This window comes from Arachis stenosperma, chromosome 6 (genome assembly GCF_014773155.1).
Source record: "Arachis stenosperma cultivar V10309 chromosome 6, arast.V10309.gnm1.PFL2, whole genome shotgun sequence".
Classification (NCBI taxonomy): domain Eukaryota; kingdom Viridiplantae; phylum Streptophyta; class Magnoliopsida; order Fabales; family Fabaceae; genus Arachis; species Arachis stenosperma.
This window is the reverse complement of record NC_080382.1, coordinates 66,211,254-66,283,342: the sequence shown is the minus strand read 5'-3', so window position 1 is coordinate 66,283,342 and position 72,089 is coordinate 66,211,254. Positions and strand designations below refer to the sequence as shown.

Genomic DNA, 72,089 nt, shown 5'->3' with positions numbered 1-72,089 from the left:
ATAGTTCCTCTCCAACCAGAAGACATTGGAGTGGAATCAAACAGATCTTTCGATATCTTCATGGAACGGTTGATATGGGATTGTTTTATCCCTATGGATCCAAGTCACAATTAGTTGGCTATGTAGATGCTGGATATTTGTCTGATCCATATAAAGGGAGATCTCAAACAGGATACCTATTCACATATGGTGATACAGCTATATCATGGAGGTCCACGAAACAGACTATTGCAGCAACATCCTCTAATCATGCTGAAATACTAGCGATACATGAAGCTAGTCACGAGTGTTTTTGGCTGAGGAGTGTGATCCAATATATTCTGTCATCATGTGGACTGATTGATCAGAAGATAGCTCCAACTGTCCTGTTTGAAGATAATACAACATGTATTGCTCAACTTAAAGGCGGATATATCAAAGGTGATAGAACAAAACATATTTCTCCCAAATTCTTCTTCACTCATGATCTTCAAAATCAAGGGACAATTGATGTCCAACAGATCCGCTCAAGTGACAATCTGGCAGATTTATTCACAAAGTCACTCCCAAAATCCTCATTTGAAAGATTTGTACATCATATTGGGATGCGTCGATTTCGAGATGTTAAATGATATCGACAAGAGGGGGAAACTGTACTCTTTTTTCCTTGGTCAGGGTTTTTCCCATTGGGTTTTTCTTGACAAGGTTTTTGATGAGGCAGTCCCCATCAATAAAGGATATTGTACTCTTTTTCCTTCACTAAGGTTTTTTCTCACTAGATTTTTCTTTAGTAAGGTTTTAACGAAGCAATAATCCTAAATGGTCATCCAAGGGGGAGTGTTGTGATAAGAATGAAAGATGAGGTGGATGACCATCATTAATTAAGGGTGTTTGATTTCAATGTTGAATGGCTCAACTCCTCATGGCAAACATAAATTAATGAAGTTGAAATTGTAACCTTCACACGCCTATAAATAGTGAAGTAATATGAGGAACTATACACAGTAGTAAAATTCTCTCTCTCTCTTATACGACTACCACATCTTCTCTCTCTTTATATTTCTTTATTTTTCATTTGTTACCTCTTCCTTGTTTATTTATTTAGTTATTTTACAACATTATCTACAAATTATTTGTGGCATGATTGATTAAACAACTAAATTACGTGTATATTAAAATTAATTATTAAAATAAATTATTAGAATATAAATATATATTGAAAATAAATTAAACCATATATGTATTTATATATAAATACATTGATAACTAATTTTAGTAGTTGATTTTTGTAAGCACATAATTTTTTTACTAATTAAATTAGCATTGTAATTTAATAGTCTAGTAGAAACCTCCTATGTTAGTAGGTCGTTATTTATTTATTATGTGAATAGCAAAAGTAAGATAATAACGTTTAAGTGATTCTATCAATAAGATTCTAGCTATTTTATGGTTTTTTTTTAAGGTTGTGATAGTTTAGATTTTTTACGAAAAAGATTATGATAATTTTAAAATTTGAAATCTTTTGAAATGTTATGAATTTATTTGTGACGGTTTTATACAACTATTAGGATATTATTTAGTGTTAGTTTTTTATCTGTTCTGTGAGGATTTTAAGTTAATATTTTGTGACAGTTTAAAATATTTTATAAACTAAATTTTCAATTAAAATAACAATTCGCCACAATTGAACAGCAGTAACCCATGTGAAAATAAAACTAAACAACTCTAAAAGTTGCATTTAACAATTAACAGAGTATGCCAATAAGAGGAATCAATCTATAATAAGATGAGTTATTGGTTGAGAAAATTTCATCAATCAAACTAAGATTATTAATTATTTAACTTGTTATACAATGTATGCAATTTATTGAGCAAATAGTGTATGCAAATTCCAAAATATGCACATAACTTGTTATACATCTTGCACTATTATATTCATAGCTCTATGCAAATTATATTTGTTCTTTAATCCGTCAAATTATATTCATCAGAATGAAAAATATCGGGTACTCATCAAAATTACATGTATATTTGTTCTGGAGTATAATAATTCATAGCTCTATGCAACATGCTTGATAGAAACCTCACATTATCCGATCCCTTAGTTTTCACAACAGTCAAACAAAAAATAATCAAATAAGCTACGTACAATTTAAGCATCTCTTTTGTACCAACCAACAACAAATGAGTAAAATAACACGACACATTCAGAAATCTCTCCATAAGATTGGTGACATTGAAGAAACAATTCCGTATTATACTTTTTAATAAAACTAGACTAGCAATTCAAACCCAATAATTGGATTACTTACTATAAATAAATGGCAATATAAGAGTATCCATAGGCAAACGATCACCAATGGTTTGAGACATTGCTTTAGGGACAAAAATTGAAATTTAAATAGTGTAATCAAATAAGGGTAAATAAAAAAATTCTAACTCAGACTCTCTCCTTTATAGAGAAACTCAATCATATATAACATAGAATCACATAAATAGATTAGCACATCTTTAAAAAAGAAAGATTATATTAGGTTTGAAAAGGCATTTCAACAATCATAAATAGCTCAAGTCCACGACTAGTCTTTATATTTATAAAGTTCAGAATAATTTAGTCTTGAGAGGCAAGTACTAAGATGCAAAAAGACAGTGCAGTTTTCCAATTTTAAAATTGAAAATTTTTAATGATTTAAAGAAGGGATTGAATTAAATTTGAACACTAAAACAGATTTTATAATAAGTGATTTTTTTCTCTAAGTTAACTCTCTTTGTCTTTTCTCTTAAATGACTTTTTTAAATACTTCATACATTGTCTTTTATCATGAAAAATCAAACAAAGATAAACTAAGAAAATAAAATATATAATGTAACCTCATGAAAGAGAAGAAATATAATAGCTTGAAAACAATGTGAAAATTATATTTAAGTTTTTCTGTAGTTGTCTTTCATATTGACAGAATGTTTCCTTTAATATAAGTGCATTGCTTCCAAAACTTTAAACTTTGAGTAGTAGAGATGCTAAAAAAACTCATAATTTTAAGTTCACTCCCCTTACTTTAATATCCATTTAATATCCATCAAAAATTGGGTCAATTTTCCTTTGGTTTGCTTTACTATTTTCGGATAAATATTTTATCCATAATTTGCTGGCCTTGTGATCTATTTGGGCTTTTAAAACAAAAATAATTTGGGCCTACAATAAAAAACATACATCAAACAACATTAAAACTTTTAACCCAATAACCAACTTGGGTTGGTCGAGTGGTCAACTCACTCGTTCGCTTAAGTAAGTGTCGCACAGGATATAATTCCAGTAAATAATAATCTATATAAGAAGAGAATCATAAGAAGCCCTATATGTCAAATTTGTGGAACTGAAGTAGAAACAACAGAGCATGCACTATTACTGTGTCCTTGGACGAAGGTTGTGTGGTTTGGTGCTCAAAGTCAATGTATTCCAACACCAGAAAATGTTACCTCATATGGAGTATGGCTATTAGAGAATATGAGGCAAATTAACAGGGAGGGAAAAGAAGCAAAAGAAACTATGATAAACAAATTGGGATACCTAAGCTGGGAAATTTGGAAATCCAGGAATTATGCAATTTTTCGAAATATAAATACAGAACCAATGGCAACAATTACAAGGGCGAGAATTTTGGAAACAAAATTCTTGGAAGCAAATAAATTAGATGAACAGAAGCAGCCAATCACAGACAAGAGAAATAGTATTGAAAATAGAAATTCCTATAGAAGAAGGGTTACCTGGAGGCCGCCAATAGGAGACAGGCTCAAAGCGAATGTTGATGGAGCTTTCAAGAAGGAATCTGGAGAGGGCGCAATAGCTGTTGTAATCAGAGATAAAGTAGGAAATTTGGTAGCAGGATCAGCTGAAATAGTCAGAGCAACATCAAGTTTAACAGTGGAATCAATGGCATTAAGGAGTGCTCTTATTCTAGCAAAAAATCTCCAATTAGAAAATATCCTATTTGAATCGGATAGTTTACTTCTCATCCAAGCAGTGAAAGCAAAAGAAACCGTCGGTGAGATAGATCCGATTCTAAGGGATATCTATGTCCTGGTGGAAGGTATATCGAATAGCGGCTTTACATGGACACATAGAGAGGGCAATCAACTAGCACATCAAGTGGCAAACCTTGCGATAAATGGCAAATTGAATCGAAATTGGACCTGGAACCAACCAGTGGAAATTAGAGAAATTGCAAGAAGAGAAACACAGAGGAATTACAAAGAGACCATGACCAACCAGAACGGAAGAAGAGGGACAGCCATAACAGAGTTTCAACGCACCAGCCACTAGGACATGGCAACAAGGTAACCAACTTTGACTTGGGGCGGTGACAACTTGTAGCTTCAACAAGAGAGGAAAGTGACTGTGGCATCCTTGCTTTGTTTTCATCATCACCAAGCAGAAAGAACTAATGGTAGCAGAGTGATGTCGCCGTAATGAAGGGTGCAGATTCTGGTTTCTTGCGTAAGGTGAAGAGAGTGACGGCGACCTTCAATGCTAAACAGGAAGCACTGATTTTCGTCATCGCCATTATTGGTTGCGCTATGGAAGAATTCGTTGGGGGACAGCGACGATTGGGTGCTGCTACGGTGAACAGAAGAGGACGACTGATGTGCCAAGAGGAGCAGCTGCAAGCTGCAGGTGTGGTTGGATCCGAAAAGCTGGTAAAATCTGAAATTGAAATTGAAATCGGAGAAATGGAAGAGACAGCTTATGCGACTGCTGCCACCATCGACGATGATTTGCTTATCAAGAACTTCTTTACCGAAGTTAGCGAAGCTGAGAGGGACAACGAAGCTGCTAGGATTCTCTCTTGTTTTATGTTGAATCCGTTTGAGTATTGCTTCCATTTGAATCATCACTTGATGATGTGAAAAAGGAGTACCGCAAGTTGTCATTGATGGCTCACTCAGTATCCACAAGCATAGAAGGCTTTTGGAGCCCCAGCAAAAGCCCAACAATTATTACTCGACCAAAAAAAAAAAAAAAAGCAAGTGTCGGGGGGTTCGAATATCACCTTGTGCATGCAGCAACTCATTGGCCAGCGGCAGACCCTTAAATAGAGCTCAGATCCGCGACGAATTAGTCCTTAACCTATCGGGTTAGAAAATACTGTGGGCAACAAAAAAAAAACTTTTAACCCAATCAAAAACATATATTTATTATCATCAATAAATTATTATTTCCTAAACTCAACAAAAACCTTAGTGTAGACAATAATCTTATGTTACCTGAATCAAAATCCAACGAATTAATTAAATTATTAGTGCTGTTTCTAAAATTCTATGACTTAAAACCAAACTCAAACTCCCAAATCAAGACATTGAATTTCGATCAGGAAAATGCCATTGCCTAGCCTTAAATTAAACATCATTATTGGAATAACTTGCAAACTTAACAGATTTAGACATGGAGAAAAAAAATAAAGCCGTAATTTTATATTTTATATAAGATATATATATACCAGAAAATTTGACCTACTCTATCTCATTTTGTTCTTGTATATAAATTATAAAGCTTAAAAAATGACAAGTGCCCTTGGGAAGAAGACTCATCATTTAATTAAACCTTGCCAAGTCTTTAATTATTTTCCTCCTTGCATAATTTCTGAAATTTACCAGAACCTACATATTATATATTTAAAAATAAATCCACCCATTTTGGTATTCCATTCCTCTATTTCCCTAGAATCATTTCATCAAGTGAAACGTGTGAGAATTCTAATGATTAACTCCATTACTGTCTACCTTTGAGGGAGCAACAAGCTTTGTAATGAAGCATGATTATTTGATACGTGACAACTACTCACCAATATCAAGCTGAAACCATTTTAGGGTCGTAAACAAGGAACCAGAGAGAAAGGTACTGATCAAGAACGTGTTGGAAATAAAGGCGGGGAAGCAACAGCAGAACTACTGCAGAAGTTAACAAAAATGAATAAAATATATACGAAAATTTTATATAGTTGGCTCAAAATCTACATCTACAGACAAAACTGAAAGTAGAGTCCAGCGACAGAAATAACACAAATATCTAATACAAGAATAATATAAAATTACAACACTCTATCACACAAAATCTTATACTTAAGTCATAAGACAGAGATAGATGGCGAGGTATTACGACTTCTAAAAGTAAAATTATATATATAATAATAATAATAGTGAAAAGATTTTTAACTAGGAGCTTTTGAAAAAAAGGGTAAAGCAAAAATCGTTAAATTAAAAAGCGCAACACTCTCGAAAGTGATAACGTAAGCAAAACATGTAACAGATAAGCTAACATGAGTACACGCACACGCACACGCACACGCACACGCGCGCGCACGCACGCGCACACACATATAAGAACCCAAAAGAAACCCAAAAGACAGAGTTACAGGACCTGTTTCTCCAAAATAACCTCTAAAGAATTAATACGTCATATATATAAATAATGAAGATAATAAGTATCCAACTAAATACAGATAATCAAAATAAATCTTCGAGAGATAAGGATCTTCGCTAAAACAGAAGCTTCCAGCATGCGTCAGCGAGGAGCCTCACGTCCTGCATCTGAAAATCACAAAATTCGCATGGGTGAGAACTGGGGGTTCTCAGCATGGTAACAGTGCCCACATATCTAACATATAATGTCCTGGAAAAGCTGAAAGCAATCCTAGAACTTCCAACAAATAATTAAAGCTTATAAATATAACTAAACCGTAAAAACGAAATAGGCAACTAATTAAGGATCTTCAGTCTATCTAAAACTCCTCAATCCAACTCCTACGAACTTCCCAACCACCAACAGAACTAAAAGCAACAAACACAATTATTACAAGTAAGGAAATCAGAAATAGGATTCAAATATAGCAGATAATCAAGTAGCAATTAGTTATGCAATTATTTAGGCAATCCAAACAAGACATACCAAACAAACATATAAATGCATATGATGCATACCTGTCCTAGTAGCTGATGAGTCTCATCTGTCGGTTATAAAGCCAACCCGACAAGTCCTGGTAGCTAATAGGGGTGTTCAAAACCGATCCAGACCGAACTAAATCGACAGACCAAACCGAAAAACCGAAAATCGAATTAACCGATAATCGAAAAAACCAAAAAAAATTGATTTTGCTATTTTTTGTGCGGTTCGGTTCGATTTTCAGTTTTAAATCTGAAAACCCTAACCGAACCGAACCGAACCGGTTAGGGAAAAAAATCCTAAACATTACTAAATACTAACCCCACCCCCCCCCAGACCCCACCCCACAAACGAAACTGCGCGAGTGTGAGCATCTACCCTAACCCCCAAATCCCCAATCCCTAACCTAGTCACAGTCAGTACTCATCGCTCCCTCTTCTCCAAATCTCCACACCTGCCGACCTGCGCACCCAGCCACCCACCACCGCGAAGCCTTTTGCCCGTTGCACATCAGGCCAACATGAAGCTACCACTGACCGAGTCGACACGGCAGCACAGCACCACGCCGCCGCCGTTGAGACGCCACCACCCTAACTCATCAGTTCAACCCAGCACTGCGACACGGCCCTTTCCTCTCCCTCTCTCTTTCTCGTAGGCTCGAAGCGCTTCTCTCTCTCCCTCATCCTCGACGGCTTCACACACCACGTCTTCAGCAGCCATCTCTTCCACGAACCAGCAGACGTCGTCATCCTCGACAAACCGCAACAGCACGCACCAGACGCAGCTGAAGCCCCTGCCGTTCGTCACCCGTCTCTCGTTTGTCGTTGAAACCGTGTCGTCTGTCCAGTCTCTTCTTCTCTGTCATTAAAGTAGTGTTGTCCTTCCATTTCTGGTTTTTGGTTCATCGCTGCCACTGTCTCACCATCCTGCACCTCCGTTGTCCTCTGTAATGGAGCCTAAGTCTCAGGTTGATTTTTTTGTTCTGGTTTAATTTTCTAATTGATTCTAATTTATAATCAAGAAGGCTTGTTCTTGATTCTATGGTTGAGTTGTTGATTCTAATTTTGTTTCTTAATTCTGAACTTTTTGTTCTGTTTGATGTAAGGTAACTCTGGTTTAGGGTTAATTCTGAACTTTGTTGTTTATTCAATGTTAATGCAGGAAAGGGAAAGGTGAAACAAGAAGAATTTGGTTAATTTGGTTAAATTATACTCAGCAGTGTTAATCATGGCTGTTTATTGATTTAGTGCTGACTTGGTAATTTGGTATTGTTGCTGCCTTGCTGGTTATTGATTCATTGTTGTGACTTGGTTAATTTGGTTAAATTATACTCAACATTGTTAATCATTGCTATTTATTGATTTATTGCTGACTTGGTAATTTGGTATTGTTGCTTCCTTGCTGTTAATGTTTTGATTCATTTATGCAGTTTGACTGGTGATGAAGACAAACATATTAAGATTATTACTCGGAAAAATGGAGCAGTCTTGATAATTTTGTCTTGGACATAAAGTGCAGTCCTGTGGAACCTATTTTTGTATCTGCAGCAGCATCTGGAGGGTATTTATCAAATTTTATATCATTTTTTGGTTGACATATTGATTTTTTTGTTTGGCCATTTTGATATTCTATTTTAACAGTATTTTACTCCAATTTATTATGATTTATTACTTTTGTTTCCAATTTTATATATATGGGGAATTGGTTTGTTAGCAGTAGGACAAAGTAACACAATTACAATTACAGGAATATATGCAGGATAATTCATAACTGAAGGGTTTTTGAAGTTAAATATAAAGAAATGGTTAAGGTCATTGATTACTAGAAGTTGTGCTATTCCAACAATGATAGCTGCTATAGTTTTTAATACATCAGAGAGTTCATTGGATACTATGAATGAATGGCTCAATGTGGTTCAGTCAATTTAAATTCCTTTTGCACTCATTCCACTCCTTATATTAGTGTCTAAAGAAGAGGTCATGGGTACTTTTAGAATAGGTCCTATCGTAGAGGTAAGCTTTGTTTGTATTCTAACTTGTGTAGAATTGATTTTGATGTATACTGATTATATTTGGTAATTCGTCTAGAAGTGATTTCTTCCTTCCAAAAAATAAATGATTCTAAATATATCATGTTATGATTTATGACTTTGTGAAGTAGTATAGTAGTATTTTTTTTAATCGATTGAAAAAACCGAACAAACCGAACCAAACCAAACCGATTTTAATTGGTTTGGTTTGGTTCGGATGGCTTCGATAAAAAAACTGAACCAAACCGAACCACAGTTTAATTAGACGATCGGATCGGATGACTTTTCACTTAAAAACCGAACCAAACCGCACCGTGAACACCCCTAGTAGCTAACCATTGGACTGTCCCTCTATCGTGTATCCCTAACTCGAGTAATTCACAATCATAATCATAATCATACAATACCCACACTGGTGTTTATCCACGGGGGCGAGCTCATCCAGAACTTTCAGTGTCTGACCACATTTACGACATAGGGTCAGCAGAGTATCGACTCTCAATCTGGAGCATGTGGTGGCTAGCCACTGCTTTCATCTAGGGAAACTCGTATCTCAGATAGTTGGAAGTGCATCAAATCATATTATCAATCAACAAGCATATATGCATCCATACTCAGCCATAATCAACATTAATACAGTCATTCGACTCATAATACAATCCACAACTAGCCATAATTCATTAACAAATACAATCCTTCGGCTCATGGCATATACAGCACTTCCACCATCATCCTCAGCAACTCATACAATTATCATTAATCATGTTTCATCATTGATTCTCCTTTTACTTCATCCTCAAGTTATTACATTTCCTAACTTCTTCTCATTACTAGGCATACTATAAAGATTTGAGACAAAAAAGATGAAAATGGAGGCTTAGAGGTTTGAAATCTGGTTTTTTAAAAACACAAAATTCATATTTGTTGAAAACAGGGTCACGCGTACGCGTGAATACACGTTTGGACTAAGACGCGTACACATTGCTTTTCTCGCGCACGCATGCGCACCAGGCAGAAATGACTGGCCGTGCATGATGGGATTTCACGTATGCAAAAACCCCAAGTCACGCGTATGCGTGGGTATGCATTTTGGCCCATTTCGCATACGCATATCTATTTTCGCGTATGCAAATGCGCCAAACAGAAGCACATATTTGTGTATGGGAATGTATGCGTACGCATACAATGCAGCAGCACCAAAAAGCTGCTAAATCCAGATTTTTCAATTTACACACCAAATTTTGACCGAGCATAACTTTCTCATTTTAAAATATTTTTCCTCCGTTCTTCGAACGACATAAACATCTCGAACTAAATTTTATTTCTAAATAAATTTTTGACTCACATCGGAGGTCCGGAGATTAAGTTATGTGTCGCCAAAGTTAGCCAAAATCACAATTTTTCACAAAAACCAACAAACCTCAATTTTCAAAACAAACCAGTTCTAACCATTTCTAAAACCAACCAAACCTTAGCCATTCAGCATCAAGCCATTCTCAACTCATATTTCAAATTCGAAAATTTATAATATACATTCATCGTCTTACCAATTCTCCATTTTCATAAATTTTCAACCCAATACTTCCAATTTTCCAATATTCAATATACCACATCAAATGTCCATATCAAACACAATTTTAACTTCAAGTCAACCTCTGTAATTACAAATCATCATCATCATATATAATTCACGTGTATCATCAACAATAACATCAATTACACCCTCCAAAACCAATAATCACATAATCAGTACTATTCATTCAACCAATCAATCAACATCACAAATTCAATTCCTATCCTAGGGTCACTAGCCTAAGTTTTCACATTACATTACATTTTAGATACAGAGAAACCATACCTTAGTCGATTACCCGCTCAACCCATAACACCTCCAATTCAACTTTTTCTTAACTTTCAAGACTCCAATACCACACCAACAGATTTATAATATACATTCATCATCTTACTAATTCTCCATTTTCATAAATTTTCATCCCAATACTTCTAATTTTCCAATATTCAATATACCACATCAAATGTTCATATCAAACACAATTTTAACTTCAAGTCAACCTCTATAATTACAAATCATCATCATCATATATAATTCACATGTATCATCAACAATAACATCAATTACCCCCTCCAAAACTAATAATCACATAATCAGTACTATTCATTCAACCAATCAATCAAAGTCACAAATTCAATTCCTATCCTAGGGTCACTAACCTAAGTTTTCACATTACATTACATTTTAGATACAGAAAATCAAAACCATACCTTGGCCGATTATCCGCTCAACCCGGAACACCTTCAATTCAACTTTTTCTCAACTTTCAAGACTCCAACACCACACCAACAGATTTTTCCAGTATATAGCTCCACTTCTAAGCTTCCCAAAACCTTAATCAAGATCCAATATACATACATATATTACCTAGTACACATAACATATACCCACACATACAAACTCAATAACTAATCACAAAACTTCAAGTATTTCACTTAGGATTGAGAATCTTACCATACCCAAAGATCAAAGGGGTGAGATTAAGCCTTTCCTTCAAGCTAATTGGATCCTATAACATCAAAGAGTTCAAAATCTCAACACTTTTGCCCAATAATTTCGAAATCAAGGGCTGGGAAGACAAGCAAGAAAATGTGGCATACCTCTTGAACAATATTATGGGATTTGTAGAGCTCGATGGTGTGGTCGCGTAGCTGCAAACAGTGCGACAATCGGAACTTCGAATCAAAAGTTATAGTAGATTGAACAAAGAGCAAGGGTTTGAACTTTGAGAGAGTTCTTTCCCCTTTCCTTGCTGTGTTTCAGCGTGTTTCCGGAGCTGTTGCTGAAGGGAATTAACCGCTTCTGCAAGGGCCTGCCTTCGAGCAGCAAGTCTCTTGGCAGGGAGCCTTAGAAAGCTCCCGGGTGATGATGTCACGATTTAAAACCGTGATGTTATCACTCACAGATGGTTTGACAAAGGAGCAGTGTATAGCTGCACTTTAACGCCAGCATTGATGAAAAAAATGAAAAAAAATACGGGTCCAATTGGTTCGGTTTGGTCCGTTCGGCCCAATCTTAGGCCAAATTTTTTAAAATTAGTGTTGAAATTATCGTTTTAATTTTCTCTATCATATTAAACCATAAAAATCACATTTTTTATTTTCTAGAATAAATTTTTAATTTATGAGTTAATTATTCATTAATTTAACTAGATTTTACAGAAAGCACTTACAACACAATATGACAACAACTATAAGCAAGCAAATATATTAAGTTATTAACTAAAGCAACAACAAGAACACACAGATATTTTAACGTAGAAAATTTTTTCAATATGAGAGGTAAAAATCACAAGTCACTAAGACCAAGAAAATGACTTCACTATAATCAAATATGAGGTACAAGAGTCTCAAACAAAGCATAAATCGTGCATATAACCAGCCAACACATGAAAACACTATTCAGAATGAAGAATAAGAAATTGCTGTTTGAAATTTGCTACTCTGCACAAAAACAAAAATTCTGCTTTTTTTTTCTCTTCTCTCACTTTGTGGTTGCTCTCTTTTACTCTCCATGATTCCTAAAAATTTGATTAGGGTAGTGACATAAGGATACATGAAGACACCCAAAAAATTGGATTTAGACCTCTCAAAGGAGAGAAAAAATCCAACAAATCTCCCCCCTTCTCGATTAGGTGGAAGCCCTTGCCATCCCGACGATCAAACAACATGTTTCAAATTTATCTTTTGGCAATGCTTTTGTTATCATATCAACACCATTATCATCAATGTAAACTTTTTCAAGTTCCGACAATTTGAAATTTAACACATCTCGTATCCAATGATACCTAACATCGATATATTTAGATCTTATATGAAAAGTAGAATTCTTAGTAAGATGAATAGCACTTTAACTATCACATAACAATACATAACGATCTTACTTGGAACCAAGCTCTCGAAGGAACTTCTTCATCCACAACAACTCTTTACATGCTTCAGTTGCTGCAATAAACTTTGCCTCTGTGGTAGAAAGTGCAACACACTTTTGTAACCTTGACTAACATGAAATATCTTTTCCTATAAACTTGATCAAATAACCTGAAGAAAACTTTCGAGAATCAACATCTCCTGCCATATCTGCATCAGTAAAGTCAACTAGCAAAGGTTTCTCACCATCAAAACTCAAACTCAAGTTAGTTATACTTTTAAAATATCTCATAATCCATTTAACAGCATTCTAATGTTCTTTACCTGGATTAGAGAGGAAACAACTCACAATACCAACCACATGAGCAATGTCTGGTCTAGTATACACCATAGCGTACATTAAGCTTCCAACCACTAAGGCATAAGGAATTTCGTCCATTGCTTGTTTCTTTTTGTCAGTGGTTGGACACTCCTTGGTACTTAACTTAAAATGAGGAGCAAAAGAACTAGCAACACATTTGGCATCATTCATGCCAAACCTTTGAAGCACCTTCTTTATATACTTCTCCTATGATAAATAAAGCTTCTTGAAAATTCTATAACTAGTAATAATCGTGCCCAAAATCTATTTGGCAGGACCTAAGTCCTTCATAGCAAAGAACTTGCTCAACTGTTTCTTCAAGTTATTAATCCTCAAAGTATTCTTTCCCATAATTAAAATATCATCCACATAAAGTAAAAGAATGATAAAATTACTATTAAAAATTTTTTACACAAAAACACAATGATCTAAAATTATCTTACGATAACCATACTCCCCCATAATATATTTAAACTTTTTGTACCATTATCTTAAAGTTTACTTCAATTCATAAAGACCCATAATATATTTAAACTTCAGTTATTAAATTTTTGAATTTATATATATATATATATATATATATATATATATATATATATTCTGGCTAAAATTAGTAACTGAAATTAGTATATATAAAACATAACTACTAATTTTTTTATGTATATATATAATATTTTTTAAATTCTAAATTCCAAATATATTCATGCATAAGGGATGTTTTTCTTTTCAAAGTTACCTTTGATAAGGTGAAAAAGTATCATATTTTGATGTGGTTCAAAACTTTTTAAAGGGATGAAAAAAAGAAAGAAAGAAAAGGAGCATAGAGACACACCGAGAAGACACAAACTTTTACACTGGTACAAAAACGAGAAAAAGACAAGAATCCAAGAATTAATTAAAAACTTTTTTTATTTTCTTTATTTATCTCTTTACGGCTTTCCCAGCCACCGTTGCTCGCGTGACTTTGTGCAGTCGTTCCCCGAATCCGATTCCCACTATTCTCCACCCAGCAACGATAAAGCATAGAACTTCACACTTTAATCATGACAACCATAAGCACCAACACATATTTCACCTCTTATTTTTGGCACTTATCAATTATCATCTTAGACTCCATCATGGCCACAAATCTCACGTTAATCCAACTATAATCAATCATTACTTTATGCCCACATATTCTTTTGCAAGCTAAGTGTGTATCTTCTATTATTAAATAATCGTACATTCGTACTAATACTTTCAGAGTATAGACAAACAATGTTATCTCAACTGAAATTTCATTAAAAATGAATCATGCAAGAAGAACCTTGCCCATTCAATTCATTCCCATATTTTTGTGCATACGCTAACAAATTTTTTTTTTCTGCTATTAGTATTTGAATTGGAAATTAAATTTTAAGTTATGAATTAAAATCAGTCACTAAAGTCAGCTATTAATATAAAATATATGTTAGAATATAAATACATATTAAAAATAAATTAAGTCACACATATATTTATACATAAATATATTAGTGACTAATTTTAGTAACTAATTTTGATATACAAATAGTATTTTACTATTTTTGTTAAATTTTTAGTATCTGCTATTAGTATTTGAATTAGAAATTAATTACTTTATTTTGATGACTGCCTCTCTCTCACGAAAAAGTAAGAAATATAGATTACAGAGCCTGCACTACAACAACATTATAAATTCAATTCAAAATAAAGGGAAGCAAAAGCTACATCCGCAAACTCAACAATATTATAAATTCAATTCAAAATAATCATATTCCAGATTTACAAATATTTATCAACACATTTTCTCTTCCTCATCAAAATTAGCATAGCAACGCCATATCTCCTAATTTATAGAGGAGGTCAAACACATAACTGCAGCAAGAGAATATGAATTTGAAGGAATGAATATTATTAGTACATGACAACATAATTTACCAGATTTTTGACAAGAGATTGAATATTTAAACCAAATAATTAATTGAATAAAAAGAAAATTCAACAATTGCAAATAGAATTATAGGAATCGACAATGTATAAATTACAAACAAAATACAATTAATTGCAATTATAGTAAGCAATAAATTATGAATTAGTTATAATTACCAATACAAATAAAAAGAAAAAAAGGCCGAGAGGGAGAAGTGGCGATCGTTACTTACTTCAAAGTTCAAATGGCAACAACGGAGAGCAAGCTGAACAACGAGTTTAGCCACCAAAGAAAAACAGAATAGCAGCAACAACCGTTCGCAGAGAGGAAGCAAATACAGCGACAACATCGTTTTCAGAGGAAATGTGTTGACAGAAAGGGCTTAGGAATTGCTACCTAATCTGGAATGCATTGGCAAAGGAGGTGCCTTCGCTTGATCCCGGAAGCTTTATGGCAACAGCAAAAAAGAGATGACCTAAGGTGGCGACAGCGGTGATAACGGCGACATCGAGCTTAGGGTTTTGGCGATGAGCTCTCCCTTCCCTCTAAATCTCTATTTCTCGAACTCATTCCCTCTGAGCTTTGACTCCCTCTGAGCTTTGGTGACTTTTCGTGTTTTTTGGTGGGGAGCCACTCAGATAAAGACATTCAAAACGTCTTTTTTATAAAGATGTTTTTTAATAATTAAAATTTAACATATAATCGATTAAATCGTATTATTTTTGTCAAAATTAGGCTAGATAAATTGATTTGACCGAAAAATGGTGAATCAAATCTTGAATTGGTCTAAATTAATATTATTTTTTATAAAAAATGACTACAATGATATACCCTATTATAGAAAATGACTAAAATACTTCTATTATATATATTAATTTTGAGAATCCTAAATTTTAGTCCTTTATTTTTCTATCGTAGGGTTAGGATTTAGAATTTTTAAAATTAATATACATATATATATATATATATATATATATATATATAATAAGAGTATTTTAATCATTCTCTATAATAAGGGTATTGTAGTAATATTTTATAAAAAAATAATATTAATTTAGACTAGTTCAAGATTTGATTCACCATTTTTTCGGTTAAATCAATTTGTCTAGTCTAATTTTGACAAAAATAACATGATTTAGTTAATTATATATGTTAAATTTTAATTACTAAAAAACATCTTTAAAAAAAGACGTTTTAGGCATTTTTATATGAGTGACTTCCTTTTTGGTGACATTTCTTCTCTATTTGCCAATTAACCAACAAATGTAAAAAAGAATATTTAATAAAAATAATAATGGCTATAATACTATGGTCACTAAAATTTTTTCATTAAAAATAGTTTTTTTTTAATATTTTTAGTGGCAACAATAATAATTGTCATTATAATATATAATATTAATTGCAAATATATAATGACCACAAAAACATAACTTAAATTAAAAAAATTGTGACCATTGTATTATTGCCGCTAAAAGTTTGTCGCTAAAACTAAATATTTTTATAGTGTCTCAAGCTTGATGTCTATTGGGGGGACTTCAATGGAATTGTCTCCTGTCTGCTGTTATAACCAACAGTGGGATCTTCAAGGTGCTTGCACATTGTTCTTGTCTAGTGAAGTCGCTTTCCTCGTTTTGTTTCGTGGAGAGAGTCAATGCCTGTGCAATCGGGATTCCAAAGCAGCAAATTTGGACAGAGCGGCAAATTTAGACAATCACAGGCCTTCCGAAGGCCTTTGGATTAATCAAAGGGAAAAATGAAGAACCCTCTAATTTTTATTGTGCAATGAGTTGCTGCCACAATAAAAATTAGAGGGTTCTTCATTTTTTTCCCTTTGATTAATCCAAAGGCCTTCGGAGGGTCTGTGGCTGTCTAAATTTTCTGCTCTATCCGAATTTGCCGCTTTGGAATCCCGATTGCACCACTGACTCTCTCCGCAAAACGAAGCGAGAAAAGCGACGACTTGCTGGTTGATGATTGATCAGGTGCAATGTTGACAAACATCAATTTTTTTGAATCACAACCAAGACATGGCTACAATGCACATGCATACAACATAGAAAGTTAAGTAGTAACAGACTAAACAGAGCCAAAAATAAAAAGCAATCAACAAGAAAAATTAAATACCAGCAACAAATAATCACCCTAACCCTAAAATCAATAACTATTTCAACAAAAATTCAGAAACATCATACTCAAAAATAAAAAATGGCAACAGCAGGCCAGCACCATAACAAATCCATTTCAACAACATAATTTTAACAACATAAAATCAATTATTTACTTAAGTGAAGATTCAGAAATCACTATAATTATCAGACATTCAAGTTTCAACACAGACTCAACAAAGCATAAAAGAAAATTACTAAACAGTGCCATTAACCTTCGAATGAGAGCAAGACGACGATGACGAGACGACAAAGACACGACGGCGAGCAGCTGGAACAGCGAAGCTAGAAGACGACTGGTGCGCGAAATTGTGATCACTACAACTTCGCACAACTAACCAGCAAGTGCACTGGGTCGTCCAAGTAATACCTTACGTGAGTAAGGGTCGATCCCACGGAGATTGTTGGTATGAAGCAAGCTATGGTCACCTTGTAAATCTCAGTCAGGCAGACTCAATTGGGTATAGTGATAAACGAATAAAGCATAAAGATAAAGATAGAGATACTTATGTAATTCATTGGTAGGAACTTCAGATAAGCGTATGAAGATGCATTCCCTTCCGTCTTTCTGCTTTCCTACTGTCTTCATCCAATCCTTCTTACTCCTTTCCATGGCAAGCTTATGCAAGGGTTTCACCGTTGTCAGTGGCTACCTCCCATCCTCTCATTGGAAATGTTCAACGCACCCTGTCACGGCACGGCTATCCATCTGTCGGTTCTCAATCAGGTCGGAATAGAATCCAGTGATTCTTTTGCGTCTGTCACTAACGCCCCGCCTTCAGGAGTTTGAAGCACGTCACAGTCATTCAATCATTGAATCCTACTCAGAATACCACAGACAAGGTTAGACCTTCCGGATTCTCTTGAATGCCGCCATCAGTTCTCGCCTATACCACGAAGACTCTGATCTCACGGAATGGCTGGCTCGTTTGTCAGGCGAGCACTCGGTTGTCAGGCGATCAACCATGCATCGTGTTATCAGGAATCCAAGAGATATTCACTAGAGCTTTGATTGCTTGTAGAACAAGAATGGTTGTCAATCACCTTGTTCATGAGTGAGAATGATGATGAGTGTCACGGATCATCACATTCATCAAGTTGAAGAACAAGTGATATCTTGGATAAAGAACAAGCGGAATTGAATAGAAGAACAATAGTAATTGCATTAATACTCGAGGTACAACAGAGCTCCACACCTTAATCTATGGTGTGTAGAAACTCCACCGTTGAAAATACATAAGAACAAAAGTGATCATTGGTTTCGGCCCCAGAGAGGGAACCAGAAGAACCAAGATCTGATCTAAGAAATAGATGTCCAAAGATAAAAAATACAATGGTAAAAGGTCCTATATATAGAGAACTAGTAGCCTAGGGTGTACAGAGATGAGTAAATGACATAAAAATCCACTTCCGGGCCCACTTGGTGTGTGCTTGGGCTGAGCATTGAAGCATTTTCGTGTAGAGACTCTTCTTGGAGTTAAACGCCAGCTTTTATGCCAGTTTGGGCGTTTAACTCCCATTTTGGTGCCAGTTCCGGCGTTTAACGCTGGAATTTCTGTAGGTGACTTTGAACGCCGGTTTGGGCCATCAAATCTTGGGCAAAGTATGGACTATCATATATTGCTGGAAAGCCCAGAATGTCTACTTTCCAACGCCGTTGAGAGCGCGCCAATTGGGCTTCTGTAGCTCCAGAAAATCCACTTCGAGTGCAGGGAGGTCAGAATCCAACAGCATCTGCAGTCCTTTTCAGTCTCTGAATCAGATTTTTGCTCAGATCCCTCAATTTCAGCCAGAAAATACCTGAAATCACAGAAAAACACACAAACTCATAGTAAAGTCCAGAAAAGTGAATTTTAACTAAAAACTAATAAAAATATACTAAAAACTAAACCAAATATACTAAAAACATACTAAAAACAATGCCAAAAAGCGTATAAATTATCCGCTCATCACAACACCAAACTTAAATTGTTGCTTGTCCCCAAGCAACTGAAAATCAAATAAGATAAAAAGAAGAGAATATACTATAGACTCCAAATTATCAATGAAACTTAGCTCCAAATTAGATGAGCGGGACTAGTAGCTTTTTGCCTCCGAACAGTTTTGGTATCTCACTTTATCCTTTGAAATTCAGAATGATTGGCTTCTTTAGGAACTCAGAATCCAGATAGTGTTATTGATTCTCCTAGTTAAGTATGATGATTCTTGAACACAGCTACTTATTGAGTCTTGGCCGTGGCCCAAAGCACTCTGTCTTCCAGTATTACCACCGGATACATACATGCCACAGACACATAATTGGGTGAACCTTTTCAGATTGTGACTCAGCTTTGCTAGAGTCCCCAATTAGAGGTGTCCAGGGTTCTTAAGCACACTCTTTTTGCCTTGGATAACAACTTTATTTCTTTCTTTTTCTTTCTTTTTCTTTTTCTCCCCCTTTTTTTTTCGTTTTTCTCCTTCTCTCTTTTTTTTTTTTGTATTCACTGCTTTTTCTTGCTTCAAGAATCATTTTTATGATTTTTCAGATCCTCAGTAACATGTCTCCTTTTTCATCATTCTTTCAAGAGCCAACAATTTTAACATTCATGAACCACAAATTCAAAAGACATATGCACTGTTTAAGCATACATTCAGAAAACAAAAGTATTGTCACCACATCAAACTAATTAAGCTAGTTTTAAAGATGAATTTAAAATCCTGCACTTCTTGTTCTTTTGTAATAAAAACAGTTTTCATTTAAGAAAGGTGATGGATTCATATTCATAGCTTTAAGGCATAGACACTAAGACACTAATGATCATAAGACACAAACATGGATAAATATAAAGCAAAATTTTCGAAAAAATAGAAAAATAAAGAACAAGGAGATTAAAGAACGGGTCCACCTCAGTGATGGCGGCTTGTTCTTCCTCTTGAAGGTCTTATGGAGTGCTTGATCTCCTCAATGTCTCTTCCTTGTTTTTGTTTCTCCTCTCTTAGTTGTCCCATGTTGGAACTCAATTCTCCTAGGGAGGTGTTGAGTTGCTCCCAATAGTCTTGTGGAGGAAAGTGCATCCCTTGAGGCATCTCAGGGATCTCTTGATGAGAGGGGTCTCTTGTTTGCTCCATCCTTTTCTTAGTGATGGGCTTGAGGTCATGCCTTCTCAGTTGAACCGGCTTCCCTTTTGAGTTTCTCTTCCATTGGGCGCCCTCTTCACAGATATCTATGAGGACTTGGTCCAACCTTTGATCAAAGTTGACCCTTCTTCATGGCCACAACTTCATAGAAGTGGTCTTGATGCACCCTTGAGATGAATCTCTCCATCTCCCATGACTCGGAGGTGGAAGCTTTTGCCTTCCCTTTCCTCTTTCTAGAGGTTTCTCCGGCCTTAGATGCCATAAATGGTTATGGAAAAACAAAAAGCAATGCTTTTACCACACCAAACTTAAAAGGTTTGCTCGTCCTCGAGCAAAAGAAGAAAGAAGGGAGGAGAAGAAGAAGAAAATGGAGGAAGAAGGGAATGGCTTTGTGTTCGGCCATGTATGGGGGAAGAAGTGGTGTTTAGGGTATGAGTGGTGAAGAGAAAGATGGGTTTTGATGGGTGAAGGGTTTTGGGGAAGAGGTATTGAGGTGATTGGTGAATGGGTGAAGAAGAAAGAGGGTGGTGGGGTGTTAATGGGGATCCTGTGGGATCCACAGATCCTTAGGTGTCAAGGAAAAGTCATCCCTGCACCAAATGGCATTCAAAAACACGTTTTGAGCCAATTCTGGCGTTAAACGCCGGGCTGGTGCCTATTCCTGGCGTTTAATGCCAGGTTCTTGCCCTTTTCTGGCGTTTAACGCCAGTCTGGTGCCCCTTTCTGGCGTTAAACGCCCAGAATGGTGCCAGACTGGGCGTTAAACGCCCAATTGCTAGCCTCACTGGCCTTTAAACGCCAGTGGGTTCTTCCTCCAGGGTGTGCTATTTTTCTTCCTGTTTTTCATTCTGTTTTTACTTTTTCAATGGATTTTGTGACTTCTTATGATCATCAACCTACAAAAAAACATAAAATAACAAAAGAAAATATATAAAATATAATCATTGGGTTGCCTCCCAACAAGCGCTTCTTTAATGTCAATAGCTTGACAGAGGGCTCTCATGGAGCCTCACAGATACTCAGAGCAATGTTGGAACCTCCCAACACCAAACTTAGAGTTTGAATGTGGGGGTTCAACACCAAACTTAGAGTTTGGTTGTGGCCTCCCAACACCAAACTTAGAGTTTGACTGTGGGGGCTCTGTTTGTCTCTGATTTGAGAGAAGCTCTTCATGCTTCTTCTCCATGGTGACAGAGGGGTATCCTTGAGCCTTAAACACCAAGGATTTTTTCATTCACTTGAATGATCAGTTCACCTCTATCAACATCAATCACAGCCTTTGCTGTGGCTAGGAAGGGTCTGCCAAGGATGATGGATTCATCCATGCACTTCCCAGTCTCTAGGACTATGAAATCAGTAGGGATGTAATGGTCTTCAACTTTTACCAAAACATTCTCTACAAGTCCATGAGCTTGTTTTCTTGAGTTGTCTGCCATCTCTAGTGAGATTCTTGCAGCTTGTACCTCAAAGATCCCTAGCTTCTCCATTACAGAGAGGGGCATGAGGTTCACACTTGACCCTAAGTCACACAGGGCCTTCTTGAAGGTCATGGTGCCTATGGTACAAGGTATGAAAAACTTCCCAGGATCTTGTCTCTTTTGAGGTAATTTCTGCCTAGACAAGTCATCCAGTTCTTTGGTGAGCAAAGGGGATTCATCCTCCCAAGTCTCATTTCCAAAGAACTTGTCATTTAGCTTCATGATTGCTCCAAGGTATTTAGCAACTTGCTCTTCAGTGACATACTCCTCCTCTTCAGAGGAAGAATACTCATCAGAGCTCATGAAAGGCAGAAGTAAGTCCAACGGAATCTCTATGGTCTCATTTTGAGCCTCAGATTCCCATAGTTCCTCATTGGGGAACTCTCTGGAGGCCAGTGCACACCCATTGAGGTCCTCCTCAGTGGCGTTCACTGCCTCTCTTTCCTCCCAGAATTCGGCCATGTTAATAGCTTTGCACTCTCCTTTTGGGTTTTCTTCTGTGTTGCTTGGGAGAGTACTAGGAGGGAGTTCAGTAACTTTCTTGCTCAGCTGACCCACTTGTCCTTCCAAATTTCTGATGGAGGACCTTGTTTCATTCATGAAACTTTGAGTGGTTTTGATTAGATCAGAGACCATTGTTGCTAAGTCAGAGGTATTCTGCTTAGAACTCTCTGTCTGTTGCTGAGAAGATGATGGAAAAGGCTTGCCATTGCTAAACCTGTTTCTTCCACCATTATTGTTGTTGAAACCTTGTTGAGGTCTCTCTTGATTCTTCCATGAGAAATTTGGGTGATTTCTCCATGAAGAATTATAGGTGTTTCCATAGGGTTCTCCTAAGTAATTCACCTCTTCCATTGAAGGGTTCTCAGGATCATAAGCTTCTTCTTCAGATGAAGCATCCTTAGTACTGCTTGGTGCATTTTGCATTCCAGACAGACTTTGAGAGATCAAATTGACTTGTTGAGTCAATATCTTGTTCTGAGCCAAAATGGCATTCAGAGTATCAATCTCAAGAACTCCTTTCTTCTGACTTGTCCCATTGTTCACAGGATTTCTTTCAGAAGTGTACATGAATTGGTTATTTGCAACCATTTCAATGAGCTCTTGAGCCTCTGTAGGCGTCTTCTTCAGATGAAGAGATCCTCCAGCAGAGCTATCCAAAGACATCTTGGATAGTTCAGAGAGACCATCATAGAAAATACCTATGATGCTCCATTCAGAAAGCATGTCTGAGGGACATTTTCTGATTAATTGTTTGTATCTTTCCCAAGCTTCATAGAGGGATTCACCATCCTTCTGTCTGAAGGTTTGGACTTCCACTCTAAGCTTACTCCATTTTTGAGGTGGAAAGAACTTTGCCAAGAAGGCATTGACTAGCTTTTCCCAAGAGTCCAAGCTATCTTTAGGTTGTGAGTCCAACCATATTCTAGCTCTGTCTCTTACAGCAAAAGGGAATAGCATCAGTCTGTAGACCTCAGGGTCAACCCCATTAGTCTTGACTGTGTCACAGATTTGCAAGAACTCAGCTAAAAACTGATGAGGATCTTCCAATGGAAGTCCATGGAACTTGCAATTCTGTTGCATTAGAGAAACTAATTGAGGCTTAAGCTCAAAATTGTTTGCTCCAATGGCAGGGATAGAGATGCTTCTCCCATAGAAGTCGGGAGTAGGTGCAGTAAAGTCACCCAGCACCTTCCTTGCATTGTTGGCATTGTTGTTATTTTCGGCTGCCATGGGTTTTTTTCAGGTTCAGGGTCAGCTTCAACAAGAATGCCTTTGTCTCTGCTCCTGCTCATATGAAAGAGAAGAGAGCAAGAAATTGTGGAATCCTCTATGTCACAGTATAGAGATTCCTTGAGGTGTCAGAGGAAGAAAAATGGAAGATAGAGGTAGAAAATTCGAACTTATCAAAGAAGATTGAGTTCGAATTTTGCATTAAGGAATAGTGTTAGTCCATAAATAGAAGGATGTGAGAAGAAGGGAAGTAATTTTCGAAAATTAAGTAAAGGATTTTGAAAACATTTTGAAAAACACTTAATTGATTTTCGAAAATAAGAGTGGAAAAGGAATCAAGTGATTTTTGAAAAAGATTTTGAAATTAGAAATCAAAAAGATTTGATTGAAAACTATTTTGAAAAAGATGAGGTTAAGAAGATATGATTGGTTTTAAAAAGATGTGATTGAGAAGATATGATTTGAAAAACATTTTAAAAAGATTTGATTTTGAAAATTAAAAACTTGACTAACAAGAAAAGATATGATTCAAACATTAAACCTTTCTCAACAGAAAATGCAACATACTTGAAATGTTCAATCAAATCATTAATTGTTAGCAAGTATCCTTGAAAAAGGAAAGAAATTGATTTTGAAAACATTTGATTGAAAAGATATGATTTGAAAAAGATTTGATTTTGAAAAACTTTGAAAACTTGAAAAAAAATTGATTTGAAAACAAAATCCTCCCCCTTGTGCCATCCTGGCGTTAAACGCCCAGAATGGTGCACATTCTGGCGTTTAATACCCAAACTACTACCCTTTTGGGCGTTAAACGCCCAGCCAGGCACCCTGGCTGGCGTTTAAACGCCAGTCTGTCTTCTTCACTGGGCATTTTTGAATGCCTAGCTTTTTCTGTGTGATTCCTCTGCAGTATGTTCTGAATCTTCAATTCTCTGTATTATTGACTTGAAAAGACACAAATTAAAAATATTTTTGGATTTTTAATAATAAGGAATAATCAAAATGCAACTAAAATCAAATAATAATGCATGCAAGACACCAAACTTAGTAGTTTGTATACTACTAACACTAACAAGATGAGAATGCATATGAGAAACAACAAAACACTCAAGTCAATAGAATTCAAAGATCAAAACAAGGAAATCATCAAGAACAACTCGAAGATTAATGAAGACACATGCATGAATTCGAAAAATGCAAGAAGAACAGAAACATGCAATTGACACCAAACTTAAAATTAGACACTAGACTCAAACAAGAGATATTTTTGGTTTTTATGATTTTGTAAAATTTTTTTTTTTGTGCTTTTTTGAAAATTATGTAGAAAAAGAAAATAAAGGTATCAAAATTCTTAATGAGAATTCCAGGAATCATGCAATGTTAGTCTAAAGCTTTAGTCTAAAGAAATTAGACATGGCCGGCCAAGCTTCAGCAGGACACTGCATTCAAGAGCTAAATTGATGAGAATCAATCAGCCTTGGTGATGATAAGAACATCACCTTGAAACACTAGAATTCCTTCTTAAGAACTCTGAAGAAAAATACCTAATCTAAGCAACAAGATGAACCGTCAGTTGTCCATACACAAACAATCCCCGGCAACGGCGCCAAAAACTTGGTGCGCGAAATTGTGATCACTACAACTTCGCACAACTAACCAGCAAGTGCACTAGGTCGTCCAAGTAATACCTTACGTGAGTAAGGGTCGATCCCACAGAGATTGTTGGTATGAAGCAAGCTATGGTCACCTTGTAAATCTCAGTCAGGCAGACTCAATTGGGTATAGTGATAAACGAATAAAGCATAAAGATAAAGATAGAGATACTTATGTAATTCATTGGTAGGAACTTCAGATAAGCGTATGAAGATGCCTTCCCTTCCGTCTTTCTGCTTTCCTACTGTCTTCATCCAATCCTTCTTACTCCTTTCCATGGCAAGCTTATGCAAGGGTTTCACCGTTGTCAGTGGCTACCTCCCATCCTCTCATTGGAAATGTTCAACGCACCCTGTCACGGCACGGCTATCCATCTGTCGGTTCTCAATCAGGCCGGAATAGAATCCAGTGATTCTTTTGCGTCTGTCACTAACGCCCCGCCTTCAGGAGTTTGAAGCACGTCACAGTCATTCAATCATTGAATCCTACTCAGAATACCACAGACAAGGTTAGACCTTCCGGATTCTCTTGAATGCTGCCATCAGTTCTCGCCTATACCACGAAGACTCTGATCTCACGGAATGGCTGGCTCGTTTGTCAGGCGAGCACTCGGTTGTCAGGCGATCAACCATGCATCGTGTTATCAGGAATCCAAGAGATATTCACTAGAGCTTTGATTGCTTGTAGAACAAGAATGGTTGTCAATCACCTTGTTCATGAGTGAGAATGATGATGAGTGTCACGGATCATCACATTCATCAAGTTGAAGAACAAGTGATATCTTGGATAAAGAACAAGCGGAATTGAATAGAAGAACAATAGTAATTGCATTAATACTCGAGGTACAGCAGAGCTCCACACCTTAATCTATGGTGTGTAGAAACTCCACCGTTGAAAATACATAAGAACAAAAGTGATCATTGGTTTCGGCCCCAGAGAGGGAACCAGAAGAACCAAGATCTGATCTAAGAACTAGATGTCCAAAGATAAAAAATACAATGGTAAAAGGTCCTATATATAGAGAACTAGTAGCCTAGGGTGTACAGAGATGAGTAAATGACATAAAAATCCACTTCCGGGCCCACTTGGTGTGTGCTTGGGCTGAGCATTGAAGCATTTTCGTGTAGAGACTCTTCTTGGAGTTAAACGCCAGCTTTTATGCCAGTTTGGGCGTTTAACTCCCATTTTGGTGCCAGTTCCGGCGTTTAACGCTGGAATTTCTGTAGGTGACTTTGAACGCCGGTTTGGGCCATCAAATCTTGGGGAAAGTATGGACTATCATATATTGCTGGAAAGCCCAGGATGTCTACTTTCCAACGCCGTTGAGAGCGCGCCAATTGGGCTTCTGTAGCTCCAGAAAATCCACTTCGAGTGCAGGGAGGTCAGAATCCAACAGCATCTGCAGTCCTTTTCAGTCTCTGAATCAGATTTTTGCTCAGATCCCTCAATTTCAGCCAGAAAATACCTGAAATCACAGAAAAACACACAAACTCATAGTAAAGTCCAGAAAAGTGAATTTTAACTAAAAACTAATAAAAATATACTAAAAACTAAACCAAATATACTAAAAACATACTAAAAATAATGCCAAAAAGCGTATAAATTATCCGCTCATCAACGACGCGACGACGACGTGCCTTGCTAGGGGTTTGGGTTTGGAACATGGGAAAGGGGGAGGCCATGGAGGCGCCTACAACAACAGACGGCGACGGCGGATCCGTTGAAAAGTCTAAGTTTTTGGTTTGGGTTTTGAATTCTTGAAGAAGCTAGGGCTGGTGAGAGGAGAGGGACATTTGATTCACAGAGGAGTTTTGAGGGGGGGTGAGTGACGCGACGTGGGTTTGGGTATCAAAACGACTTCATTTATTAAAAATCGGCCGTTTTCCAGTCCATACCAACTGACCGGTTTCAGTTTGGTCCAACTGGCCAGTTTTCAGTCCGATCCAACCGGCCAGTTTTTGGTTTGGTCGGTTTGACGATTTTTCTATCGATTTTGAAATTGGTGGTTTCAGAGAGAGGATCGGACCATTTTCTCATCGGTTTCTAGTTGAACTGGTTCAACCAACTAGTTCGATCTAGTTTTTAAAACTTGGAGTTTGTAATGGTTATAAGAAAAAATGACAAAAATTTAATTTTATTATATTTTAATAGACTTATTAAAAATACATCATCTTAATTATTATAAATTAAATAATATTTATACTTTTATCTTGAGGCAATAAATTAAAATAAAATAATACTTTTACAAAATTAATTGAATTTTGTTTGGTTTTACTTTTATTTTATTTTCTTCTATATTTTTGTGTAGATTAAAAATAATGTTACTAATATATGAATAATGTTAAAACATATTAAACTAATTTTGTAAAGGCAAAAATATTTAGTTGTTATAAAAGACGAGTGCATAAATAAGCACTAACGTATTTATTAATCTAATTTTTTAAAATATGTATAATAATAAATGAGATGTTAATTAATATGATGATTATTTCATATTTTGATTAAGAAGTTTTGAAATTGAGTCTTAGAAACAAAAAATATACCTTTTATAAATTATATATAATTGAGTCCAAAATGTGTTGTTAATCTGTATGAAAATTTTGGCGCCATCTAGGAAAATTTGGTGTCAAAATTCGGAACAATATTTTAACAAATTTAGGACAGAATATATTCTTCCATAACCTCCACTTAAAAGTTGTTCAAAATTTGTCTCAAATTTGTCCGAAATTATAAAGTCATTCATACGAAATAAATTTTGTCTGAAATTTTTGTCTGAAAAAACCTTATTTCTAGTAGTGTTCGGAGTCCATGCAAAATTCTTTTTCAAATAAAGAAAATTTTCACAAGTCTGGAAAGCACACTCATCTCTCTTTAAAGGGTGTATCCTACCTTAGAACTCATGTAAATTAGGATTTTTGCTAAAATGGGAGCTAAACATATTTTTCTCGTATACTCCTCACCCCGATTAAGGTTTTGTTTAATTTCGGAGTCCATGCAAAAATCTTTTTCAAGCAATGAAAAATACCACAAGTCTGGAAAGCACATTCATCGCTCTTTAATTTGGAGGGTGTATCCTACCCTAGAACTCATGTAAATTAGGATTTTCGGTGAAAACGGGAGCTAAATATATTTTTCTCGTGTACTCCTCACCCCAATTAAGGTTGTGTTTAGCTCTGGAGCCCATACAAATATATTTTTAATCTGGGCACGCATATCGAGGTGAATAGTAACCACGAGCGACCCAAATCTGGGCCCAATCCGCACCGAAAGAACAAAATTGTTTGGTCGATCTGTTTCGGGGCGTGTGCGGGCTTACCTAAAATCCTAAACCCTAACCCGAAGTATCATCTACCAATCTATCAATGTTCGGGAGTGGATAGGAATCTTTCGGGCATGCTTTGTTCAAGTCTGAAAAATCTACACACATGCGTCATTTACCTGAGCTTTTCTTAACCATTAACCATTACCAAATTTGCTAACCAAGATGAAAATCTAAGTTCTCGGATGAATCATGCATCGAGCAATCTCTGTGTTTTTGTTATTGCTGCACTTTTTTTCTGTGTCGAAATTTCTTTTTTTGTCGTATAGGTCGAAAATTGGGATTGACTGCTAGTTTATGGCATATAAAGTTTGGCTCAACTCCTGACATGTCGGCAGGTGTCCATGCAAAAAGGTCGGAATTGGATTTCAATAGTTCGATGAGGTGTTGTTTAGTTCTTGCATAGAAAACAGAACCGATGTTAGTAAATTGATCAGTTTCTCCTAATTGTACCTTTTCTAGGTCGTTTGTTGAAGAGGGTTAACTACTATTGTCTATGGGGTCCAGCTCGATTAGAGTTGGTATGTTCTCTGTGTTGTAGACAAAGTGAACTCTTGGGAGGATCTCCTTTGGAATAATCTTTAAGCATGCATTGTAGCATTGTCGAGCTTCCTTGTGATTGGTGTACATTGTTACCACTATGTGGTCCTGCACAAGAAACTTTACACAAAGGTAAACTGTGGAAACGATAGCTCCAAAAGAGTTAAGAGATGAGCGTTCCAAAATGATATTATAGGGGCTAGCACATTCAACTACTAAAAATTGGATATCTAGGGTTTTTGAATGTGAAATTTTTTCTAGTGTTGTTCTTAACCATACATAACCTGACACAGGTACCCTTTCTCCGGAGAATCCTACCAATTTCCCAGTTGAGTGTGTAGGGCCTTGTCGCTGAGTTGCATCTTTTTGAAAGTGGAGTAAAATAACACGTCGGCACTGCTTCCAAGGTCGAGTAGGACTTTCTTGACTGTCAATTCTCCAGTGTGTATCGAGATTACCACTAGATCGTCCACGTTCAGATTTTGTAATTTGAGATCGGATGCGTTGAACGAGATTTGTTCTACTGGAGGTGAGGTGTGTGTATTGTAGCGAGCTCCGTCCATTGTCATCATGGCTTGGTAACTTCTCTTTCTGGCTGCATTGGTTGTTCCTCCTCCTGCAAAGCCTCCTAAAATGTAGTTTATTACTCCCTTTAAAGTAGGAGATTCAACCGCTCCAGACCAAACTCCTTTGTCCTTGTGATTTGAATTATGGCTCGGTCTGTTAGTGTTTTTGGTTGTTTCTTTTTTATTTCTAGAGCTGACATATTTATCTAGTAAGCCTTGTCTGGCCAATCTCTCCAATAGGTCCTTAGCCACCACACATTTATCGGTGGTATGGTCGTACTTTTGGTGGAATGCACAGTGTTTACTTCTGTCTACGTACCTTTGATCCTGATATGTTCCCGCTTTACTTGGCGGCTTTATAAGCTTTTCTTTAATTATATCTTTTCTCTTGATATTGAACTTGGTGTATGAGTCGAACTTTGGTGTCAATTTGAAAGGTTTTTAGGGTCCTTGCTCTGAGGTCTGTGAGTCCTTTCTTCTTCTTTCCGAGATGATGGTCTTTCCATTCTCCGGGCTTTCCTTTGTTCCTCGATTTCGATTTGTCCAATTGCCTTATCTTTAAATTCATCCCATGTTTTCGGCTTTGCTATTGCTATTGCTTCCTGGAAATTTTCAGGTCGGAGACCGCTTTTTAAGGCATGCAGGTGTACCTCTAGATTGAGGTTTAGAATCTCCATGTTTGCTGTTGTGAAGTGTGTCATGTAGTCTTTTAGGCTTTCGTGTTGCCTATATTTGATTCTACTGAGGTAATCTGAATCTCGTACATAAATTTTGGATGCTGCAAAGTTGTTTATGAATAACATGGTGAATTCGTCAAATCTCGAGATTGAACCAGCAGGTAAATTAAAAAACCAAAATAAAGCAGCTCCATCTAAAAAAGTAGGAAAAGAATGACACAAAATAGGATCAGAGTCACTATTCAGGAACATCATGGATTCGAATTTAGTAACGTGAACTTTAGGATCTCTGATTCTTTTGTAAGGTGCCAATGTCATAATTCGAATCGGTCTGACCGCGAACCAGTAGCTTAGGTGGTTCGGTTCATTAGCAGAAACCACTGTTCTAGAAACTGGATACAAACCGTTGAACCGACTGGTCAAACCGAACCAGGACTCGGCCGGTTTACAAGAAATGGAACCGTTTCCTTTGTTGAAAGGAAACAAGGGATTGCACGTGTTTGGCTTCCTTCTCCAACTCCTTCCTTAGTCATCAGCAAAATGCCCTAGCCTCCACCAAAAAAAGCAAACCCTAGCCTCCACCAATCTTGTCGCCGTCTATCAGAGTGAAAGACTGCTGCTGCCGCCTCCGTCGCACTTAAGAACTTTCGTCTTTGTGCTATCGGCGTTTGTTACTTCGCTCTCACCATCCCATGTTCGCTCTCATCAGTTGCCTGTTCATCGTCATCCGTCGAAGGTTAATGCTCACTGCTAGTGCTTATTTTTCGTGTTTTTTTATTGTCTGTTCAGAAACCAAACCCTCTTCATGCTTGTTCTTCGATGGTTAGTGATCGTCGTTTTTTAATACTCACTGTTGGTGTTTTGTTTTTCATTGATTGATGATTATTGATTAAGTGATGTGTTGCTGTTTTGTTTTTTTTTTTTACTTTGTGCTTGAGTTAATTGGATGCTCTGTCAGTGCTTAGTGCTTGTTCTTGGTTGATTGGCTTTGCTCACTACTCTGGCTTGTTCTAGCCTATTCTTGATTAATTAACTCTGTTACTAGCTTATTGCTTGATGCTAAATTGGTACGGATAAACTGTTACTGGCTTGTTCTTGGCTTTTTTGTCTGTTGTTAAATTTTGTTAAAGTTTCTTGATTTTGTGCTCATTACCTCACTCAGTGCTTTTTTTTTGTTAATCATTGTGCTGAGCTTGTTAATCATTGGCTTATTGATTGATGCTAAATTGGTACTGATAAACTGTTACTGGCTTGTTCTTGGCTTTTTTTATCTATTGTTAAATTTTGTTAAAGTTTCTTGATTTTGTGCTCATTACCTCATTTAGGACTTTTTTTGTTGTTAATCATTGTGCTGAGCTTGTTAAAATTGGGTTAAAAACTTTATTAATCTTTGTTAAAGCATGTTAATTTTTGTGTTAAACTTGTGAAAACTATGTTAAGAACTTGATTGGCTTTGCTCACTACTCTGGCTTGTTCTAGCCTGTTCTTGATTAATGAACACTGTTACTGGCTTATTGATTGATGCTAAATTGCAATGTTCTGAAAATCGGACCGGACCGACTGGTTTGACCGGTCTAACCGTGAACCGGAAATAACTACAGTCCGATTTGCTCCCTAAAACCGTTTCTCTAAAAATCGGAGAAGAACTATCAAACCGACCGGTTTTTGGTCGGTTGAACCGGACAGAGAACCGACCGGTTTAAAAGAAACGGCTTCGTTTTTGCCAAATTTGCTTACTTTCACTCTTGGTTCTAAAACTCCTTCGTTTCTTTCTCCCTTTCTCCCTCTGTTTCTTTCATTCACAGAAACTCAGCCAAAAAACCCTAGCATAGCACTGTAAGCCTACACCACCGCCGCCGCGAGTAGTGGCATACTGCCGCCGTCCATCCGTCTATCTAGCTTCCCTCGTGCTCCAAGTCTTCAACCCCCGTTCGCTGTCACCGATCGCAGCTGCTTCCTCGAGCTCGGCGTCCGTCGTCTTTGTCTGCTCAGCCGCGCTTCCGCCGCCGTTGGTTTCCGTTAACGTTCGCGTCTTCGTTCAGCGTTCTTCGCCGTTCAAGTTTGCTCGGCGTTCACCGTTCGCGTTCACTCGCCGTTCACCGTTCGGGTTCGTGTTCGTCTGGAAGCCACGTTGCCCTGCTTCAAACTCTGCGACCAACCCGTGCGCTCCACCTAGCCGTCGAACTGCTCTCTTTTGTCGCCGCCGTGAGTTCCCTAAACCCACCACCAGACAATACACTCGCACAACACCAATACTCTGCTTGAAACTCTGCAACTTCTTATTTCTATTACAATAAGTAACTATTTGATTTGGCAGTGGTTTGGATTTTTTTCATAAGACTGAATTAAAGTATACAATAGTTATGTTCTCTTCTCTATCACATTGATACTAAGCTTTGAATTCTCTTATTTCGTTTCAAGTTTACCGCACTCAAAATGTTTGATGAAATGCTTTAACCATATTTTGGGTTGGTTTTATCATTTCTAGCTTTTAGAAACTTAGTAAGTTGATTGCATGTGAAATTAGAATAATTGGATCTTAGTAATTAGGAAATTTTAGCTGCACAAATAGCATCTTTGTAGAAAACATATTAGCATTGCATTAGTGTTCTTCTGATAAATTTTAACTGTTCGTGTGAACTTGTTAATTTGCTTGTGTTGTTGTTCTGTTATTTTTATTTTTTTTGTTGTTGTGATTTTCTGTTCTTGAACCTGTTAAGTTGATAATTTGCTAAATTGTTGGGCTGCTGTTGTTTTAATTTGCTAAATTGTTAGGTTTCTGTGATTTAATTTGTTGGATTTTCTATTTAGGTCTTGTTCTTGTTTATTTGCTAAATTGTTGTTGTGTATTTATTGTTGTCTTTGAGATTCTTGCTGGATATTGGTGATCATTGATTTATTATATGCTTCATGTTTTCATTGTTTTCTTCTTCTAAAGGAAAAAAAATTCTGTTTTCATTGTTTTGTTGATTGTTTGTTTTGTTTCAGAAATTTTTTTGTGTGATCGATGTTCAAACTCTAAATGCTGTTCTGTTGGTTTTGCAGTGTTTGTTTTGTTTCAGAAATCAATTTTTTGTTATCAATGCTCAAACTCTGAATGTTGTTCTTCTGTTTTTGTTTTGTTTCATAAATCAATATTTTGTGATCAATGCTCAAACTCTGAATGTTGTTCTGCTGTTTTTGTTGTTTCAGAAATCAATTTTTTGTGATTAATGCTCATACTCTGAATGTTGTTCTGTTTTGTTTTAAGGCTGAGTTTAGAAGAGGTGATTGATTTTTGAGTGTTGTTTTGTTTTTGTTTTAAAGGTGTGTGTTGTGTTCAATTTTCATTTTGTAGGAAATTCTTTGAGGTATATAAGAATTAAGAAGGAAGACTATTTTAACGGTATTATTCTGTTGATTCTGGTATGCTACAAGCTTGAACATAGAATTGAAGAGAGAAACCCTTTATTATTTTATCATTGGCCTATTTTTGGCATTGCATATCATTGTAGTTTGTTTATTCATAGAACTAGTTGTTTATGATCCCCTTTTGAAGTAAAAAGATGCAGTAGAAGAGTGTTTAGAACCAGTTGCTTTATTCATTGAATTTTTATAGAATCAGGTGTATATTATAAAACGGTTTTTTGGTTGAACTGAACCGGTTGAACCAATAACTAGTGAACCAGTAACTAGAGTGGTTCAATGACCGGTCCGATTTTCTGAACCTTGCTAAATTGGTACTGATAAACTGTTATTGGCTTGTTCTTGCTTTTTTTCTGATGTTAAATTTTTTTAAAGTTTCTTGATTTTGTGCTCACTACCTCACTCTGTTTTTTTTTTTTTTTTTGTTAATCATTGTGCTGATCTTGTTAAAATTGATACTCTTTTGGAGTTTGATGTATAATAGGTTGATTTCAAGCTGAGATTTTCTTCTAACAATGATACTGACAACTGGAATAACTTAACAATTGGACTATTCATTTTAGAGAGGAAAAACATCTACATAATTTTCATATTTTATTGATGAGCATTTGAGCTGTTTATATTTGAAGCTTGTAAAACAGATGGAATGCTTTCTATAAAAACGACGAGTAAGTTTAATGTTCTTCTCACAGTTAGTTTTGCTTTGATTTCATTGAATACATGCATACACCTCAAGCTTGAATATGTTTTGAGCCATAGTATTAAAATGTTTTGAAATTTCTACTTGAAACTTTATTAGGGAGCAGCTCAAAGTTAGGAGTGGAGTAGCTTGCAGCATTGAAAACCATCAGCACAATGAACTGGTGATAGAGGGAGTCATAATAATAAGTAACATGCCTGTAGACATGTTCTGTAATTTTATATTATAGCAGTACACATATTCTATAATTTTTATTGTGTTGACGATTTATTGATTGTTTTTTATTGTGTTGATGAGAGTTGTTCTATAATTTATTTATTCTTTTATTTTAAAATCATTTTTTCGGTTGAATTCGATTGGACCGGTTGAACTAGTGAACTAGTGAGTAAAACGGTTCGATAACCGGTCCGGTTCTCAGAACCTTGGTTCGTGGCTTTGTGCTAAGCCTCAAGCTGTCAAGCACAATAAAAGACCAAATGCATGAGGTACCTTTTTGGTGTGACTCTCCAATCTGACATATAATGATAACTAAGCTAGCCTTTCACAGGGGCCTGTATTGATTGGACAAACTAAAAGCCCAAAGTAGTGACAGAAAAAATTAAAGGCCCAATCGAAGTCCAAAAAAATATTTCGTGGCTTAAACCCTTTAAACCCTTCCGAATGGCTTATTTCGTGTAGAGGAGGAGGAGGAAGAAGAGTGCAGGTTCAATAGCACGACAAGTTCGGATTTTGGGGATATAATTCAGAGACTTGTTTTTACTCTTCACTGCATAGCTAGGTTTTGATTTTTTTCCATTTCAGTTCAGGTGATTCCATTCGGCTTTCATATTTTGGTTTGCTTGCTCTCGCGTGTACCCAAATGGCTGCACCCTAATCCCTGTTTTGTATTCGATTTCAATTGCAATTTCGAGCTCTAATGTTTTTCCCTCTTTTCGTCATCAGATTTATGACCTGAATCTCGATTCCTTGACTGCTTTTCAGTTTCATAAACTCGGGGGATTCTTCCCCCTTATGGAACTTGAGTTCTGAAACTAAATGTGAAAAGCTATTTGATGACAGTGAATAGGATGGATCACTTTGCGGGAGCTGAAGAGCATCTTGCTCAACAAAGACTGAGGCAGAAGCTTGATGAAGTCAATGTAGCTGCTCAAAATAACCTTGCCCCTATCCAAGACCATGTCAATTTCACTCTCCAGGTTTCTTCTTTCTTGACTGCTTCAATACGATGACAAATTTTGCACTTCCAAGCTTCCTATTCTATATAGTTCATTGTTTGATTGGATTTGACCTTTCCAGAAAGCATATTTCAAATGTGCGTATGAGTGCTTTGATAGGAGCAGAAGGCAGGAAGAGATAACTACTTGTGTCGAAAATTGCAGTATTCCTCTTGCTAATGTTCAACAGACTTTTGATACTGAGATGCAAAAGTTTCAGGTAAGTATCTCCTTCCTTTCTCAACTGTTGTTGCTTCTTTAATTGCAAAAGTATTGTGAATTAATTTAATAGACAAGTCTCAATAGTACAATCAACGATTAATTGTCTTTCATTCTAGGTAATCAGTTGAAACTCGATCCACTATTGATTATAGGGTTTGCAAACATTAAAATTGGATCCAATTCACACTTTACTTTTTCAACACTTTTTGATGAAAATTAATGGTTTGTTGTAAGAAATAGAGCAGATATGTATATGTATGCATGCATCTTCGAAAATTTTGCATTGGAAGATCTTTGGACCTCCAAAACATTTAGTTTGATTTCCTATTGAAGATATGGTATTCATAGATCCATGTAACTTACCTCACCTTGTAGTAAAAGGCTTAGTAGTTTTTGTTGTTGATTTCCCATTATTTGGACAATAAATACCTTGTTTTGAACATGGTGCAGGAGAAATTGAATAGATCTCTGATGGTATGTCAAGATAGGTATGAGTCTGCAAAGCTCCAGCAGAAAGGTGGGGCCATGAATGATATGATTTCCTGTGCTGATGAGGCGATCCAAGACAGTACCAAGATGCTACCACTTCTTGCTAATAAGTTGAAATCCTCCTTTGGCATTAAGGACAATGACTCCTTCTAGCTCCATTTTTTGTATCCAAAGATTTAGTTATTATTGTAGATGGTGCAAATTTGCAAGACATTATTTTGTAACTCTATCTAGAGTACACAAGATTTTACTGGATTTCTGTACTTAGAATGCTGGGGAAGCTTGATTTATCAATGACCAATAATTATGTGCATTTCGTTAGGTTTTATTTCGCTACCTTCAAATGTAACATTGTATACGATGTGATCATTTTAAATATTAATCGCAAACAACTTCACCCGTGCAATCTAGCCACCTGTTCTTTAAGCGGAATGCAAGCTCAACAATGCTGCATGAGTTTCTCCATTGTTTCGTTCTTCAGTAGCATAGTACACTAACGTGAAAAGATTATGTTATAAACTGGTCATAAGTGGTGATTTTTCTTGTGGGGAACAACTTAATGTAAAAATATAAAAAAATAACTTTTTTTCAAATTATAATTTATATTTTTTTTAAAAAAAGTTTTTTTCTTAAAAATGATATTTTTTATGTAATAAATAAATAAATATTTTTATATTATATCTAAATATAATTAATAGATAAATTTTTTTTGTATAAAATATTTAAATATAAAATTATTTTTATTTTTTTAAAATTTTTTTAAAATAAATAATTTAAAAAAAAAAACTCAAAAACTCACCGTCACAAGCCCTAAGCACATAATATAATTTTTAAAGTGGTTAAAATTTTCTTTTTAAAAGCTTTTCCAAATACAATGAAAAATAACCATATAAATAGACTTTGAAGTTTGAATGATAGAGTTTTCTTTAGTCTTAACTAATTTGGGTGTAAGTGAAGATAAGTAGAAGTGAACAGAACTAGAAGGAAGAGGAGGCAGCAGCAGAGTTTGGTGAAGTAGTATCTAAGCCTGAATTACCAGATATGTACTTCCTCAGTCCTCATTTCTTCTAATTTGCGAATTTTCTTGCTCAGCGTATATTTCCGGTGACAAACAATGCAAGCAGCATCTCTATCTCAAACCTTCATCGTAAATCCAACTCCACAGGTTATTCCTCTTCTTCTATTCTGAGAGAAGCCAGTAATCGTAGATTGTTTATTTTTAAAATACATATTTTGTGGCAGCTGCAGGTGGCCAGATGCAAGCAGAGAGTAGATGAGTTCATAATCCCCACCATGAATTTTACACGTCTGCCTCCTTCATGGAAGCTTAGACATGCTGCAACAAAAAGGCACTGCTGCTTTCTTTATTTCAAATTGCGTCATTGTTTGTGCGAGTTCAACCTGCTTAAATTCATTCATATTAAATTCGATGTCTTCCTAATGCTGCCGTTTTATCAGGTGCTTGTATTCCTTAGCTCAAACCATGCTCATTTTAATCGAAACTCTTGATTTTTATGTAAACAATTTCTCTTGGACTTCGGTTTTTCTTCTTGTAGATACTGAAATTACTTCTGCAGCGCACATTTCTGGCTCTTTGGAGAAGGAATCGCCATGTGAATTGAAATTGAAGTTGTCTTCTTGTTCTTCCCTCCTTTCCCTTATTAAGAAAGGGTCCGGTCTTGGTTGGTCTTGCTGAACCTTGTGATGGATCAAAGTTACCGGAAGATCGCAAAGCAAAAATGCTTCCTCTTCCTTTTCCTCTTCTTTCACGTGGTGATCCGATCTTTCTTGGACCCTATTTGTCGCCATGTACATATGAGAATGGAAATAAGAGAACAGGTTTTGTTATAATGGTGTTTGTGTGTCGGGTAAACAAGCTAAGGTTTAAGGTTTAAGGTTGTTGTTTATTAGCAGCCAGGATGAAGGTTGAGGTGTTTGAATAGGAGAGGGTGCAAGAATCTGTGGGTGACAGTTGACACTTGACACCGAAAGTGTAGACATTTGGATTTTGGAATGCCTATAAAGGGAAAGGAAAATAATATGAGGAGATTGTGCGGATCCCTGATGAGATAACAAATATGTATTATTAATTACTGACTGAAAATGATATTTTTTTTTAACCTTTTATTGAAAGAAGGTGAAATTCATCTCCAGTCAACAATTTGTTATTTGGATTTGTTGAAAAACTGTAGGATAATCACCCATTATTATTTATTTCTCTTTTTCAAATCTCGACAGACTTTTATGATAATCAAGTCGATCTAGCGAGTTCTTACTCTTTCAAAGTGAGTAGCATAATTTTAGTAGTCTCCTCTCATTACCTATGAAACCACAGTGTGTATTTATAGTTTAAAAGACAAATTTTTTACGTGATTATAGTCTAGTTAGGAATTTCTTTAGAGTCTTGTATACGTATTTATATATATTGTATAATTTATATTAATTAAATTCGACATTCTTATTTGAAATCTTTTCATTCATCTACTCATGCCAATTCTATTTTTACCCCGTGCATATAAGTTGTAAAAAAAATTGTTCGCAGCCTCTCATTTATGTATTGTTAATACTGTTGATATGTTAAATTAAGAGTTATAAGTTAAAGGTCACCGTAATGTTCTAGTTAATATCCGATTATGACCTAAACATAATGGATTCATTAGTTAGGATGTCAAAGACGATCCAAGCAATCGGTAATTAGTGTGAAAAAATTAAAGTTTAGTTAAATTTATAAAAAAATTTAAGACATTAAAATTTAATTCAAGGACCCTACAAGCTTACGTCACACAGGAAACTTTGATTTGGAGCAATAGTGAAATCTTAACTATAATCAAACACCAAAATCTAAATATAAGTTTACAAGTCATTATAATCAAACCCATAAAACCTAAAACAGACATCAAATCAAGAATGTGAGAGAGAAAAAACAAGAAGAGAAAAAGCTCACTAAGATTTCGCTCGAAGAGCGAGAAGATGAAGCGCAATGAAGAACAACATATAGGTAAGAAGTAGCAAAAAGCAGGTATGCAAAAATCGAACATAAAAAAGGAATTGAAGCTCACCTGAATGCAGAAACAAAAATGCAAAAATAAAAAAGATCGCGAAATCAGACCTAAAATCAAACAAGAAATAGCAAAATCAAACACAAAAAAATAGCAAAAAGAAAGCATGCAAAAATAAAAAACACCAGGAGTAGACGATCACCTTAATCTAGAGGCAAAAATGCAGAATCAAATAAAGAAAAAGAGAAATGAAGTAATGAAAATCAGTTTAAAAAGTATGAAAAAGAACACGATTGAGAATCGCGCTTGAGATAGAGAGAGAGGAGAGAATCACATCTCAGACAGGAAAAGAAGAAGTGATTTTGGCGCGTATAACTGAAATTGGTGAGAATGGGGTGGAGCCTTATGACTTTACGAGCATAGTTATCAGAATCAAACCGGTGATCAAACCGATTAGATTATTGGATTACTGAATTATTGGTTTAATTAATGGATTACTAGTTGAATCGGTTAATCGGGTCCTATGTAACTAAAAAAATAAAAAATAGTCAAAAATTTAAAATTAAAACTTAAAATACATATTTTCACTACTATTTTAAAAATATCTAACTGTTCTAAAATAATATGGAACAAGAACAATAAATATTTTATTAATTTTCCTCTATCATAAATATTTTATTTTGTTTTTATATTAAAATAACTATTATTTTAAAATTTTAATAATTTATTATTTAATTTATATCTATTATACTATTATATATTACAAGTATTTATTAAAAAAATAATATTAATAGATATTATATAATTATGAAAAGAAAAAATAAGTGAGTTTATAATTATTATTAAATAAAAATATAATTAATTTAAAAATAAGTGAGTTTATAACTAAAATTAAAATAAATTAAATATAAGTAAATTATTTGATAAAAAATATCTATATATATTATAATTTGCAAATAAATTAACAAGAAGTATAACAATTTGGTGGCTATGAATGGTAACTTTTCCCATTAAGGATAGGGCACTCACCCCAAGTATTTAAAAAAAATTAACTTTTAAGTGGTTGGGTCGAACTAATCTCATTAAATTTGACCGATTTTTATCGATTTCATTCCGAATTTGATCGATTTGTACAAATTTTTTATTTTGTTTGATTCAAATATCGGACCAAAACAATATAAAATCTGATTTATTAATTTTTTAGTCGAACCGATCAGTTCGATCTAATTTTAATAACTATGCTTATGAGTGAGAATGGATAGAGTTTGCTTTTCAGCTATTGAATTTTTGTATTTATGTACGTACTTATATATTGTAACTAAAATTATAGACTAAAATTAGTATACACTAATATAACTGCTAAATTTTTTATGTATATATAATATTCTTTAAATTCTAAATCCAAATATATTCATGCGTAAGGGATGTTTTTCTTTTCAAAGTTACGTTTGATAAGGTGAAAAAGTATCATATTTTGATGTGGTTCAAAACTTTTTAAAGGGATGAAAAAAAGAAAGAAAAGGAGCAATGAGACAAACAGAGAAGACTCAAACTTTTACACTAGTTCAAAACGAGAAAAAGACAAGAATCCAAGAATTAATTAAAACCTTTTTTATTTTCTTTATTTATTTTTGAAAAAGTATAGATAACCAATAATGTTTTTGAACAATATGAATTAATAAAGTTAAAAGAGTAAATTTAATTAATAATATTAATTTAAGGTGTAATGTATTTTAATATTTTTATTTGATTGATGGTTGTTTATATTATTCAAAATAATTATTATTTACTTAGCTGCTCTTTATCTTTTTACGCTTTCCCAGCCACCGTTGCTCGCGTGACTTTGTGCAGTCGTTCCCCGAATCCTATTCCCACTATTCTCCACCCAGCCAACCATAAAGCATAGAACTTCACACTTTAATCATGACAACCATAAGCACCAACACATATTTCACCTCTTATTTTTGGCACTTATCAATTATCATCTTAGACTCCATCATGGCCACAAATCTCACGTTAATCCAGCTATAATCAATCATTACTTTATGCCCAGATATTCTTTTGCAAGCTAAGTATGTATCTTCTACTATTAAATAATCGTATATTCGTACTAATACTATTTTCAGAGTATAGACAAACAATGTTATCTCAACTGAAATTTCATTAAAAATAAATCATGCAAGAAGAACCTTGCCCATTCAACTCATTCCCATATTTTTGTGCATACGCTAACAATTTTTTTTTTTTAGTTTCTGCTATTAGTATTTGAGTTGGAAATTAAATTTTTAGTCTCTGCTATTAGTATTTGAATTAGAAATTAATTACTTTATTTTGATTACTGCCTCTCTTTCTCACGAGAAAGTAAGAAATATAGATTACAGAGCCTGCACTACAACTTAACAATATTATAAATTCAATTCAAAATAAAGGGAAGCAAAAGCTACATCCACAAACTCATAATCTAATAATCTAACCTAATCTAATCTAATCTAAAAGATTAAACTAAAAGCATGCGATCGAGCACGCTCCAAAGCATTAACATTCATGACATGGCATGATCAATTAATTCGATGATGATGATGATGATGATAACAAAGCCCTCTCCTCAACACTATTATCATTGCTTATTGCATGTAGCTCCTTTAGCCATTCAAACGTTCTAAGACGACGACGTGACATCACCACTGTCTTCAATTGCTGCTTCTTTTCCCTGTTCTCCATCTTCTTTTTGTTTTTCAACTCGGCCAACACCTTTTCTTTCGCGGCGTGCGTTTCACTTTCTTGTTTGTTGGATCCTTTATTCTTATTCTTATTCTTATTATTATTATTATTACCACCAATCCCACCAGCACCGCCTTTGCGCGTGTTGAATCGCGCAACGGTTTCCACGGAACAACTGCAACCACTGAATATACCACCGCCTTTGCCAACAAACTGTTTCATCACATGATTATTAGTATTGCTTTTTGTTGTAGCGTTTAAGGAAGGGCTACGGTTGTTGCTACTACCGCTACTGCTATTGCGACTAACGGAATTTCTGTTACCGTTATTGTTTCGGGTCTTTATGTCATGGAGTCCTATCTCCGGTGCAGGGAACACGCCTAAACGGAAAAACTCCCATGCTGACGACAATTTGCGACCTTGAGAACTAACTGAATTTCTTGGAAGGGAATTCGACTGTCTTAATTGGGGTTTAGGACTTGGAATTGTGTGGAATTGGTTTCGAATTTTGGGTTTGGATTTGGTTTTGGTGGTGGTGGAGCTACTGCTGCTTGATGAGTTCTGGCTTCTCAGGCTGCTGCTTCTGCTGCTGCTGCTGTTGCTGCTGCGAAACTCGCCTAGCGAACCATGGTCCATGGACTCCGACCTTGATTCGCAAGGCGTGGATTTGAATTGATTTATATTGTCATTACCGTCGTCGATTTTGGAGGATGGTTTGGTTTTTGGGTGCAGCGGGAGGATCTGACCTTGAAAGAAGACTTCGTCTGCAGCGCACATTTCTGGCTCTTTGGAGAAGGAATCGCCATGTGAATTGAAATTGAAGTTGTCTTCTTGTTCTTCCCTCCTTTCCCTAATTAAGAAAGGGTCCGGTCTTGGTTGGTCTTGCTGAACCTTGTGATGGATCAAAGTTACCGGAAGATCACAAAGCGACAATGCTTCCTCTTCATCTTCCTCTTCTTTCACGTGGTGATCCGATTTTTCATGGACTCTATTTGTCGCCATGTACATATGTGAATGGAAATAAGAGAGAACAGGTTTTGTTATAGTGGTGTTTGTGTGTCGGGTAAACAAGCTAAGGTTTAAGGTTTAAGGTTGTTGTTTATTAGCAGCCAGGATGAAGGTTGAGGTGTTTGAATAGGAGAGGGTGCAAGAATCTGTGGGTGACAGTTGACACCGAAAGTGTAGACATTTGGATTTTGGAATGCCTATAAAGGGAAAGGAAAATAATATAGAGATTGTGCCATCCCTGATGAGATAACAAATATGTATTATTAAATATTAATTAAAGATTGAAAATGATATTTTTTAAATTTTTATTTAAAAAAAAGTGAAAATTCACTTGCAATTGCCTTCATATGAAATTATTTTTGAACGACTGACATATGTTATTATTTGATTTGAAAAAAATCGATTTATTTTATGGGAGCCACTTAGATAAAGATGTCAAAAACGTCTTTTTTTAAAGATGTTTTTTAAATTTAAAATTTAACACATATAATAAATTAAATTGTATTATTTTTATTAAAATTAGACTGAATAAATCGGTTTAATAAAAAAATTAATAAATTAAATTTTGAACCGATATAGATTAATATTTTTTATAAAAAATTACTACAATATCTCTATTATAAAACACAACTAAAATATCCATATTATATATATATATATTAATTTTAAAAACTTTAAATTGTAACTCTATAACAATAGAGAAAAAAAGAGTTAGAATTTAGAATTCTCAAACTTAATATATATAATAAAAGTACTTTAGTCATTTTAATAATAGAGATATTGTAGTCATTTGAAGGTTGTAGTAGGCTTAGAGAAGGGGGGGTTGAATCTATGCCTTCCTTTTTAAGTTGCTGTTTTGACCCTTTTTAGTGGAAGTTACAAATCTGATTCTGTTTGAACTCAGCAGCGGAAATTTATGAGACAATTTATTTTTGTCTCATGAATATCAGAAAACAGAACATGACAGAGAAGAAAAAAAGCTAACACCAGCATATATCCTGGTTCGGTTGCTTTGTGCTATGCAACCTACATCCAGTCTCCTCCACAAATATGGAAGAATTTCACTATAGTTAACAGTATTACATACACCAATTTCACACTCAAGTTCTAACCTAACTTGACATTGGCTATGCTAACACCTAACTATTTACTCTTAGTGAATACCAAACAGGTTCTAGATACAAGACACATAACCAACCTAAAGAAATCTGAAAGTAACTCTAGGCTTTTCTCTCAAGTGTATCTCTCAGCCTTTTTTCACTCATGGCTTTTTCTTAAGCTTTCTCACTTTGTCTTTTCTCTCAAGAAATTACAGAAAGATAAGCTTAGAAAAGTACATCACAATCAGAAAAATATGAAGGAGATTGACTTCATCAACAGCCTCTGTGCTATGCGAAAAATCAGATTAGCAAGCCTCTGATTTAGTTCTTCATACTGGCGGAATGCACCTTGAATTGGTTACACTGTCCAGTTAGTTGAACTTCTTCAAAGAGCTCTCTCAGAACAAACACCTCAAGTTCACTGGTTATCTCTCCTTGCCTTTGAATGAACAGAAAATCTTCTTTTATCTCCTTGCATGTTGCTGGGTTCTTCTCCCAAGGTCAACACCTTGAGCCTTGAGCTTCACCAACCCACAGCTTCACTTTTTCTTCTTAATCATCAAAGTAGAACCTTTCCTTCTGACTTTTCCAATTTGACCGAAAGCCATGAAGGAGTAACCGAAATTGTTTTCCAATGGTCAACTAAATCTGAACCATAGAGATGCAACTTGGTCCCCAAGAATCTCTTGTGACCGTGGATTTGTAGCAGTGAGGAACAGAGATCAACTTTTTCTTTGAATGCCATTTTCGGATAGAACAGAGAGTAGGGAAGAAAGGATGAAGATCTGATGCATGCAAGATGAGATGGATTACCTTTCTTAAGCTTGATTTGTATTAGATTTTCTGCTTTAGCTTCTGTGTTTCAAGCTTAGATTTTTCTCTTTCTTGCTTCTTTGGTTACTGGCTTATGGAGGAAGCTTTTCTTCTCTTTCTCTTTCCTACTTTACTGAAGTCTTGATGTGACTTGATTAGAGAGGAGAGGAACGTTGCTTTGGTTGGAGCAAGATGGTGGGAAATTGAAAACAATTTCAAGCTTGGATTGGGTTCTTCTCTTTTTTGGCCCGGTGTCTTGCTATGCTTCTTTGTTTGATATGAATGACTTGGGCTTGTCTTTATTCACACTTTCCATTTAGCCCATTAGCTTTGTTTTGTTATTCATTCAACTTGGGCTGCCAAAAATGAAGTATGACCTGCAACATAACATAAATAATTAGCAATGTGTACTTATTAATTTAACAACTCTAATTATTTATTTTGCCAAAAATAATGTTTGTCATCACTAATTAATTTAGTTAATTTCTTAACTCAACATCATTTTTTATAAAAAATAATATTAATTTAGATATATTTAAAATTTAATTCACTATTTTTTGGTCAAATTAATTTATCTAACCTAATTTTGACAAAAATAATATAATTTAAGTGATTATATTAAATTTTAATTATTAAAAAATATATTTAAAAAAAGACGTTTTCTGCAACTTTATGGAAACATCCCTCTTATTTTATACAAATAATTTTTTTTAAAAATCGGTTTGGATAGATCAAATAACCACCTTAAAAAAAATCAATTCTTTATGCATGTTATCCTTAAATCTCTAAATGATGAATTTAGTACGTTCTTCTTCATCTTTCATGACCAAATTTTCTTCAAATTTATCTTTTACTTTTATTTATTTAATTTTCGTCAAACATATGTATACAAATTGTTTAAAAAAGTAAAGTTTGGTATTCTGAAAAAAAAATCACGTTTTTTTTTCTATATAGGAATGACGAAAAAGGAAAAATTAGGAATCGAAAAGGAAAGAGAGAAAAATTAGAATTCACATGGAACGAAGAAACTGAGTTTGCGATATGAACAAAAAGTTATAAATGGTACCATCTGTTCTATTTTTTCTATCTCTATTTCTATAAACCAATTTTTTTTCAAACCAAATGATAACACGTGTCAGCAATCCATAAACAACTTTATGTGAAGTCGACTGCAGATGAGTTTCTGCCTTTAAAGAATACGCAGAAAAACTAATACTTCAAAATTTAAAAAGATTTTTTTTAAAAACTTAATTAGAGTGAGATGTTATGTTCTCATGATTTTTATTCTCCAAAATAGAATATATTATCGTTTACTAATATCTCATTTTTTATTTATATTTTTAATATTGATTGTGTCGGATTTGATTTAGTATTTTATGACGACAAGCATAATTGATTATTTTCTATTATAAATAACCATTATAATAACATTATAGGAACCAAAGATGATCAGTCAAGCAAGATGAATTTGTGCAAATCATCAACATTAATATGCATATCATCGTATCAAGCCAAGTTTGAAAAAAGATTGCATAATCAAAACAACAAGAAATACTCTAAAAGTCAAGCTCATGAGTAATTGAATAGCTGCTACGTTTTTATCAAGCTAAACAAGGAAAGAATTCTTATTCAAAACCAACGGTCAAGAGTTTAAAGATGCAACAACTAGTTTGATCAAATTAAGAATGATTCTAATATTGAAGAAAGCAATCAAGTTTTATAAGAGGATTTCATCCAAGGAAGATGCAACCATTTTCGTGCATATTAAAGATATTAAAAATAGTCTTTGTTTTTCTTGTTTTTTGAGTGTGTTTTTACTTTTCTTTTGTCTAGATTCAAACTTACTTTGAGAGATACAAAAGGTAAAGAGAGTACTGCTTACAAAAGTCATTTAACTTTTGTTTGAGTGTTTTGATTACAAAAGTGTGCTGCATTAAAGTGCACTTGGTTCTCCTTAACTAGGTTGAGTTAGCACCTAAGTGATTTACTAAACTTGGAATAGTTTAGGTGGTTTACAAGAGTGAGTCTCTTAGAATTGGTGATTGTAATCTATCTTGATTATACTGAAAATTCTATCATTGTAGTAGAGACTGAACATAGGTCATATTGTACTTCGTGGCTGAACCAAGATATATCGAGGTGCACTCTTCTCCTTCCCTGTTTTCTACGCTTTTCATTCTACATATTTGGAGGAGATAAAATCACAAATAATCTCCTAACACCAGAAGTTCTGCACAATTTATTTTTAAGCTATAAAAGTAGTTCCTTAATTTAACCCCTTCTCAACTCACTTGAAAACCTTCACCTTGAATCTGTCTTGTCAAATTCACTCCAAAATATAATTACCCAGCTTCCATCTGTTTCCCAAGGCAGGTGCATCCAAGCAATCTGTTTTGCCAAGTACCTCTTGGAACCCACTATCCCAAGCTAAAAGTAATTCCCTCCATATGGCATACAACTCAACAAACATAAAATTACGCGTCTCAACTTTTCTAATACAACTTTTTAACCAATAACTTTCATATATACATCTGAAGCTCGCAGAACCACTAAAGACGACAAAGCTAGCATCATAATTGAATTTGATGAAATTAATAGGAGGGAGAATCTAATGCAAACACAAGGAGGGAGGAGACAAAATTTGGTGCATTGAAAGAATGGTATGCAACTTTCTTATTGAGCTTTGGATCTTACAACCACTCTGCTAGCACTCCAGGGATCATCCGGATTGAATAGCTCATTATTCCTGCTCCTCTAGATCCAACAAATAGCTGAGAAGAAGATAAAAGCATCACCAAACCTAAGATCTTTATAGAGTAGAGCCATTGACGCAAGTCCAAGTGATCACAGTATATGCCTAACATCGTCTAGACCTCTTTGGCACTAGAACAATCTTGGAGACAATGAAAAAAGTTTCAAGAGCAAGCTAGCATTGGTGACAAGTATGTGACAGATCTAAGCCATAATCGACTCTAAACTCCGTCGTAGAGAGAGCATTTTGGAGACTAAGCCTAATAAAAAAGTTAAACTTTTTTGGTATTTGAAGCCGCCATACTTACAGCCAATTGTATCTGCTACTAGCTAAGTTGAAGAAAGGGAGTACCTTTTGGGTTAATGCTCCAAGGAAGTGTGAAAGCATTATTAGCTAGCTTGTAAGCCTTTGAACTTCTTTGAGGGGTCATGGACTTAGCATGTTAATTATGGCCTTATACTTATCAGAGCTAGCTTTGACTCCTCTTTGGATGATAGTAAAAGTAAGGAATTTGCTTGCCTTGACAGTGAAGGCGCACTTCGCTGGGTTGAGTCATATTGAATACTTCTAAGGTAATTGAAGACTTCTTCCTAGTCAATAACTAGACTTCTATCTTCACCTATCCTGACTAGCATGTCATCAATGTAAACTTCTAGCTTCTGACTGATCATGTCTTAAAAGATTTTGATCATGAGTCTCTGATAGATGGCACTTACATCCTTTAGTCCAAAAATCATTATGGTATAACAATATGTGCCTTATATGACAATAAAAGTAGTTTTGTCTTCGTTTGATCAGTGCATTGGTATCTGGTTATACCTATAATAGGCATCTATAAACTTCAAGAGTTAGTACCCCAAGGCTGTGTTGATGAGCCCATCAATGTTCGAGAGTGGAAAGACGTCTTTAGGGTACACTTTATTCAAGTTTGAGTAAACAGTATATACTTTTCCACTTCCTGTTGGGTTTCTTAGCGAGTACCACATTTAGCGAGTACCACATTTAAGAGAGAGATTGAAAATGTTAGTTGTTCAAATAAAATTAGCTTAGAAGAAACCCATTACTTGCTTGATTGGAAGTTGATTAGAGAAGGACCCGAGAAAGCTTAGTGATTGGAATCACAGGAGTGCTTCCATCGGGTGGTACTTGCAAATAATTTTGTTGCTCAATTTAAAGGAGTCTTGTCATGAGATAAAGTATGAGTGTGAAAAAGGGTATAGGTTATATTAAATCATACATAGGGTGTTTATTGCTATCTTTTATATGGCAAAAAGAAGAGATAACCCTCTCAAGAGTTCGATGTTATCTCCTGTCCTTACTTTTAAGAGGGTTATATAAGATGGAGTTGAGTTTAAGTTTGTCAAGCTATTAAAATAGTTTCTTTGTAACATAGTTGAAAAAATCAAACCGACCTAAGCAGTTAGATTGAAAAACTGACGACTTGGCCTCTAGGCTGGTCTGAGTGGTGATTTGGACTAGACAAGGAACAACCAGTTTGATCCGACCAGGTTTTGTGAAAATTGGACTAGTGGCGCAACGATGACCTCTCTCTCTCTCTCTCTCTCTCTCTCTCTCTCTCTCTCTCTCTCGTCACCTCGATTCATCGCCACCACACACTTTCCGCGTCGTTGCACCACTCGCTAAATCCTCCGCATTGTGTGCTCATGGCTCGCCTCTCTCTTCCATTTATGCTTGACTGCTTACATCTCGCCACGCTTCCCTTCGCTAGTGAGTGCTCGATCTGTGCATGGTTGTTGCTGCCTGCACTGCAGCACCCGTAGTTATTTCTGCTCAATTTTGCCTCTTAGTCTCACTTGAGTCTCATCTTAGTCACACTACCGGCATCTTATCGTTCATCTGTCTCGTTGCCAGCATCTCAACGTCTCATGGCCTTCCCTGTGCTCCTCGTCGCCAACGGCATAAGCAACTCGTGTGGTTGTTGATTGCTTTGTTGCCTTCTGTAGGGTTGTCGTCACTCGTCATCTTCTGGTTTTGGGTCCTTGCCATCGCTGTTGACCATGTACAGTTGGTGAGTCCTTACATCATTGCTTTTTCTGTTCTCTCTTTTCTAACTTTCCATTCTCCTTGCATTTTTCATTGTTGCTAAATTGCTAATCAATTAATTTTCCTTGTTGTTGATCTAAATGTTGTTGTAAATCATGACTAAACTAGGATTTATTGATTTTGTTAATGTAAATTGAATTTATTGCTAAAAGTATCACTGATCTAATTTTTTTGTTGAAGAAAATTATCATTGAGTTAAATTTATTGCTAATTTTCATCACTAAACATTGAATTTATTGTTTTTTTACTGAAATAATCACTTAGCCAATTTTTTTTGTTGCTGTAAATCATCTTTGGAGTTAAACTTTTTGTTGCTAAAAATAATCATAGTTGAATTTATTGTTGAAAATTTTCAATGAGTTGAATTTGTTGCTATAAAAATAGATTTGATTCTTAAAAATAATTGATTTTATTTATACATAGGCAATATTGATTTAGTATAATTATTTAAATTTAGTTTTTAACTAGTTTGTTAATCATTATCTTATTGATTTTTTTTTGATACTTGACTGCCATTAATGTATTTGTGAAGACATGCTTTTCAATTTTTTATTTAAGTTTATTTTTTGTAATTTTACATCTATATTTAATTGTAGATTTAAATCTTTTAAAGTTTGAATTTCACTTTAGAGAGTAAAGTGAGATTTCTTACCGTTTATTTCATATGTGGGACCAAAAATAAATATGAAAGAGAAATTATTTTAGGATAGAAGATAATATTTTACTCTCTAAAACTAGTGTATGTTCCCGTACTCTATACGGGATAATATATAAAATCATATAAAGACTTTTATTAAAGAAAATTAAATAAAAAAATATAATAATAATTATTATAAATATTTTATAAAGTTATAATTAAAATCAAACTCTAAGGATTTTTAATATTAAAAATAATTAATATTTGTCTTAATCAATTTGAGTTTGTTAAGTGACCATCTCACTCATTTGCTTAAGCAAGTATTAGGATGTTTGAATCTCGCTTTGCGTGCGTAGCAATCCATTGGCAAGCGATTGACCTTTAATAAATGGAGTATCAATACGTGGTTAGACTTTGTAGGAGTACTGTAACTCGTGAGTACCCGACCCATCCCCGGACAAGACGAATAATAACTCGACCCGAGGCGAGGCAGGTTTCATTCAGGGCGAGTGTTCAAGCGGGGCAGAACGGGTCGAGTTTAAGCTGTACCCGTCCCAGGGTATATACATATAAACACTTTTTATGGATTAGAATTTGCCTCACACCACAGATTCAATGATTAGTCTGAGTCCATACTTCATAGCCACGCTAGAGAGACTTAGTCATCCTCACTCAGAGTCTTCTTCTTCTCAGCTTCTCTACAGAAAACCTCATAGTTCTCATTGTTGTCACAGTTTCTGTCGTCTCGCTACTGAGCCGTCACTGCCTACCTTCACAGCTCTCATCGTCGCCGTTGCTGAGCCCATCACCGTCGTTGTTGAGCCCGTCGCTACCTTACTGTTGAGCCCATTTTTCTCTAGGTAAATTCTTTAAGCCCGTCGCCGCCTTCCTCCTGTTGAGCCCATTTTCTCTAGGTAAATTTCTCTCCCCTTCTCTCTCTCATCACATTGTGAGTCTGTTAAGTTCTTCTTTTCTTCTTCCACAGACTCATCACCTGGTCGTCGCTGCAATTTTGTGTGAGTCTGTTACCGGATCCCCTTTCTCCTAAGTGTGTCGCTATCTTTCTCCTCTATTTATCTGTCCGCAAATAAGTTCCCCTCTCTCTCTCTCTCTCTCACACACATTATGAATGACTGGATCTGTATTTCATTGAATCTCTACCTGGTGAAGTTGTGAATTTGTGTTGTAATTTTATTGGTGAAGTTGTGAATTTGTGTTGCAATTTTGTTTATATATGTTTAGTGGGTCTAATCTACATTTCAATAATTTCTATCCATATTATTTACTAATATTTTTCATGATTAATTCTAAGATTATTTTATATACAAATAAATATGTTTCATGATTGATTCTTCATTGAAGTGTGAATGTTCTCATTACATAAAGTTCATTTTGTATTTTTCATTTTAAATCGTTATTGACTTTGGGTTCTAATTACTGATGTTGGCATGTTACAATAGTTTATATATGTTGATTGAGAATTAGAGCTTTTATGATTTTGGTTGATTTATATATGTGCAATGGATCTAATTACTAATGTTGTAATGGTTTGCTCAGTTTTTTCAATAAGTACTTTATATATGGTTTGTTAGATTTTTCAATTTTTTTAATAAAGGTGATTTAAGATTATTTCATGGCTAGTAATGTTAGAGAGGACGCACAAAACAACAATATTGCTCCTAATGATATTGAGATTGACATTTAGAGTAATGCTAATACACTTCATGTTAAATTTGTGGTTATCAGACATTAGTTTTTTTTTATTTCATATTATTTGACATTATATAAATTTTATGTTTGCAGTTTAATTTATGTATAAATTTTAAGTTTTTATCTTAATTTATGTACGTATATGTAAATCTTAAAGTATTATTTAATTGTTATAGGATGGGTAAGAGTGGGGAGGGTACTCGCATAAAAGGGTTAGGGTACAACATTTTACTACCTACAGAAAAGGGTTAGGGTACAATATTTTACTATCCGCAGGTATAGGTGGAGCGAGTAGTTGAGAAGTTTAAGGATGGCGGGCGGGGTCGGATAAGGCAAAAATCCGCCTCATTGCCAACCCTATACGTAGTGGATTAGTTCTCGATCTGTCTAGTTAAAAAAATACCATAGAAAAAAATAGAATTTTTTTAAGTAAAATAATTTCTCATTGATAATAATATTTATGGAGATTTGTTTTTGTTGGAATTTTCTTGCGATAATTTTATTTGTTAGCATCATATTTATTCTTGAAGTAAAAATAATATCATCAATATTGTTACCTATTAAAATTTCACATTTTATGACATGATTTTTAAATTTTTAAACTCATACTTATGACATTACAAAAGCAATTAAGTTAGTTAATATTCCTTAATGACATTACTGGAATACCATTGTTGAGTATTGGTTTGTGAGAAGAGAAACTAATAACAATTTTTGTTATTCGATATACAATTTATTCTTTTGTAAAATGAATTATTATTTTACTAAATTGCTAAATACTTTTTCTTTTAATTTCTTACACCATTTTATTTGGTAATGTTCTCATGCAGTGCAGGGAATAATTAATAAAAATATATGAAATTTTTATTAAAAAATCAAACAAAAAATATATAAACAATTATTACTATAAATATTTTATAAAGTTATAATTAAAATCAAAGGTTAACGATTTTTAACGTTAAAAATATTAAAAATAATTTGTATTTATTTTAATTAATTTGAGTTGGTTGAGTAGTTACCTCACGCGTCTATTTACGGAAGTATTTTTGAATCTCGCTTATGTATATAACAACTCATTGGCTAGCGATAGACCCTTGATAAATAGAGCTTTAATTGTGGTGGATTAGTTATCGACTTGCCGAGTTGAAAAATACTGGAAAAAAATAGTATTTGTCTTGAAAGTAGAACAATTATCATTGATAGCAATACTTGTAGAGATTTGTCTTTATTAAAATTTAAATGTGACAACTTTATTTATTGGTATCATATTCATTCATGAAATCAAAACAATATGATCAATATCGTTACCGGTTAATATTTCACATTTTATGACATGATTTTCAAGTTTTCAAACTTATGTATAGATTTATTTCTTTACAAAAGCTATTAGATTGATTAATATTCCTTAGTAAAATTACCAAAACACTATCGTTGATGAGTATTAATTTAATTTGTACGCAAAAAAATCATAATAACTTTCATATTCATATATATATATATATATATATATATATATATATATATATATATATAATTTATTCTATTGGAAAAAAATTATTTTTAGATTGCTAAATATATTTTTCTCTCATTTTTATACCAGTTTATTGGACAATAATTACCATTAAAAAAATGAATGACTACACTATCTTATAATATGATGTATAAAATAATTTTTTATTTTAAAATTAATTTTGGTTAATAAAATAAAATTAAAAATATTTTTTTACACAAATTTAAATTTGACTTTAAAATTGATTAATAACTCACCTTTTTTAAATTTTAATAACCACAAAAAAATTAGTTAAGTGCAAAATATTTGGTATTTAATAATTTCAATCATTTAAATTTCAATTAACGAAAATTGGGTTAGAAATTAATTATAACTTAATAATCGATAATATATATATATTAGTACACAAATAATAATATCTAATGTATAATTTATTTATTTTTTTGACAAAATTAATATATAATTTATTTATTTTTTGATAGAATTAATGTATAATTTATTAAGGATTGATTTATTATCCAAATTTTTTTATAAACATTGTAATATGTGAAAATAGTGGTCTTATTCTTCTATTGTTATTTAAAAAATTATTCATATTTTTTTATTACGTAATTAACTTAATTAATAACCTTTATTATTATTTTTCTATCAAAAAAATCATATTTCTACTATTTATATATTTTTTTAATATTAATAAATAAGTAGATATTTATATTATATTTATTGTCCTAGCTTGAGTTACTTATTTCGTATATTAATAATATAAATAGAGAAAAAATTATGTAATAAATCATATGTTATAAAAATTAGTTAATTTACACATAATTTAACTTTATTAAAAATAATTTTTTTATATATATATATATATAATCATCTTTAATATATGTAGTATCATGTATATATTACGATAACATTTTAATTATTATGTGAGTGATTATTATTATTATTATTATTATTATTATTATTATTATTATTATTATTATTATTATTATTATTATTATTATTATTATTATTATTTGTTTATTTGTTTTATTACGTTAGTAAATAATATTTAGACTAAAAGAGAAAAATATAATTAAAATTTTTTAGTTTGATTAAAAAATTTTTTGTAAGCATATCTAACTTTTATATATATTAAATATAATAATATTTAATAGTATAGTATATTTTGCAACAATAACTCAAAACGTTAACTCATCAAGTGAGTAAGATTAACCTAGGTCTATTGTCTGGATTCTAAATCTGAATTGGGTTTATTTTTTTGGGACTCAATGCAGATGAAGTCCACGTATCTCATCTCAAATCGGCTCAAATTGAATTTTCTTTGTTAGTGGGAGATGGTAATGGATACTCGTGCGGGCACGGCAGACTTTCATTTCTGTCATTTGCTCCTATTTAAAAAAAAACCCTCCATCCCCTCACTATTTTCATTGCAAGTCTTTCTTTAATTATCATCTTAAGAAATGCATATACTCACAGTTATCTATAAATATTTTTTGAATTTTTTTAAAATAAAAAAATCATAATATAATAATCATAAAATAATTAATTCAATATAATTCAACACAATTCATAATATATTCAATATAATAAATAACATTTAAAAAAATATAAAAATATCTTCCAATAAATTACATAACATTATTTTTTGGAAGGAAACTGAGCGATGTAATGACAAATTTAAGAGGTAGAGAAAGTGAGTTAGAGAGAGAAATGCAAAATCAAGACTAAGAATGTGTCTAAAAAAAGTATTCGAATTGGAGGCAAAAATTAAGGTTACTAAATTCAAAAATATATATATATATATATTAAAAAAATCGGTAATCTTTTATTTGCGTTGTTTTAACAGGTCTTATAGAGAGGGTAACTATGTCTACGTTCCTGTCCATTTCATGGGGATAGGTTCCCACAATCCCACCCATGAAAATTTGACATATTTCTATTAAGTCCTAAATCGCGATTAATCTCTACAAATGTCTATTTGGCTGTTTTTTTTAATCATTCCAATTGCTAGCATTCGTCAGTTCATGACGTGGAATTATACCAGCCACTTAGCCAATTTTTAGATAACTAAAGTCCAAGTTATATCATTCTCATAAAATTACATGTATCTTATTGTAATAATATTAATAAAAAATAAAATATTTAAATACTAAATGAGTCACATTTTTCATATATATAACAATGACTAATATCACATTTTATAACTTGTGAAATCATATTATAAACTATTGATAAGTTTGGATTATAAATATAAATTGAAAAAATTTAACTATAAATTTAAATGGCCTTATTTTTAAACTGTATAATTTAATAATTTTTTTCAATTTTTATACTAATAATATTAATTCTTCTAACATTTTTAGTCTATGTTTCCCAATATAGTGTTCCTTTAGAAATATTCAATTACATAAATACTATCTACTTCGTTATATAAAAGTCCAAAATCTTAATTATTTTACTTCTAAGGCGAGGAACTCTACATTTTCAAGAATGTGATGAAATTTCTTTATCTATATCACTATTTTATAGAAAAATACACCAACTTCTAAATGGAGATCAAAATCAATAACCAAATGGGAAAAAAAAGCCAAATACATGAATGTCTAACTACTATGATACATAGATAAATGTGGAAATACAATTACACAGGAATTTTTTTAGATCATAATTCAAAATTCACCTATCCATTCTATCAATTAAACAACATATTCGAGCGTCACAACCTTTGTAGGCCGTCACGTAGACTTTCAAACACCTAAAAAGCCCTCATTTTCTTTAGTGTAAGTCATGCAAATCTTCCAGTTCATAAACTTCACTATACTCTCAAGCTCATTAATCACTCAGCAGTATCTCGAACAATAAGCATATTTTTGGGTCTCACAATTCGATCAATCTCAGCCAAAACAACTTGAAAATTGCACCTAAGAGACCAATAAATATATTAGCAAAATGATACAGATAATTATTGTTTGTTGATATGATCTAACAAATTATTGGTTTTGATGAATAAGAAATGAAATAATTATACACACATTTTCTTGAGTCTTGAAAACAGATAATCTGCATAGAGAAAATTGTAGGACCTAGGATAAGTGCTAAACGATTTACACCAATCGCAATACATGCCAAAAGACCGTGTTTATATATATAGAAAGTGTATATGGAGTATCTACTGAAACCACATTCATGACCTAAATATTCAAATCTTTTATAGCTGTAGCAAATCTGGAGACCAAAAAATAATTATAAAACAAAGGTAGTGACAACGATAGATTTATATATTTCGGATTAACATTTCAAAAGTGATTTTTTCTTACTTTCTGTAAATTGATCTTATATCCATAACATTTTGAATATTTGGCCATTGAATTTCTATCCCAACACATTTTTAGTGTTTATAATCCATGTTAAAATTGAAATTGTCAAAAATAGGCTTTTTATAAACTCCAACTTGAGAACTTGTCAACCATGGTTCATGAATACTTCATGGTTAACATATTATATATAGCTCCAAGTAGGAGTTGGAGGGTCTGGTGGCTTGTATCCACGATAAGTCGATAGTTGCCTTCTTGCCATAACGTCTCATAGGAAAAAAAAATTGTTGTAAAAACTACCAAATAAAAGAGTAATTGATAAGAGAATGAGATCATCTTCTAATATATATGACCTTTTATAATGATAAAATAAAAATAGAAGGAATAAAATTTTGTATTTTTATATTAGAAATTGAATTTAATATTTATCCTACTAAAATTAAATAATGGATTAGCTATAATTAATATATTTAAATAAATAAAACAAATCAAATAAAAATATTTTTAAAAATTAATCAAACAAATAATTAGTATAATTGATTTGATTTAATTTAATTTATTCAATTCAAAAAAATAAATCAAGAAATAGTTGGTTAAATTTAATGAATTAAAAAGACAAATAGAGAAACACTCTCTTAGAAAATAATAATTTTTTTAACTAAATTAATTTGTGTTTATTGTATTCAATTAGAATAAATAACAAATTCTCTATTTTAATATGTACCTTATAAATTAATAAATTAAAATAATCGATATAATGAATTATAATTAATTAATTGATATAAATTATAATAAATTGTGTGATATTTAAATATCTAATTAAATCAATTAGTTGATATAATTAATTTAATGTAATGTATTGTATTTAATGAGTTAAAAGAAATAAATTGAAAAATATTTTTAATAATTAATTTTTTGATATATATAAATTATAATAAATGGTGTGATATTTAAATATATAATCAAATTAATTAGTTACTATAATTAATTCACTATAGTAACTTGTATTTATTAAGTTAAAAGAAATAAATCAAAAAATACTCTTAAAAATATGCCATGTCAGCTTCATCATTAAGTACAGAAATTTAATTTTTATATAATAGAATAAATAGATAAATAGATTGATAAAATTCAAACTTTAAAAATCTAAATCCTTTAATTGTGACTGAGTCAACTGTAATTTATAGATTGAATTAATGACTCTGTTTCAGATGTATGACGGCATCCATTATCAATTCGGTTCTCATAATTATGCTTTGTAGCCTTAAAAAGTCTCTTTTTGGATCAAACTAAGGTATTGTTTGTTTGGACTGAAAATCAAGGGAAAGAAAATAAAAGGAAGGAAGTGAGAGGGAAAACGTTTATTTTTCCCTGTTTGTTTGGAATAAAATTTTGAATGGAAAACTAAAACAGTTCAAAATTAAGAGTGGGTCCCACTCAAAATTTTTCCTTCGAACTATGGACGGAAAACTGAGGAAAGAGAAACCCAAAAACATTATTCCATATTTGTCCTTTCATAAATCATATACATAAAATATCATTTTTATAAATATAAAGACAAAAATGTCATTTATTACTAATTCATTCTTCTTTCTCCCTAATTTTCTTTCTAATCAAATAAAAAAAATTATTCTTTCTTTTCTTTTCTTTCTTTTCATTTTCCTTTCATCCAAACAACTCAAGAGAAAATAAAAATACATTCAAATTCTTTCCTTTCTTTTCTTTCCTTTCTATTTCCTTCCTTTCCATTTCCATCTTTCCATCCAAACAAACCCTAAGGTAGTGTTTGTTTTGAGGTACTGAGACAGAGACTGAGAGACTGAGATTCAGTATCGTGTTTGTTAGTTCAAAGACTGGTACTAAAATTTCTGTCTCTGTCTCTAAAATTTCAGTATTTCAGTACCTCCAAAAAGTAGGGACACAGGGGACTGAAATTTTTAGAGATGAAGACTGAAATTTTAATAACATTTTATACCTAAAATACTTTCATTTAATTAATTAATTCTAATTTTACCTTTTGTGCAAATTAAATTAGAGTTTCATTTTTGTTTCAATTACTGTCTCCCATTTTACACCAAACAGAATGCTGAGATTTATTTCAATCCCTGTCTCTCTGTCTCTGTCTCTCAGTATCAGTCTTTCCGTCTCTGTCTCTCCACCAAACGCTACCTAAGTGTCACGCAATCCTGTGCGCCTTTGTGCTTGGAAGTTTGGTCTAGGTCCGAAATAGCTTACCCAATAGAAATAAAGTGTTTCTTTTTGTACATGGATACAGCAGTTTTTGTTTCAGCCGTTTAGCCTTTGACCCATAAATATGATGGACTAGCCCAACCCTTTTGTTAGGTCTCAGCTTAAGTCTTCAACATCCTGGGCAAAATTCCAAACACAATTTCTTCTTCATTCGCCTCTGTCCTCTCAACTCTCAAGAATAGAAGACCCGAGTCAATCCAAAAAGTAGCTCAGACTCAATTTGTTTAGGTCAAAATCCACTTGACCAAAAAAAAAAATACCCAAACCGACAAAAATGTACTCGGTATAATTACCCAAAGTTACCCGGTCCCGGCCCGGCCGAGTTAAGAGTAACACTGGTTATTAGGCTGTTAGGGCACCCCTTAGTTCATAATTCGTCCCAATCCCGCCTTCCACTTCTCGGTGGCTCTGTCGCTCTGTGCTGCCCTTCACTCTGCTATCGCCACTCGCTGCGAGTCGTTGTCACTGCTGCTGTCATCGTAGCCTCCTCTGTGCTCGTATCAGTCGCCGTCGCCGTATGTCTTGATTTTGATTTCTGATTTATTAATTTATGGTTTTGGTGTGATTATGTGATTGTAAAAAATGTGAAATTGTGAACCTTAAATTGAACATTTTAGTACCCTTCCCATAATTTCCCACTTTTTCTTCCTCCAGCTATCAGCTTCGTACCGTTCTGGTTGCACCTTCTCCGTGTTCGGCGCCGCCTCGGCCGCCACCATCACCGGCAACTGTCTCTTCCGTCCACTGTTTCTTATCTAAACTAGCTAGCTAACATGGACGAAAAGTTTGACACCGCTGACAAAAAGGTAACGAAGTTCCCGCCTTCCTTTTTCCATGGAAAATCACATTTTTTTCAGTGATATAGTGATAAATTATAATATAAGATTCAGTTTGAGTGTAGAAAAGAGCTTCATTTTGCATGTATTGGAGACTTGAATGAGTTTATAGGGATGTGGCAGTGAGTAAGAGATCTGAGAATAAGCTAAAGCTAGGTTTACTGCAGAAGTTCACAGTTCCAATTTTTTTTCTTCTAATATCTTTCATGATAAACCCCTTGGCTGTTGAACAAAAATTGAAAGGGAACAAAGTAAGTTAAGGATCATTAACATTTAGTTGTGTTCAATGAGATTTAACAAGGATTTTAATTATTGTTATACGCACATAGCTAGTTAACTATGGTAAAAAGAGAAGCTAGGAATAAAACAACCTGTCTCTGTTTATCATAATGCTAGTTTCATGTTTGTTTCCCTTCCCTTTAGAATTTCAAGAGCAACATTGAAAGAATAAACCATCATCAGATAAAATTATTCAGTATTCATTTAGTAGGCGAAGGATTACATTTCCTATGAAGTATGTGTTTAGTGTGTGAGTTCATAAGACAAGTTTTAGAATCGTATGTTACCTAAAATTCATTGTGACTTCGTTGCCTGTTTAGGATGATAATTGTGATCCCATGATCAGTTTGATAAATTATGAAGCATTCTAGGACTTTTTGATGTACATATCTGCTTGTTTTGGTTTGGTGTTTTTTGGTTTTCTACTTCTCCCTTTATTTCTTCGCTGTCCTCTGCTCCTGCAAGATGACTAATGTTTCCATGTGGATAGGTGCTGGTTGATATTGTAAAATTGGCACAAAAGAGAGGACTGAAAGGCGAATTCGGAGAATGGAAAGAATTTTTGAACAGTCATGATAAAAAGTTTGGGGCAGGTGTCAGTGACCCATCGAAGAGGTCCCATGAGATATTGGCTGCATTTCTGAAAACATTTTCAAATGAGGATGATTTGAAGGTAAAGAATTTCTGAGTTTCCCATATAAATTCTCCTTTTCTTTTTTGTTTCCAGTTTCCACTTATTCTAGTGGGAGGCATTGTTAATACAAAGCCTTCGAGATTACTAGATAAATCTTACCCATTTACTCTATGTAATCAGTTTTTTGACAACATATTGCGCCATCATTCAAATCAGTATTTACTGGACCAATTGAAAGACAATTCACATGATTCTCCCTATCAGGTACAGTTTTTGTAGTCTTGTTCCTTCTGGAAATCTGGCTAATTTTTGCTGTTAAATAAATAAGCTTTCATTTCTAGACTAAACTGCTACTAATACGCAATAACACTATTGTAATAGACATGCTAGATTGATTTAAAGCAATTTGATTATATGACCCAAATATTGGTATACATTCTTCATTCTGTTTTAAATTTTTTGTTCTTGAAAAGTTGCATATTTTGCATGTGATTTTGGTTTTCTCTTTTCTGCCTGCATATCACCCTTGTAACTTTTCTGCAAACAGTTAAACTTATTGAATTTCATACAATAAAATCTTCTTCTAAATACTTATTTGTGTGTACCTTAATTTTATTTATTTGTCATTATTAAAAAAAATACTACGAGTTAGGTACTTATGATTGTGTCAATTGTTGTTTTACTGCATTATAATTTATATTGTCTAAAGCATCAATGCATCATACCATTGTAAAACTGTACCTTTAACCTTTTTGCTTCAATCAAATGGATGCAGAATCTAAGTTTCAAGATATTATGAATTCTAGTTGACAGTGGCATAGTATGTTTTATCTAAGATGCAACAAAAATATTGAAGTATGATATGCTGCTAATTTTCTTCCCATTCTTTCTATGGTTTGAGTTTTGATAATGGAATGTGCATCTTTTTCAAGTCCAACAACAAAGGTTTTGCGTACGGCTGCTGCTTTACAGTTTAATGGTGTTTATTTCTTTTAAACCTTTACATTTCTTGATGATTCTGTATAATTTTATAACCTTTATGGTGTTGGCAGAACAGAGTCTAGTCCAACTAACTCTTCAGCACCCCTTGTATCCATTGGATTATTCATTTCCATCAATTGATGAGGTTTGTTGTACTATCTGTGCTTTGATATGTTTGGTCAGCCTTTGTGCATATACATAATGCAATAGATGTTGAATGTGTACACCGCTTAAACATGAAGCTGGTCACCATGTGAAAATGAAGTGTTTTCTTGCCTTTCATGTCACTGTTTCAGTTATTCAAGTATTCTCAATTCTTTGAATGAATAATTGCACATGAAGATTTTAAGAAACATGAGAAGTGTGCAATATAACAGCTTAATACATATCTTTTAGATGACGGTCCAAACTTGAAATATGCAAGCACCTTCCATTTGGTTGAGAAGAAACTGGAGAAGCCTTGGATATCTTGCGAGAATATTGCAATATAAAGATTATTTCTTGTGACCTTGATTTTACACTAACTCATATTTTTTATTAATACTTGTGATACCCATGTATCTTTCTACTAGTTTAATGGATCATTTAGGCATGCTCTACTTCAGTTTTAGAAATATCTGGATTGGACTGTATGATTTCTAACTTGCTTTTTTATTATTGAATTGAAGGGATGGATAATTTTAAACCTTAGGAAAAAAAAGATAATGAAGTCAACTGAAATGTTTGCTGTTGATTGTGAAATGGTTCTCTGTGAAGATGGGACTGAAGCATTAGTAAAAGTATGTGTGGTAGACCATAATTTAGAGGTAAGTTTTCCCGTTGTTAGTTGTAGTTGGTTATTCTCCAATCCTACCCGCATCCCCCTTTCCACAAAAAGACACAGAATAGAGAAAGAAACAAAAGAAATTACAAAGAAAAATAATTGATGCTCCACACTCCAGATAATTGTCTTAAAATGACTTCTGATCTTTGTGACAGAGATAATTTTCATGAAATTTCAGGTCAAGCTAAATGAACTTGTGAAACCGGAGAAAGAAATTGTAGACTATAGAACAGAGATTACTGGTGTTTCTTCTCAAGATCTAGTGGCAGTCACATGCTCCTTATCTGATATACAGGTATTTTGTAGTTCAATTGTGGTTATCCTGTATTACTGATATAAGTCATGAAAATTAGTGCTGGTGTTTCATAGAAATCCATGAAGAAGTTGTTAGCAAATGGAGCCATATTAGTGGGACACAGTTTGCATAATGATCTCCGTGGTAAACGTCACAATCACATTTTTTCTGGATTTGTTTCTTGGCCTACCGTGTTTTTTTGAATACCTTCTGTTGAAGTCATTTATCTTGGTTCTGTTTTATTTTTAATTTTTTGTGTATTACCGTTTAATTTTTATTTATTAACTGTTCTTGTTTGCAGTGCTGAAGGTATATCATGTTAGAGTGGTTGATACTGCATATATCTTCCAATCCTCAGATGGATCACTTCACAGGAGACCTTCTTTAAATAATTTGTGCAAGGCAAGTAGCGAATTGTTTATTTGCTTATGTTAACCTTCTATACTGCCTGCCAACTATAAACTACTTTAATATGTGGCATTATGAATTTATGACCAGCTATTCACTCCTTTGGAGGAATTCATTCCTTTGAAATTTAGGATATTGCACTAAATTAATTCATCTGATCAAATAATGGGAAAAATGAAGAAGCAAATATTAGTCTTAACATTTGTAGTTTCTCAAACAATTACTGTGACAGACTGTGTTAGGTTATGAAGTTCGAAAAGATGGAGCTCCACATAATTGTCTAGATGATGCACGTGCAGCAATGGAACTTTTTCTTGCAAGGATCAAGCATGGTGTTGATAAAGATTTTCCGGTTCAACTTCAAGAGCCAGTAAGATTACGAATACATCACCTGTTCTATACTGTACTGATGGTGTCTTTAACTAATTTTCTCTAATTTTAGGTTTCTGAAAGTGAGATGGCAAAGCTGCTGCTTCATAAGATACCAACTACTGTGAACAGCGAAACACTGGATAAAGTTCTTCCTGGAGACTACACAATAGAAGTGAAGGTAGAGTTGGTCTATAGTTGTCTCAACTTTTTAAAGAAGAGGTTCATTCGTATTTATTCGAAAAGCATAGATCTCTTTTTCTGGAGTTTTGTAAAATTTGCTGCAGCCTTCCAAGAAAGCAGGACAAGGAAATAAATACTCTGCCTTTGCTATATTTAAGAATCCACTGGAAGCACACAATGCCTATGAAAGTATCCAAGGCACTGAATTAAAGGTATATTTATCGGTGCAATTTGATGTAATTAATTTCCGTTTGTAATTAATTGGCCGAGGACAACTAATGCTTAGTTGTGGTTTGCATTCTCTACAATGATAAATGAATCATTTGCTCCAATGGAAATATTTTGGATTTGTTGGAGTAAATAACCCTATCCTGGAACTTGATATAGTTTTCTGCACAAATTTTTTCTTGACATGTTTTTATTATGAGAAATGATTTATCCTCCGAATCAATTTTCCTAAACATCCTCCTAATCATTGAGTGGAGAAAGAAAGAATTAATTACTTTTTAATAATCCAAGTCATTGATTGCATCCATTTTTTCATTCATTTAGTATTTAGGAGGCTTATTAGGAGACCGTATTATGAATGCATATTCATGCACTTTCTGGAAAGCTGAGTTCCCTTCCGATCAATCCTGTACCAGTGACATATATTTGCTTCTTGTTAGGATTCAAATGGGATTCCGCAGAAGCTTGTCAAATTTCAGCTAGATGCAGGTATGACTGCAAGTATTTTTGTTCGGAAGATGACGACACGTGAGCCTCGTGACTCTGTTGCGTTGAAGAGAGGTTTACAAACGGACGATGAAGTTCATGTTTCCAAGAAATCAAAGTGCGACAATGACGCCCAGTTGAAGGAGATTGAAGCACTGAATGAACGATTGAAGGAAAGCGAGTCAGAGACTGAATCTTTGAGGGAACAGCTGAAACAGAAGGATCTTGACATCGAGTCTTTGAGGGTAGAATTGAGTAAGAAGGATTATGAAATCAATATGCTCAATAAAATGGTAGCCTCCATAAAAAAGAGGGCAAGAAAGTAAATATTGTTGGGAATGCCATTGCAATGGTGTTGAATTGTTTAATCAATGAAATCATACATTTAGCTTTGATACTTGCATATATTTTCTAGTAACTTCTCAGTTTAAGTTCCAAAACTTATTCTATTATGTCAATTCAAATTTTAGTTTTGAATTGAAATTTTGCCTCGTAGTTGAGTCGATAGAATGATGAATATAATAACATCGAATGTTCTTGCTCAATACCATTCATCATTGGTATATGTTTGACTACAATTTTGTTATGTTGATTCTTATTCTTGCTTTACAACATTCCTAAATCAATTGCGATTCATCTCTGTTTATTTCTTGGGTGTCATTAATAACATTTGAAACAATTTTATTTTAACAAAAAAAAATAAACGTGGAAAATAATTTTGAAAATTGGTCTGATTAATGTGTCTTATAAATAAAAGCTGGCCTTCTCTAATCTGATTTGATTAGAGAGAGTAAAAGTTTGGGTCTGATTAACTTGACTTTTAAATAAAAGCTGGCGTTTCCTAATGAGAGATCAGATTAGAGTACTTGGTCTTTTGGGTTGAAGGTTGGTTGGAATAATTGTGCTTACGGTATTTGCAGTCTTCGCCGAAAATAAAATGGTAGTTTTATATAGCTTTATGAAAATTAATTTTGGGATATTAGATTAATCAACTTTAACCAATTACTAGATTTCAAACCAAACAATCCTAGTTGTAGTATCGCGCATCTTAATTTTGCACACCAAAATAAACTTAAGATATAAGCCAAATGATAGTTTTATATAGCTTTATGAAAATTAATTTTGGGATATTAGATTAATCAACTTTAACCAATTACTAGATTTCAAACCAAACAATCCTAGTTGTAGTACCGCGCATCTTAATTTTGCACACCAAAATAAACTTAAGATATAAGCCAAACAGGGTTGTTTAGAGGGGAGGACAGATCTCACTTATCGTTAATTCTTATCGAGGGGGAAACTATGCAGAGAAAATAAGTGTATGAAACTAAATTCATTATTCAATTATCTAAAACGAACGTCTTGATTTGGGACTGAATGCAAAACTGATCCAGAGACAACATAGTAACAATATAAATATAATGGACTAGATACTCAGTATTTATCAATCATATAAAGTATTGTTTTAATTTGTCTACTTCTATGGTATCTCACCAATCCAAAATTATCCTACCTCCTAACAAAGAGGGTATAAATTTGACAAGGGATTATATAGATAATCGGACAGCTTACTAAGTTACTTGGCAGATACAAGGTTGCTATACACTAATTCTAAAAGCACATGATGCACTTAGGAATACAAGGCATACAACAAAATTATAAACTAGAAAAACTCAAGAACTAGTTGCATTCTCGATCACCAATAAATTAAGTGTAATACAATTATGTATTAGCAATGAAGATTGGTCAATGTGATATATTTCTCAAATATATTGCATCACTTAAGGATTCCTCCACCACTAATGGCTTCGGTAGCAGCAAATTGGGCCTCAGAAGAAACCTGGGCCCCAGAGAGAGTGGGTGCCTCAGTGGCACCAGCACCACGACCCTGCTTTGGTTCCATATGGCCTTGTGTCCCATACCCCTGACGCTTATAGTCTTCCAAATCCTTGTATTGAAGATAGGGGCTGTCCTTAAATGAAAGCCCTTCAATGCTTTGTTTTCCTGATTCTCCTTGTGTGCTTGTTTCTTTGCGCAATTGAGCCTCCATCTTTGATTTCCTTGCTAATAATGAAGAAACTATTGTATTTTGGTTCTTTATATAATGCACTTTCCATTGGTTGCTGATTGTTGTGCCACCAGACAGGTGTTGGTTCAGGAGATTTTCTAGGGAATGTGTTAACTTTAGGACAAGTTTGCTATTCCCATACCCAAGTTTATCCCAAGGATGATAATAACTAATGAAGTAGCTGAATTCTCGCCAAAGTTCTCAACACCATATATTCATTGGAATGAGTTTTTGAAAAAATACTTTGGAATATATAAAATATATATTTATGTTGATGTAATAAATTTTATTTATTTTGCATATTTTATTATTAATCATAGAATATATGAAATGGTTTAAATTAAATATTTTGTATTATGTGATAAAATATTATTATTAATAAATATGTTATTATTATTATTTTGTATATAATAGGGGGTTGGAAGGAATTTACTACACAATTTTTTTAAAATACCATTTATAAAAAATTTTGTTATTATTATTCATATTTAATTTATAAAAATTGAATTAAAAATCATATTAGTACCTATTAGTACTAGCTATTATAATTTGAATCAACAAAATAATTATCTCTAATTTATATATATAGACAGGACGGATTCAGAAATTTTAATATGGAGGGGATGATTTTTAGATAATTTTTTTTATAAAGATAATTAACTATAGTTCTTAGAGTTAGTCTTTTAAAAGATTTAATATATATATATATATATATATATATATATATATATATATATATATATATAATTATAATTTTTTTTACAATTTTATTTTTAATATGATAATTACATAAAAGAAATATAACAATATCAATAATACATTATAAAATTATAAAATACTAATAATTTATAGCGTGTTTAGTTAAAAATTATCACATATCTTATTAATTAAAATTAATTCTTTTAAAAATTTTTAAAAAAATTAAAAATAAACTATAAATTATTAATTATTTAAAAGACACAGTACTCTTATAATTTATACTTAGAGATAGTTTTATATTTTTTATTAGTTTGAACACCTAATAAGACTATTAAAGATAAGAAGAATACACAATTGAATGTAAGATCTTGTCTGATCTTGACTGTCATAGAATGATAAAAAAAATTTGTCTAAAACTATGAAACACAAGCACTTCCTCGAGTTGTAGTGTTCACATGTTGAACACATTTTAGATACGACACGGTACTCATGACACTCATCTGACATGCGTGTCTTCCAAGTCCAACTATATCTTAATAAAAAAATACAAAATGCTTTTCTAGACACGCTTGGACACACCTAAATACCATCATGTGTCAACCATGTCTAATCTTATTCTTAATTTATATTTTTAAATTGAGTTTAGATATAGTATATATTATTATTAATTTTTTTTATAATTAAAATATTAAAAATGATTAAAATATAGTATTTATATTTTAATATGAATAGAATATTAACATATCATTATATTTATCTAAAAAGTACCTTATATTTTATATATAAATTTAATTTTAATACACTAATACCATTTTGTTTTTTACCATTGAAATACTGAAAGACTAAATTGAGAAAAAGAGATACTCAATGAAAACTATGAAGGAGGAAAATAGACAGTTTAGTGAGCTATGAGAACCCAAACGTTGTGCTCTCACTTCTTACTTCAATCTTTGGTCGTTCAACCCTTTAATAGAGGAACGAAGCTTCCTAGGCTTGAAACTTGCTTCTGCACCTTGTTTGACTTCTTCTCCAAAATAAGATGTAACAGCGGCATTCACAGAGGAGATAGATGGTAGAAGCAGTGACCAAATCAAACATGCAACCATACCTTCAATCTTCTCTTTCAACCTTTTTTTTTATCTTACCTCTTGAATCTGAGCTGTGCATTCTTACTTTGACCCCAAGTTTGATTTTTGAATCTTGATTTATAGTAGAGCACCATCATGTTTATTTTCTTTATTTTGTTCCAAATTGGTACTTGTAACATAGAGAATTTCTTCAACAAGATTCAACGACGAATGCGAAATCTCATTTTTGTGATTTGTCCTTGGATGTGATCTTTGCCTTTTTGCTATAGTCCTTTGACCTCTTCTTGCTTGAAGTTGGAAATCTCCTTTTATGTTCTTCAATTATCTCTAGCTCAGAGCTTCCTTTTTCTTTCTTTTGTTTCAGAATTGACGTAGTTTGATGTGAAAGAAAAGAGAGAATTTGGTTCGGTGGCTGAGATGTAGTGTGCTTCAAATTAAATGAAATTGAATTACTTAGTTAGTAACTAAGTGGAGTGAATGAATTTGGGTGTGGACCACCATTTGAGCTTAGGTTTGATTTTAGAAACATTTCTTGCTTTTCTTTTATATGGTTCAACAACTTAATGGATCAAGATTCGTTCAAGCTGAACTTGATATTGGGCTTGCGTGTGTGTTGACCGGTTTCAGTTAAATTAATTCCTGTACATTAAACAAAACAAATCACACAACCAATTGGATAATAACCCAATAATATTTAGTCATCATCTTAATCATAGTTTAGTTCTTTAAATTCAACATTATTCGATGAACAGATAAATACACTCAAAGATTTTTTGTCAGTGAACTTCACACCTCTCTTTTGCTTTTATGAATTTTTTCAAAGCAATGCACTAGCACTAGAAAACTCTTCTTCCCACTAGCCATTGTAAAAATGACACTCTTCTAAACAATTGACTTCACTTAGTATATTGTTGATCGAAAAATATTTTCGATAAAAGTAAGTTGATTCGAAATAAGTGAGAGACAATTTCTCGAAAAGATGTACGCGTAAGCGTAGAGTTAAAAGTGATTGGCGCAGATTGGATTTCGATTGACTTATTAATTGGATAGGTCTAATCGACTAAGATATTCGAAATAAGTAATTGAGTAAGACATTCGATAGGCGAGTCGAATAGTTATGGTAACGAAACAGTTAGAGGCTTCTATCACACGAGGAAATCATGGGAAACGTCTATAATCAAGCGGCGGGAACGGTTACCAAGAGGAATTACATTTAAGGTTGTAATCTTATAATTCATCGTCAATTATGTAAGATAGATTATAAATACTAGGAAGCATTAGGGAATAAGGGTTGGAACTTTTACTTAGAAAAACACTCAAGCATACTCACATTCCAGTGAATTCCCGAGTCTGCAATCGAATAACTTTTTTGTAGGGTTTCTTCCATCTTTTCATTCTTTCAATTTACTTTTCTCTAAATTTAACATTTCAAGTAAATTTACTTTCCAAGTGTTCTTTATTTTCATTGTTCAATTTATCCTTCAGCATTTTAATTTCTCATGTCAAAGTCCTTTGATTCAATTAAAGTCATTTTATTGTTTTCTTTTTAATTTCAATGCAAATTATTTTTTATTTGTAAACAATTTCCCTTTTGAAAATTTTATGTCTTTTTTTATTTCTTCTTCAATTTACAAAGTTTAATTTATTTTTATTCCCAAAACTTATCTAATAGAAGACATTTTGATGCACTTTTAGAAAGATTGATACCTGCAAAGAGGAGTAAATTTCGCTTCCAAACCATTAAAATCGAACCACCATCGATTTGCTAAAAATCGACAAAACATATATATATATATAGGGTCGTAGCTCTTCATAAACCATGGTAGGAATTCTACCGTTTATGTGTATTTGTAAAGAGTAATAGGATTTATACGGTTTATATAAAGTTGTAATAGGACATATATATAATAAATTTAAAATTGTTGTATTTGCGTAAATATAAACTCTAATTATCTTATTTTAATAAATTATCCAATATATTATATTTTAAAATTCATTTCCGCCAATATATAATAATATTTAAATGTATCTAAACCCATTTCAAAAAATATTTTTTATTTTTAATTAAAATACAATTAAATATAAAAAGTACATGTAACAAATATCGAATTAATATGGTGTCCGAAATGTATCACGCTTACACTAGATAAAATGTATCACGCTTACACTACACATCAAATTATCAACATGATGTCCCTGCTTCATATATTACAATGATCTCAATACATGCAACACTTTCATTACACCATTATTTGGTCAATATGGGTGATTGGTTGTAGACTTATAAAAGATATCAGTATAAAATTTTGAAGGCTAGTCAACAGATTGATACAACTAGCGTGAATGTAAAATAATTAAAATCACTTCCAGGCAAAATAGGAAAGGAAAAGCAAGACTTCTAAATTATGTTGCCAACAGTAGAATGGGACTCAATGCCAGCGTAGTGTGGTCACATGTTCTTTAATGATTATAACGGTGTACTTGTACTAATCAACAACCCAGACAAATTTCTCCACCCTAGCCAATTTGCCATTTCCCCCAGGCAACAAACACAACGACCCAAACTATAAAAACATAGGTCCCACCTACAAATTAATTTAAAGCTGCTTTTCTTTTCTTTTTTCATTCACTAGATTCAAATAAATAAAAATATTAATATATTATATTTATAAAATCATAAAATTAACCACTAGCCAATCAAGACACCCCTCTTCGAGTGAGTGATGAACCTTTGATCAACATTAGACCTTCGTTTTTTGACCTTTTTTCTTTTTATTTTTTTCCTAACAACTTAAAACCAACTAATTGAGATTGGGCTTCCAACCACAGTCTTCCCATCCGTCCATTCTAACCGTCCAAAGGCATTACCATGTGGGGACGCACCAGATGAAGTGAACGTTACTGTATACCACTTTTTCTCCCCCTCTTTGAAGCTCAACACCTGCGGCACAATCGATACCTTCACCAATGGGGAATCCGACGTCACGGAAGCCTTGAACGTTGCTGCGGGTCCCACGTTAGTGAGGGTCCTCGTGTGCTTCACCGCACCCGTTGATGATTCAAACACCACACCAAACGAAGGATAATTGAGATCGGTCACACTGTAAGCCTTTCCCGCGTCGCACTTGAAATTTCTTCTCGCAACGCTTTGGATCTCACCTTCGGTGTAGTTCAAAGCACATAAGAAGCCTAGGTAGTCTTCAGGGGTTAGATCATAGACGAGTCCAGGATTAAGGGCAGCCACGGGGTCCACGTGTCCAGATCCGTGATCGAACGGAGTAGATGGCTTTCCGGTGGCGCTGTCTTGTAATTTTTGGCCGTTCTTGTAAGCCGTGTATGCCGTTGTCATGAGAGCCGACCGAACCGCAGCT

General features: G+C 33.7%; 4 protein-coding genes and 1 non-coding gene across 16 annotated transcripts in view; 4 read left to right on the top strand and 1 right to left on the bottom strand.

Moving 5' to 3' along the window:
* Positions 1-23,159: 23,159 nt before the first annotated feature.
* Positions 23,160-23,267, top strand: LOC130937423 (small nucleolar RNA R71). Its single transcript, XR_009068644.1, has one exon. It is a non-coding gene; the product is annotated as a small nucleolar RNA R71 (small nucleolar RNA).
* Positions 23,268-32,178: 8,911 nt separating this feature from the next.
* Positions 32,179-36,860, top strand: LOC130932634 (uncharacterized). 9 transcript variants are annotated; one of them, XM_057861996.1, is made up of 6 exons: positions 32,179-32,635; positions 34,320-34,503; positions 34,635-34,723; positions 35,595-35,731; positions 35,832-35,969; positions 36,422-36,860. In XM_057861996.1, coding segments are annotated over exons 3-6 (468 nt in total). In that variant the 5' UTR covers positions 32,179-32,635; positions 34,320-34,503; positions 34,635-34,722; the 3' UTR covers positions 36,614-36,860. The 9 variants fall into 9 exon arrangements, with proteins under 9 accessions (XP_057717979.1, XP_057717982.1, XP_057717977.1 ...); XM_057861999.1 differs by having other exon boundaries at positions 34,635-35,341; XM_057861994.1 differs by lacking the exon at positions 34,320-34,503 and adding an exon at positions 33,768-33,815.
* Positions 36,861-37,412: 552 nt separating this feature from the next.
* On the top strand, positions 37,413-38,543 carry LOC130936771 (uncharacterized). 2 transcript variants are annotated; one of them, XM_057866923.1, is made up of 3 exons: positions 37,413-37,625; positions 37,709-37,918; positions 38,017-38,543. In XM_057866923.1, exons 1-3 carry the CDS (start codon positions 37,575-37,577, stop codon positions 38,080-38,082), a joined length of 327 nt encoding a protein of 108 aa, XP_057722906.1. In that variant the 5' UTR covers positions 37,413-37,574; the 3' UTR covers positions 38,083-38,543. The 2 variants fall into 2 exon arrangements, 1 of the variants encoding a protein (XP_057722906.1); XR_009068174.1 differs by lacking the exon at positions 38,017-38,543 and having other exon boundaries at positions 37,594-37,625; positions 37,703-37,957.
* Positions 38,544-59,651: 21,108 nt separating this feature from the next.
* Positions 59,652-65,421, top strand: LOC130936717 (small RNA degrading nuclease 1-like). 3 transcript variants are annotated; one of them, XM_057866856.1, is made up of 13 exons: positions 59,652-59,856; positions 59,996-60,147; positions 60,947-61,129; positions 61,271-61,354; positions 62,148-62,216; positions 62,740-62,877; positions 63,073-63,189; positions 63,264-63,333; positions 63,491-63,591; positions 63,830-63,967; positions 64,040-64,147; positions 64,254-64,361; positions 64,818-65,420. In XM_057866856.1, exons 2-13 carry the CDS (start codon positions 60,115-60,117, stop codon positions 65,187-65,189), a joined length of 1,521 nt encoding a protein of 506 aa, XP_057722839.1. In that variant the 5' UTR covers positions 59,652-59,856; positions 59,996-60,114; the 3' UTR covers positions 65,190-65,420. The 3 variants fall into 3 exon arrangements, with proteins under 3 accessions (XP_057722839.1, XP_057722841.1, XP_057722840.1); XM_057866858.1 differs by lacking the exon at positions 59,652-59,856 and having other exon boundaries at positions 60,110-60,147; positions 64,818-65,421; XM_057866857.1 differs by lacking the exons at positions 59,652-59,856; positions 59,996-60,147; positions 60,947-61,129; positions 61,271-61,354 and adding an exon at positions 61,768-62,042 and having other exon boundaries at positions 62,143-62,216.
* A 5,720-nt stretch (positions 65,422-71,141) lies between these two features.
* The window catches only part of LOC130935080 (subtilisin-like protease SBT1.7), a 2,956-nt gene continuing 2,008 nt past the window's right edge, over positions 71,142-72,089 (bottom strand). Inside the window, exon 1 of the mRNA XM_057864642.1 lies at positions 71,142-72,089. This exon is cut by the window's right edge and continues 2,008 nt beyond it. Within this exon, the coding sequence (XP_057720625.1) occupies positions 71,510-72,089 (580 nt within the window). The 3' untranslated portion in view covers positions 71,142-71,509.

What these genes read in the sequence shown, in the direction of transcription:
- LOC130936771 (XM_057866923.1), top strand. Translation starts at nt 37,575, where the DNA reads ATGCAAGCAGCATCTCTATCTCAAACCTTCATCGTAAATCCAACTCCA. An exon ending in TCGTAAATCCAACTCCACAG is followed by an intron (nt 37,626 to 37,708) that starts GTTATTCCTCTT and finishes TGGCAGCTGCAG; the next exon opens with GTGGCCAGATGCAAGCAGAG. An exon ending in TAATGCTGCCGTTTTATCAG is followed by an intron (nt 37,919 to 38,016) that starts GTGCTTGTATTC and finishes TTCTTCTTGTAG; the next exon opens with ATACTGAAATTACTTCTGCA.
- LOC130936717 (XM_057866858.1), top strand. Translation starts at nt 60,115, where the DNA reads ATGGACGAAAAGTTTGACACCGCTGACAAAAAG. An exon ending in TGGTAGACCATAATTTAGAG is followed by an intron (nt 62,878 to 63,072) that starts GTAAGTTTTCCC and finishes ATGAAATTTCAG; the next exon opens with GTCAAGCTAAATGAACTTGT. An exon ending in ACTACACAATAGAAGTGAAG is followed by an intron (nt 64,148 to 64,253) that starts GTAGAGTTGGTC and finishes AATTTGCTGCAG; the next exon opens with CCTTCCAAGAAAGCAGGACA.
- LOC130932634 (XM_057861993.1), top strand. An exon ending in ATGTCAATTTCACTCTCCAG is followed by an intron (nt 35,732 to 35,831) that starts GTTTCTTCTTTC and finishes TGACCTTTCCAG; the next exon opens with AAAGCATATTTCAAATGTGC. An exon ending in CTGAGATGCAAAAGTTTCAG is followed by an intron (nt 35,970 to 36,421) that starts GTAAGTATCTCC and finishes AACATGGTGCAG; the next exon opens with GAGAAATTGAATAGATCTCT.